Here is a 72,089-nt window from a genome sequence, read left to right as displayed (position 1 = left end):
AAGTATTTTGCCTTGTTCATTGATGACTGCACCAGGTTTTGTTGGGTAACCTTCTTGAAACAAAAGTCAGATGTCACTGACTTCTTTCGCAAGTTCAAGGCTTTGGCTGAAAACCAAGCCAACAGCAAACTCAAGAGCCTAAGGTCAGACAATGGAGCCGAGTATGTGTCTCAGAGGTTCCAGAAGATTTGTGATGATGCTGGCATCCTACACCAACTGACCACTGTCTACACACCACAGCAAAATGGTGTTTGTGAGAGGAAAAACAGGACTGTTCTTGATATGGCCAGATGCCTACTGTTTGAGGCCAAAATGCCAAACAACTTCTGGGCTGAGGCAGTAAACACATCTGTCTACTTACTAAATAGACTACCAACTAAAGCAGTCATAGGTAAAACACCCTTTGAGGCCTAGTTCGGGCAGAAACCAATCGTGTCACACTTGAAAGTGTTTGGGTGCTTATGCTATGCACTTGTGCCAGCAGAGAAGAGAACCAAGCTGGAAAGAAAGTCTGTGCCAGGGGTATTTGTAGGCTACAGCAGTGTGAAGAAGGGTTATAGGATCTTTGATCCATCAACAAAAAAGGTTATTGTAAGTAGAGATGTCAAGTTCAATGAAGGAAGCTGTTGGAAGTGGAATGGGACAGATGCAAGCTTAACTGAAGAAGACTTGCAGGACCTTGATCACCAACATGCTGAAGTTGAAAATGAAGCTATGGATGATTTTGATGATATGCTTGTTAGGGGCACCAGAACATTGGCAGACATCTATGAAAGATATGCTGTGACCATGGTTGAGCCATCCTCCTATGCTGAAGCCTCGAAAGAGAAATACTGGCAAGAGGCTATGGAAGCTGAACTAAGGATGATTCAAAAGAATGAAACCTGGGAGCTGGTTGATAGACCAGAAGATAGGAAGATCATTGGAGTTAAATGGGTGTTCAAGATCAAGAATAATGCAGATGGATCACTGAACAGACACAAAGCCAGATTAGTTGTGAAAGGGTATAGCCAACAGCAGGGAGTCGATTTCTTTGAAACATTTGCTCCTGTTGCAAGGCTGGACAGTATAAGAATGTTGTTTGCCTTAGCAGCCCAGAAACAGTGGCAGGTGCATCAACTGGATGTCAAATCAGCCTTTTTAAATGGATTTCTCATGGAGGAAATCTTCATAGATCAACCTGAAGGCTTTGAAGTTCAAGGAGAAGAAGAGAAGGTCTACAAGCTCAAAAAGGCCCTGTATGGTCTCAAGCAAGCTCCAAGGGCCTGGTACGATCGAATGGATACCTACCTGACAAGGCTCGGGTTCACAAAGAGCACCAGTGAGCCTACTCTGTATGTTAAGAAGGAAGGTAATAAAACTTTGCTAATTGTTTCATTGTATGTTGATGATTTACTAGTCACTGGCTGCAAAAGGGAGGAAATTGAAACCTTTAAGAAGTAAATGCAAACTGTGTTTGAGATGACTGACCTTGGATTAATGACGTACTTCCTTGGCATGGAAGTGAAACAAAATGAACAAGGTATTTTCATAGGCCAGAAGGCATTCGCATCGAAGGTTTTGAGCAGGTTTTGCATGACAAACTGCAAGCCTGCTAGCACTCCTGTGGCTTTAGGAGAAAAAGTCACCAGCCTAGGAGATGAAGATCGAGTGGATGAAAAGAATTACAGAAGCTTGATTGGCTGCCTGCTCTATTTGACTGCAACTAGACCAGACATCATGCATGCTGTTGGTCTTCTATCGAGATTCATGCATTGCTGCACAGTTGCACATTTTAAAGCAGCAAAAAGAGTCCTAAGGTATGTCAAAGGGACTCTGAGTTGTGGAGTGAAGTTTGAAAGGGCTGAGGAGCTGAGACTAGTGGGATATTCAGACAGTGATTGGGCTGGTTCTGTTGATGACATGAAGAGCACATCAGGCTACTTCTTCACCCTTGGCTCAAGTGTCTTCTGCTGGAGCTCGAAGAAGCAACAGACAGTGGCTCAATCCACTGCTGAGGCAGAATACATCGCAGCTGCTTCTGCTGTAAATCAAGCCATTTGGCTTAGGAAAATATTGTGTGATCTGAATGCTGATCCAAAGGAGGCCACTGTGATTAAGGTGGACAACCAATCGGCTGTAGCCATTGCCAAAAATCCGGTTTTTCATGGTAAGACCAAGCATTTTAAAATTAGATATCATTTTGTGAGAGAAGCTGAAATGTCCAAGGAGATAAGCTTAGTTCACTGCTGCTCAAAAGATCAACTTGCTGATCTATTAACCAAACCATTGGCTGCTTCAAGGTTTGAATATTTGAAGAAGAAAATCGGAGTTTGCTGCTTTGTAGCCAAGGAGGAGTGTTTAAAAGGTGGCAACGACAGCAGCAAGTTGAAGAATCCATGCAAACTTACGTTGCATGCATGAAACCAGAAACTCGGCTGAAGCATGTTGGAATCCGTTGTGCAATTCGACAAGCCTTGTTCTTCTAGTTGACTTTTGTTAGTCTATGGTGTAATCATTGTATGCTTTGATCAGCTAAGGTTAAAATGTGTGCTTAGCTGATTTAGTAGTCAAATTAGGTTGTCATTTTGTTGATGTAAACCTTTAGTTACTTGCACAAGCAAGCTGTGTTTTCTTTCTATGTAACTTTGTTCTATTTATGTTTGTAACCATGCACTTATTCGGGTAATGAGAAAAAACACTTTGCTCATTCATCTTTTGCTTGTTCTTGCTCCCGTTTAAGCTTTCAAACAACAAAAACATTCATCTAAGTTGTTTTCAAACTTTGTTTGCTAAGTTAGAATCCAACAATACCCACAAGCAGTCAGCTTCAGGGCTTCCATGAATCAAGTTATGCTGGTAACCATCTTTGTGGATCTCCATTAAAGGGCTGTAAAGGAAGTGGTAAAGAACCTGATGTCAGAAGCGAAGCTAAAGAAATCAGTAAGGACAAGAGATAAATTGGTTCTACATAAGCATGCCACTAGGATTTGTTACTGGTTTTTGGTGTGTATTGGGGCCATTGGTGATCAGCAAACGGTGGAGGATCTTGTACTTCCGATTTCTGGAAGCAATGTGGTGGAAAGTATGCGATTTTGCTGGTAAATTTGAGTTTTATATATTTATTTTTGTTTCATCAGAACTATAAATGTAATGTTCGCATTAGTATCACTCAAACTTACATGTAAGTTATGAGCAGTAATTCTAGATTAATCTATGAAACCATTATCTACAAGATTGCAAATCTCGTTTTCTATTGAAGATATGTGTAAATATATTCTTAATTAAAAGAAAACAGTTCTATTCAATTACTTTTTGACACATGTTTAGTCCTTGTTGGAACATTTGACTGTTTCATAGTTTGTTCGAACGAGTGTTAGAACGTGCAGATATTTCTCTATCATTTCATGAGTTGTTTAAACAGGCTTTAGAACGGGTTATGATTATTTTGGCCAAACCAGGAAAGTGTTGCGAGATGACCATTTATGCAACATGCACATTTGACAAATCCTCTAAGATTGGTAAACTCACAATAAGTGGCGAGCTACCTCAAATGAATAGTAAGTGGGGAACTCGTTACTTTGGCGAACTAGAATTAGAATGTGAACTGGGGTCACAGTAAAGATACAAGCAGTCTGAAGCATCAAGCTACAGAGCAACTGGATTTAAAAGAACTTGCATGGAAGTTATGTTTTCAGAATATGTTTTCCAGATTTTTTTTGAAGTTTTAGTATTTATTAGTATAATATATTTGATGTTTATTTGTATAAAATCTTTGTTATTTCTTTCCATAATTAATTAGGAGTTTTTCTTTTTATAAATACCTCTATTTTATTGTTCAATAATAAGAGTGCAATATATTAAACTTTAGCAGATAAATTTGTTGCTAAATTTCTCGTTTCTTTTCTGCAATTTTTAATTTCCTTCTTAACGTCAAAATTCTTACAATTGGTATCAAAGCTTCTGTTCTTAAGGGTCATTGTTGTTTCTTTCTTGATCAAACATGGCTTTTTCTCCATCTTCACCGTTCATTTTCAATGGTGAAAACTAGGTTGTTATGTAACACCCCTAACCCATATCCATCTCCAGAATAGGGTTATAGAGCATTACCGGAGTTTATAAATTAATTTACAGATATTTCATTTCATCAAGCATTCATATTTAAAATCAATCAAAATCAAAACATTAATGAGCTAACGTTGGCCAATTTAACTCATACATGTCAATATAACCAGAATCAAAACATCCAAAATTACTGATAGAATTAATGGATAGTGTGATAAACATTCATACATCCATTCAATGCATTATTCCCCTTTTTATCAAATATATCAATGTTTCATCAATTTTCATACAATGAACATTCAAATCAAATTCACATCAATAACATACATTTCAAGCATTTAAGAATAAAATTCAAATTACACGAACCTACCAGACTAAATTGCAGAAATACCAAAATTCAAGGATATTTTGGTAATTTTCTATTTTCCTCGAATTTCCACCCAATCTTGATCTAAATTAATATTTCATTCAATTTATTAATTTAAATAATAAAACAATTCATTTCATGCAATTTGGTCACTTTTTGACATTTTTACCAATTTACCCTTAAAATATTACTTTTATTCAATTTAGTCCTTGAACCTAAAACATGCAAATTGACCATTTTCAATGAAAACTCATGCTAGTTGAATAATCATTTATTTTCCTCCTCCTCCTCTCCATTCCACATCCTTAATGTATAATATACTTATATGTAACATTATCTATAATTCCACCATCTATTTATATATTAATTCAAAGTTGTCCACTTGAGTCATAGTCAATAAATTATTTATATCTTGAGCTACGGAACTCCAAATTAAGACCTGATAAATTCCTATGAAACTAGACTCACTATATTCTTACCATAAAATTTTTAGAATTTTTGGTTTAGCCAATAAGTACAGTTTATTCTTTAAAATTTCCCCTGTTTCACTATTTTACAGTTCCGACCCATCTTCACTAAAAATTAATTATCTCTTTGTAAAGAATTTGGATGATGTTTTTGTTTATTTCTATTGAAAATAGGCTCATTAAGGATTTTAAACATATAAATTTAAGCCTCTAATTATTTTTATTCAATTTTGTATGATTTTCCAAAGTCAGAACAGGGGAACCCAAATTCATTTTGACCTTTTCTCACAAAATTTATTACATCTCATGATTTACAATTCCATTACTTACACCGTTTCTTCTATGAGAAACTATACTTAATAAGATTTAATTCCAAAATTTTTTCATCCTCTAATTCAATTTCCACAATTTATGGTGATTTTTTAAAGTTAACCTACTGCCGCTGTCCAAAATTATTTTAGTGCAAGATGTTGATTACTAAGTTTATAACTCCCTTATTCCCTTTCTCTATAATATTTCCCATCATTTTCACTTATTTCCCTTCACTAATATATCAAAAACATAAGACTTTATTTAAAAAAACTCTACTATAACATCATTTCCATGCTTTTTCAACAATAACAAACTTAAAAATATATTGAAATCTTGATGTTCTTACCTTGTGATATTGATTTCAATCTTTAACTTGATTTTCTCTCTCCTGCAGCTTCTATTTCTTGAATCTAACTTGACATTCTAGCTCCCCATTATCTTCTTATTATTTTTCTCTCTTGGAAGCTATGAAAATTCTTTTGATTTCTAGGTGAAAATAGTGAATTTTTGGTGAAATGATCAAATTGTAAAGAAAGCAAAATTTTCTTTCTTCTCTTCTCTTCTAACGTTGGTTGCATGGACCTTTTATATTAATCATTTAATAATAAAATAATACTAAAAATCTTAATAAAATATTAATTAAATAATATTTATCTAATTAAATAATTAAAAATATCACAAACATCATCATTACCTTCTAGTATTCTCTCTCTCTATTTGACCATTTTGCTCTTTATAATCTTTTGAAATTCTATCCTTGAGTCATCACTTAATTTGGTAAAATTGCAATTTAGTCCCTCAAAAATCTTCACCTTTTCAATTTGGTCCTAATTCATCCATTTTTCTTAGTTTCTAGATTATTCCACCCTTAAAATATCTACACTATTGGTCCTTCAACTTTTTCATATTTACACTTTAACCCGTCAAATTTTGAGTATTTACTCTTGGGCAACAAAACTTTTCTCACTTTTACAATTTAATCCTTTCTTGAATTAATATGTCATAATATACTTCCCAATGTTGACATAAACTCAATATTACCCTTTTTATCACTTTATTTCCTTATTTTACTATATCAAGGATATTATCTTACTTTCTTACTATAGTAATTTTCGGGATATTACATGTTAAGATGAAAACCTATCTACAAGCTTATGACTTGTGGGAGGTTGTGAATACTAATATCAACTCGCGCCATTAAAGGACAATGCTACAGTCGCATAAATCAAGCACCATAGTGTCTTTTCATTTCCGCTTTAGTTTTCTCAGTTGGATTAGGGATTTTGTCACGTGTTTGTTTTCTAGGATTCTATTTATGCTTTTAGGATTTGTATTCGGCCCATTTACCTTCAAATAAAACCAAAACGGCCTGTTTCAAAAGAATATGCTAAAAATGCTTTAATTATTATTTGGAAAATTTTAATTATAATATGTGAATTGATAAGTTAATATATATTTAATTGTATTAATAATTCAAATAAAAAATATTAATTTACATTAATTAATGTATTTAAAAATAAAATATTTAAAAAATTAAATATAATATTTATAAAAACTAATTAAATATTAAACATGTAAAATCACATGCAACATATGTGTAACATTAGAAGCTTGTTTATTTAATTAGAACTTTTCTCCTTTTATATTCTATTTTAGTTATATTTATATTTGTTTTTAAGATATTGTATATTATTTTATTTAGGAATTTTTTGAAAGCTTTTATTTATTTAGGGATTTAGTCTTATAAATGGGGACTTTAAGACTTAGAGAGACAACAATTTTCATAATCTTACTTTTGTGTATTTCTTTGAATTAGTGTTCTTTTTTTGTTGGGTATGTACAAATCTTTTGTTTAAATTGTAAATATTTAAGTTTGTTGAATATAAATTTATATGGGATAGTTTAAAATATTTGCATTGTCAATTAAAATTATTAAAGTCATAATTGTTTGACCATTCTAATACTTACGATGATAGTATGGTTGAGTATATCAAAATATGCATTTTATTGTTATGTGGATATGTAATATGCTCTAAAAAAACTCAATTGTGTGGGTGTTTAAAGCAAACCGGCGTATTTATTGGTTAGAATTGGGTCTTTTTAGTTTTTCACACTATTAATAAATTAAATCCTAAGCGTTTCGTTATAGGGTTGTTGTCTTGATTATTGAAAAGGTAAGAAGAGATTAATTGTTAAGCGCGTCATCGATAACTATAACCAATTTATTAAAAAAATATTAAAGTTATCTTTACATTTATGCTTAAACCCATAAATCAAATATGAAAATTTGTCAACTATATTTTTATTATCTTTATTTTTCAAATTTTATTTTAATTTTTTAGTAAATTTAATTTTAGTTTTTAAAAAAATAATATTTTATTAGTCGTGTAGATACTAACCAATTTTAGTAAGACATATAGTTTTGTTAGTTTAACACCCTTCAATTAGGGATGACAATAGAGCGGGGTGAGAGCGAATATTTCAAAATCTGCCATTACTTCACAATTGGCATGCTTTGCTCCACCACTTACCTCGCTCTAGTATGAATGTATAATCTTGAAAACCATTACCACCTCCATGGATATATCCAACATGCATTCCCACCGAACTCTACTCTGCTTCAATTTAACTTTTACTACTTATTAATATATATTTTCATTTTTTTAAGTCAAATAAATGTTTAAACACGAGTCTTCAAAAAATATTTAAACAAAATATATAAATTTTTCTATATTACATTATTATACTTTTACCCTTTTAATACATTACATATACAAAAATAAAATAATAATTTCCTATAAAAAAAAGCCGCTCTATATATTATCTTCTGTCAAAAAATTACCAGTATTGAAGAAAAAAGGGTGAGAAAGGCATTAAAATTTTTTTTATTTTGAAATTACACGTATTTATGTTATTTTTTAGTTATTTAATTATATATTTGGAACGCAAGTATGTGAAAAAAAATAAAATTATATATTACGCACATAGATACTTTGTTGGAACTTTGGCAGCAAACAAAGACGAGGAAACAAAACAAAACAAGACAGAAGAACCAAAGCAAAAACAGAAAGGAACTTTGCAAGAATGATAACTGAAACATTCACCCTTAATTTTTATTCAAAATTTGAAAAATATACACTTAACTGCTCCCACTAATACATAACTAATATTAACTTGAATTACATCAACTCAAATTATGAACTAATCCTATTAACTTTGTGAACAAATTACAAGTAAACAAAATAAAGTTACATAGGAACAAAGTTCAGCTCCAATGCTGCACTTCAAGTCGAGTTGCTGCTGGTGTTGTGCTGAACTGCTGCTGGTCTCCTGTTGATTGCAGGCCAAAGATTTGAGAGACGCTTTTTTATCACCTAATTCCCCATATTACAATTATTTTATTGGGTAGTTGTGGAATTGAGCAGACTTTATAGACGTGATTCCGTTTTCCATTCGATTTCCGCATTTTATAATTCTTTATTTCGTCCCCGTGGAATTGAGTAGACTTTGTAACAGTTAATTAAAATGGACCACATTGTATCTATAAATAGAAGCCCATCCTTATTTTCCTATGCAATTCCTTTCTATACCAAGTTTTAAATAAACTATGGCTATCATCATCATTCTTCTTCTCATCCTTCTCGCAAAAGCTGACGTTAACCTCAGCAATGAAATGAGCTCTAACACTGCTTGTCCTGAAAATGAAAAACAAGCACTTCTGAACTTCAAAAAAGGCCTAATAGATGCTGCAAATCGACTTGCATCATGGGATCCTCATCATCAGCCAGATTGTTGCAGGTGGATTGGAGTTGTCTGTGACAAAAGGACTGCCCACGTCCTCTCTCTCAACCTTTCGGTTCCTACTTGGGATGGACATACTGACCTCGAATCTTATGGAATGTCAATGCTAATAGGTAAGATAAACCCTTGTTTGTCAAAATTGAAGCATTTAAGATACTTGGATTTAAGCAACAATGTATTTGAAGGCCTCTTGCCTTACCAACTTGGGAATCTCTCAAATCTTGAAACTCTCAAGCTTGGAGACAATAGGTTATTGTATGTTGAGAATCTCCAATGGTTGTCTGGTCTTTCCTTACTCAAACACCTTAATTTGAGTTGGGTGAACCTTAGCAGAGCTTCCAACTGGTTGCAACTGATAAACACAATACTCCCTTCTTTGGATGAATTGCATTTGTCAGCCTGTCAGCTTCTTCCTGGCCCTTCATTGCTAAATGTTAATTTGTCATCTCTTGCCGTCCTTGACCTTTCCCTTAACCATTTCACAAATCAAATGGATGTTGGGTGGGTGTCCAACCTTAAGTCCCTAGTTTTTCTCGATCTTGCAGGAAATTATTTTCTTGGACCCATCCCTGATTTCCTTCGGAACATGACTTCTCTTACACATCTCGATCTTTCATCCAGTTATTTAAATTCTTCAATACCAGATTGGCTGTACAGTTTCAGCTCTCTTCAGGTTCTCAGACTTCTTGGGAATCAACTGCATGGCGACATTTCTAGTGCCATTGGCAATCTGACTTCTCTTAATGAGCTTGACTTGTCAGTGAATCAACTCCAAGGAAAGCTTCCGAGAGCCATGGGAAAGCTTTGTAAGTTGAGGTCAATCTATCTGTCAGGTATGAGATTGAATCAAGACATATCTCGCATCTTAGAGATTTTATCGGGATGCTCTTCTCCTAGACTGGAATCTTTGGACTTGGCTAGTTGCCAACTTTCTGGTCAACTGTCCGATCAAGTTGGACATTTTAAAAATTTAACAATACTTAATCTGTCTAATAATTTAATCTCTGGTCCTATTCCAATCCCTTATTGGCAACTTAAAAATTTAAAAGAACTTTGTTTGCATGACAATTCAATCTCTGGTCCTATTTCCATTTCTTTGGGACAGCTTGCAAATTTGGAAAGGGTCTCTATTTTCAACAATTTGTTGGAGGGTGTTGTTTCCGATAAACATTTTGCTAATCATACCAAATTGAAGTATTTTTATGGATCGGGTAACTCATTGGTTTTAAGAGTCAATCCTAACTGGGTTCCCCCTTTCCAAATTCTTTATTTGGATTTAGGATCATGGCAAATAGGGCCATCTTTTCCCTTGTGGCTTCGTTCTCAAAAACATCTAGAATACCTAGACATCTCAAATTCAAGAATTTCAGACGTCATTCCTAGGTGGTTTTGGGGACTGTCAACCCAATTCAAACATGTAAATCTCTCTAGAAACCAAATTTCTGGCCAGATTCCGTATCTACCTGGTGGTCCTGATATTTTCCCTCTTGTCGACCTTAGTTTCAATAATTTTAGCGGTCCATTGCCTCAAATCCCAATGGGTCCCCATCAGTACATGATAGACCTTTCCAATAATTATTTCTCGGGATCTCTTTTCCATTTTCTGTGCCATCAGTGGAGTGGTACCTTCTCAACAGGTTTTCTTAGTATTGCTAACAATCTTTTATCTGGAGAGATACCCGATTGTTGGATCAAGTGGCAATCTTTGCAAGTCTTGCGGTTAGATGGCAACAGATTCACTGGTAAAATTCCAAGCTCCATGGGAACTTTGTCAGAACTTCAATCACTAAATCTTCACAACAACAATCTTCATGGAGAAATCCCTTTGTCACTAAAAAATTGCACAAATTTGCTTGCAATTAACCTTGGAAAGAATGAACTAGATGGCAACATTCCAAGATGGCTAGGCCAGGATCTTACGAGTCTAATAATTCTAATTCTTCGATCAAACAAATTTGGAGGTAACATACCGGACCATTTATGTGCTCTTAGTTCTCTCCAAATTTTGGACCTCGCTGAAAACAATCTCTTTGGGAGCATGCCAAGATGTATGAGCAACTTCAGTGCTATGGTTAGAGGGAATGGTTCTAGGGACAACATCATAGAATATATAGGCTACAACGGACCACCTACTTTGGAATCCGCATCAATTGTGACGAAAGACCAAGTACTTGTATTTGACAAAACTCTCAACTTGGTTAGACTTGTTGATTTCTCTTGTAACAATTTGTCAGGAGAGATCCCCAAAGAAGTGACGAGCCTCCAAGGTTTGCAAACACTGAACTTGTCTCGAAATCACTTAACTGGAAAGATCCCTGAAAGCATTGGCAGTATGAAATCATTAGAATCTCTTGATCTATCTCAAAATCAGCTCTCTAGTTCAATTCCTGAAAGCATGTCAAGTATGACGTTTTTGAGCCACTTGAACTTGTCCTTTAACAAATTGACTGGCATAATACCCACAAGCAGTCAGCTTCAGGGCTTCAATGAATCATGTTATGCTGGTAACCATCTTTGTGGATCTCCATTAAGGGGCTGTAGAGGAAGTGGTAAAGAACTTGATGTCAGAAACGAAGCTAAAGAAATCAGTAAGGGACAAGAGACAAATTGGTTCTACATAAGCATGCCACTAGGATTTGTTACTGGTTTTTGGTGTGTATTGGGGCCATTGGTGATCAGCAAACGATGGAGGATCTTGTACTTCCGATTTTTGGAAGCAATATGGTGGAAAGTATGCGATTTTGCTGGTAAATTTTAGTTTGATAAATTTATTTTTGTTTCATCAGAACTATAAATGTAATGTTCGCATTAGTATCACTCAAACTTACATGTAAGTTCTGAGCTGGTAATTCTAGATTAATCTATGAAACCATTATCTACAAGATTGCAAATCTCTTTCTCTATTGAAGATATATGTAAATATATTCTTAATTAAAAGAAAACAGTTCTATTCAATTACATTTTGACACATGTTTAGTCATTGTTGGAACATTTGACTGTTTCAAGTTTGTTCGAACAAGTGTTAGAACGTGCATATATTTCTGTGTCATTTCATGAGTTGTATAAACATAGAACGAGTTATGATTATTTTGGCCAAACCAGGAAAGTGTTGCGAGATGACCATTTATGCTACATGCAGATTTGACAAACTCTCTAAGATTGGCAAACTCACAGTAAGTGGCGAGCTACCGCAAATGAATAGTAAGTGGGGAACTCATTACTTTGGCGAACTAGAATTAGAATGCGAACTAGGGTCACGGTAAAGATACAAGCAGTCTGAAGCATGAAGTTGCAGAGCAATTGGATTTAGAAGAACTTGCATGCAAGTTATGTTTTCAGAATATGTTTTTCAGATTGTTTAGGAGATTGAGTATTTATTAGCGTAATATATTTGATGTTTATTAATATAAAATCTTTGTTATTTCTTTCCAAAATTAGGAGTTTCTCTTGTTATAAATACCTCTATTTTATTGTTTAATAATAAGAGTGCAGTTTATTAAACTTTAGTAGATAAATTTGTTGCTAAATTTCTCGTTTCTTTTCTGCAATTTTTTCCTTCTTAACATTGAAATTCTAACCTTTGGTATCAAAGCTTCTGTTCTTAAGGGTCGCTGTTGTTTCTTTCTCGATTAAACATGGCTTTTTCTCCACCTGCACCGTTCATTTTCAATGGTGAAAACTATCATATACAAGTTGTTAAGATGAAGACCTATTTGCAAGCTTATGACTTGTAGGAGGTTGTGAATATTGATATCAAGCTCGCACCATTAAGGGACAATGCTACAATCGCACAAATCAAGCATCATAGTGACGAGCAAGCTAAAAGATAGTAGACAATGTCCTGCATTCAAAATGATGTCTCGGATGTAATATTCACATGTATTCTGGCTTGTAAGACTCCAAAAAGAAGCTTGGAGTAAGCTAAGGGGGGAGTTTCAAGGTTCGGACAAGACGAAGCAACAACAACACATTAATCTTAGGAGAGATTTCAAGAATTTGTAAGATGAAGGTGGTTGAAATAGTGAAGCAATACGCAGATAGGATTATGGTTATAGTTAATAGCATCAGGTTACTTGGGGAAAAGTTCGCAGGTAGCAGGGTCATTAAGAAGGTCATACCAACATTTCTTAAGAGGTATGAATCTAAAATTTACTCACTTGAAGACTTAAGGGACCTATCAGACATCTCTCTTCTAGAGTTGATATATGCCCTGTATGCTTAAGAGCAAAGAAGTGCATCAAAGCGAGAGGAGCACGAAGAAGAAGCATTGCGAGCCCTAAGTATTGAAGGTGCGAACCCCTAGAAACATAAGGGTAGGGTAAGAAAGGTTAGAAAAAGAAGAAAGAAAAGTCGATGCAAGATGGTGGAAAGAAGAAATATTCACTATGCTTGCATCCGCCCCCTCAAAAATGCTAGAATCACTGTAAATATAACTCGGTAATCTACAACAAATGCTGGACTTCGGTGTATTCATTATAAAATAACAAATCAAGAATCATCATCTCATCATAATTCAATCTCACAGAACGTGTAAAATAACCTATTGGCATGCCAAGTGTATCCTATCCTATGTTCATTAGAGCTTGATACATATAATCGTATAATACTTTACAATTCAATCACTTTCTCACCTGGTACCAATTTGTGACAATTTAATTATATATATACATATTCAACGAACCACAGTTCACAAGGCAATATAGTATTACAAATTATACAAAAATAAACCTTATGAGTTTACTAGAGCTAAACAACACAGATTGAAATGTCAAGGATTAATCAATAATTTTCTTTTTTCCACGATTATCATTTGATTCTTGATCTATACAATAATTTTTATTTCAATTATCAGTCCCAAATACTTATAATAATCCATTTAATGCATATGAATTATTTATTGATATTTTTCACAATTACTCTAAAATTTTACATTTTATTCAATTTAGTCCCTAAAATCGAAACAAGCTTATTTTCACAATTAACCCTTAAATCTATATTGCTAAATTCTTAACCATCCCTATACAGACCTCTAATTATGAAATTTTACAAAATAACCAATCAAAATTTAATATTTAATCATTTTAGTCCTTAAACTCAAAACAACTCAAAATCACTTTACAAAATAATCCAAATTCATCATCAAGCTTCAAAATAAACCATTAACAACTAAAAAGCTTCAAAATATAAATGGAATGTTTTCAAATCTTTGACATTATTTCAAAATAGTCTCTAAGCTAGATGATTAAGCTATAACAATTTCAAAATATTAATTTTACGAGAAACGGGCTAGAAAATCATACCATGCATAAGAAATGAAGCTTGTCTGATTGTTCCAAAGTTTCAACCATGGAGTTTCAGTTCAGAGAACAGAAATGATGAAAGTGGCCTTTGTTTTCCTTTTTGTTTTATAATACTTTAACCTCACAAATATTAAATAATTAATATTTATGGACTCAAATGTCAGAATTATGGTCTTGAAACCACTATTTTCGACACCACTTGAAAATGAGATGTTACAGAACTCAGTAAAAAGAAAGCATATTTAAGACCCAATTCGATGACCCAAGTAGAGAAACAATTTTGTTATAACAAAATTTATCATGAGCAACTATAGTATTCCCAAAAACTATAACAAATTATATAAAGTATATGATGAATTGATACATGACACAAAAATAATATGAAAAATAATTAAAATATGATGACAAAAAAATAGAGTAAAATTATGTGTTAGAATTTTATATAAAACAAAATATCAATATCTAAAGTTTATATTAAATAGTACTTAAAGTTACATGTATACTAAAAAAATAATAAGAATAATGAAGATGGTGGAGGAGTAACGATCCTCTTTGTTGAGTTTTGTGTCCATCTACTAAATACGATGATGACAATTGAGTAAAGTGAGTTAGATTTTTACCCACATTAATTCTGATTCGAAGTTCTACCACCATGTTCAACTCCAACATAAATAAACTCACCTTGAATTGGACTCAATCCAACTCAACCTAAATTTTATTTTATTTTATTGCTTCATTAAGTTCTTTGATTCTAAAACTGGCATTTTGCTTGATATGCTGAATATTTTACCATCGTAATTTGATAACATATTTTAATTTACTTAATTGATAAATATATTATAATATATGTAAATTAGTTGCTCTACTTACTACTGGATCTGGTTCCCTAACTGCAGTATATTCGTTTGTAAATTTGTAATTTTTTCGAACAAATTGGTTAATAAAATTATTCATGAATTACATTAATATCCTTTGTATATTATCCTCAATGATTTTTGTTTTATATAAAAATAATAAGAAAAATAGAAGAAAATATTAGTTTACTGGTTGTCTAATGTTTAACTCATATTAGTAGGCGAACCTAAACATTTCCTTAATCTAATCTGAAACGAGAAATCTGATTGAAAGACTAATATATTGTTTATCAAGTCCAATTGGGGAGATGTTTTGTCTTAGGCATATGAGCAGATGACTCTCAGAAGATAAAGACATAGATGTGATTGGCTAGACTAACAATATATCGGACATGACCCAAGTAGAATAGATCTTGAATTTGTTTGATGATTTATTCACTTGTGATGTTCATAGTGTGACATAACTTAATCCCAAGCAGATGATGGAATATGTATACATGACTCATATACTTTGATATAAGTAAAAAGATTGAGCTAAAATAGATAAGGAACCGAAAGCCAGTGCATTGGGTATACGACTTTTGCAATATGTAGCATCATTCACAATAGTGGAATTCATGAGTAAATGATATCCTCTCATTAGTATTGCATGATAGATAAAAATAAACGTGGTCAGGGGTTGTTCGTCATTCTGATTAATGACTTAATTACTATTTGATACTAATATACTTTTCATGAAGGAATATGTAATGGTTACCATGAGATAAAATAGGATCGCATTGGGAGAACAGATTTATTCCAAAGAGATTAAGGATACCCTCTGAGGGTAACACACTCATGACAAGGTCATTGGACGAGCGCTAATTGAGTTGCTTTCGTAATGGTATGCCATTAGGGAAAGCTTAGTCACGATACTATAGTGGAATGACTTCATGACTAAATGAGTTTATAATTAATAGACAGAAAGTTGAAACTTAATTATAAATAATTTGAGTCTTAATTAACTATGTCCAATAAGTCCCTCCGCTAGCTTATTCAAACTATAAATAAATTACATGTTGAATCAAATGAACAAAAATGGATAAAAATGATGAAGTTGGAGAAACGAGTTACATTTAGAAATGAATTTGGTTTCCAACTTAGTGTGGAAATGACTTGAAATTAATTTAAGTTTTTCAAATTATTATTTAATTAATTAAAGTTTGAAAATTGAATTAAATTAATTGGTCATTATGAATCTATTGAAGATAGAAATTAAATATATTTTCTCATAGATTCTTTTACTATAAATTTGCCATGATTTTATCAGAATTAGAATTGGATTGAGAGAATTAATTAATGGAAAAAAATTAAATTATTTAAATTAATAAATAATGTCTATTTGAGAAATAAAAAAATATGTATTAAGTTGAATTAAATTGTAAAATGTTGGGTTAAAAATCTAGGAAGCACGTATAATTGAACCTAATACAGGAGAGGTTCAAAGCCTTTTATATTGAATACAAGGGGACGAAAAACCCTAGTATTTTAGCTAGGGTTGTCGCCGATCTCTCTCTTAGTTCAACTAAGGTATTGTTTTTCTATTAAATTCAACTAGAATTTGTAGAAACTCTAGTATTCCTAGAATGCATTCTACAAATTCAAATAGGATTTCACTTCCTCTCCCTATAAATAGATGATACTAGTAGGAATAAAAAACACAATAAGTTATATACAACTTTAATATATTTCTATTCTGCCAAAAAGTAGTAGAAATTTATTTTTTAGAATAATTTTTATTTTCTGAGAATAACAATTTGTTCGAGACTACACTCAAAGTAGTTCATGGTACAAAAATAGCAGAGAAGGTTGTTTTGTTGAAAGTCAGAAATGTGTAGGATCCGTCTTGTAACACCTCTAACCCGTCTCTGTCGCCAAATTAGGGTTACAGAGCAATACCGTACAATCAGAAATATTTAAACACCATGACATTCATTAATTTAAATTTATCATAAACCATTCAATCACATATATTTTGTCCCTAAATCGAGCCCTTGAGGCCCTGAAAATAGCTTTGAAGAAATTCGGGATTGGTTTGAAGCAAAACGAAAAGTTTAGGAAAAAGTTGCAAAAATTAAGAAACACGGGTCACAAGGCCGTGTGGAATCACCCCAAACCATGTAACTTTCTAACAAAGGACACACGACCGTGTCCCAGCCCATGTCCTCACCCATGTAATTCTCTGAGTTGCCTCACACGCCCATGTGCCAGGTTGTGTAACTCACTAACTTGAACCCTAAATGATTCTCAGATGACTCGCTAGGCCGTGTGTCTCACACGGTCATGTGACGGCCCGTGTCCCAGGCCGTGTGAACCCAAATTTTACCTAAAATCAAGCCATTTTAAAAATATTTCATGCATAACTATTTAAACCATTTATCCACTCATTCAAGGGGTTCAAACACCATTCAAACTTGCATAAGCATACCATTTCAAGCATCCTAATTTACCTAACCAATATGCCATTCAAAGGTGCCACAAATATGCCAAAACATAACATGCTAACATAAGTCAACATTACCTTATTACAAGCATTATAACTTAGATCAATTACTTACCAAAACATACCACAAATTGACCATTATCAAGCCATTGCAAACATACCAAAAGAACCTTATATACATGTACTTAAAAGTGACCAAAATGACATGGTTAGCTAATGAACTATAGTTCATCAAATCAAGCATAACTTTAAGACTTAAACTTACCAAAACTTACATTACCACATTTATTAAAAACCATTACAAAACAACCTATACATGTAATTATAAACCTTGGCCAAAATGCTCAAAAATTATCGAAAAGACTTCTGGATAGTGTGATAAATCTCCAACGAGCTTCTAAATTAATTGAGCTTCCGATAATCTATAAAAAAAAGGAAAGAAACTATGTAAGCAACAAGTGCTTAGTAAGCTCGTATAAACATAAAGATAAACATAACTTACCATTTCCATAATACAATATATAGATTAAACATAATTCAACAGCAATTCCATAAGCTTAGCAAAGCCTAATCAACATCACCAACTCACAAGTTAGTATGTCTATCCATAACATAAATGAAATCAACTATAAGATATATAAATTTCCATATGTACAACATCATTTAGTTTATCAATCCTTTCATTAAGTCATGATTCAATCCATTTGCATACTTACCACTTCATTCCCTTTTCTTTCCTATTGAATCATCTAGAATTACATTTAAAACACAAGAAAGCTCACACGAAGTGTGCCTGTACATATAACTGTAAAATTTCTTTTACTTCAATGTTCACACGAGCTGTGAAATGGGCCTGCTCACACGAGCTGTGGGTCGAAATGTAAGCTACACGGTGCTGTTCACACCAGTTGTGGAGAATCTATAAAAAATGCAGGACCCCAGCCATCGGTAGGACATTCAAGACCAGCACCCTAATGGCATGTCATTCATATTCTAAAAATTCTTAAGATTCAAATGGGACTCAATATCCGTCAATTAGTCATAGCATTTATACATTTATATATCGATCCATTTACATTAAAACTAATATAGGAACAATTAAAATTAAATAACATTAACACGATTACCGTTCCTACGAACTTACCTTGATTATTAGGGCCAAAAAGTTAGATCGAACTAATTCGAAGCTTTAGTTTTTCCTCGATCTAAGTTCGGACATGGTTTATCTTGATCTAACTAGATAATTCAATTAATTAAATACTTATAGTATTCAATTTAATCCATATTTCATATTTATGCAAAATTACCAATTTGCCCCTAATATTTTAACTTTTCATAATTTAGTCATTAAGCTTATAACTTAAAATCTAGCCATTTTAATCTAAGTCCATGTTAATCAAGGATGCAAGGGACTTTGAAACAACCCATATTTACCATCATTTCATAATAAAATCGTAGAATTTATACCTTTAACAAATTAATCCATATTTCCAAAATTCATCAAAAATCACTTAACAAAACTTGTTTATTTTTCAACAAAGATTTATAATTCATTAAATACAATCGAAACCTAACAAAAAAATTCATGGAAAGTCCCTCAACCTTTAACATTTTTGCAAATTAACCCTTGGACTTGCTAAATTAAGCTAAAATGGACTCAAAAACATAAAATTCATTAAAAACGAGACCAAAATCACATACCATGCAAGGTTGGAAGCTTGACCGAACCTTTCTCTTCTCCAATGGCTAGTTCTAGGGTTTCAAAATAACAAAAAGATGAAGATGACAACTTTGGTTCATCTTTTCTTACTTAATTTTCTTTTTAATTACTAAATTACTAAATTAACTTTTTGAAGTCATTAAAATTTTATTAAAATCTTGTCCATAAACATCCACTATCTCATTAATTGGTATAATTATCATTAAAGTCCTTTAGTTTAAGATTTTATAGTTATTAGACCCCTTTAGCAAATAGAACTCAACTTTTACACTTTTTATGATTTAGTCCTTTTCACTTAATTAACTAATTAAGCATCAAAATTTCTTAACAAAATTTTAATACGACCTTAATATTTTCCTGTAAACATTACATAAATAGTGAAATAATAATCTACTCATTTAAATTATGGTCCCGAAATCACTATTTTGACATCACTGGAAACGGGTTGTTACACGTCTAGTCCAAAACAAAAATACAATTTCGAGAAAAAATTTATTGTTATAAATATCATAAATTGACTTGACTTTAAAAATTGTGATTTATATCTAAAATTTAAAGTTATTCGTTGAGAAAGTAACTGTGGCGCCCCGAACCCAGCTAAGATAGACTGAACCAAATCTGGAACGCCACATTAGCCATTTGCGTGACCTCTTTATTAAACACCAATCACACCATAAAACCACCTTTCACACCTCACAATAATTCATTCATAACAACCAATTGACAATTAAAACAAACATATAAACCTTAAAATCATGCTTTTCTAGCAAAATCATCAAAATATCAAGTAGGGGTAAAATTACAATTTGACGTATATCATGTAAATCAATCGTAAAGCACCAAATTAAATATACATATAGTTTAACGCATCTTATTAAGGATAAAATTTGAAAGAAATAGTTAAAACTGATAAATAAAACTCAACTAATTTAAAACAAAGGTTTAAGGACAAATCTTAACTTAGACAAAATATACAAAAAATATTTTTACAAAATCAAAGTAGATTTATGAAATTAAGCGTATACAACTTAAGCATGCAAAATTTCAATGCATTCCATAGCATTTGAAGTATTCAATTACATAACATAAAAATGAAGACTTGATTACAAAGATAACAAAACATGTCATAAACACTCAGTCTGTCACATCACGCTCCACGTCGCAACATGCCCTGGACAATGCCCTTTGTCACGACAATGCAAAAAAAGGTGTCCCAATGTCGATCCCTCGTCGTGACGTCATACCAACATCGTCACGACATCACTTGCAATTTCTGCAAAAACAACCCAAAAACCTGCATATAACACTTTGGCACACAACTTAACATGCCTTCTCATGCATTTGAGCAACCCTCTCTAGTCTAACATATCATATAACATACATAGATGATTCAAAACATGCTCAATTACACTATAACATTCAAATACTAAATTTGACACCCTAAGTAACTAGCTATGTTAACATGCATTTCCAATTCCTCAATTCTAGTACTCAACATGCCAAATTTGTCTTTTATGCATTTCCAAGTGCAAAATAGGTTCATTCCATACCATTTGGTCATTTCAAACTTGTTTAAATATTCAGAGTATAATTCAAGCATGCTTAATCCCAATTTACCAAATTTTATGCAACCATTTCTCATAAAAAAAATCAACCAATGCCAAGCATATTCAAAACATCAATCCAAAGCAATCAAACCGTCACCCAACCAAATATAAAAGTGCTTAAACAATCCATAAAAGTCCATTTACAATAAAAAGAAATAATAAAGTCTAATCCCTCAAGAATAGTCCCACATTGCCAAAATTTTTTGTCACATCTCGAAAATTGGGTTAGCAGAATTGAGTTATTAAACCGAGGGTTTGAGTTAGATACCAGAAATTAGGGTTATAAATAAGTAATTAAAGTATTAAAGTAACATAATAAGGTTTTATTTTATTAACTAGGTTAAAATGAAATTTAATTTTAAGGTTTAATTTGAAAAAAAAATTAATTGAGTTAGGACCTAATTGAAAAAATAGGAGAAATTGGGAGTGGCCAAAAGGGCAAATTGCCCAATTTTGGGGAAATTGATCTTCTACTTGGAGTCATTCATGTCTTCTTCTCTCTTAAACTTAAACCCATTCAAATTTTTCCCAAAACCAAAATCAGAGAGTTCCTTCAAAATTGACGTGTCCTTTTAGATTTATTAACCTCCCAAACACCAAAATAACCCCCAATTTCAAAGGAAAATCACATTTTCTTCCCTAATTTCGTCATTATTCTTCTTGAGTTCAAATCTTGAATTAGATTTGTAGATCATCATTTTCAACGAATTAAGGTAATATTTTTAATTTCTAGGATTAATTAAAGAGTGTTGTTAATTCAAATTGAGTTTTAAATGATTGTATGATGATTTATTTAGATTTACTATTTTTAAAGCAAGCTTCGATTAAAAATGAAAAATCTCAAAATCTTGAGTAAAACCGTGTTTTCAAAGTGATTTTTGATTCATTATAACCTAATTAGAAGGTATTCCATCTCTATTTGATAGGTCGTTACCAAATTTTTAAGAATCAATCAATTTCCCTCTCTTACATGTTCTTGAAAGCTTGAATTTTTGAAAATTTTGGAACCATGGATTTAGGTAAAATTAATGTTTTAGATATGAAATTAAATGATATTTAGGATGTTTGAAATCAAAATATAGGATTAGAAACGTGGTTAGAATGTCGAAACTTTAATTTCGGCAAAATTAGCTAGTTTTTGGTAGTGAAAAATATGTTTGAATTGTATTTTCCTTATTGTGTGGTTGTGTTCAAGGCTATTTTTTATGAGTTTGGAATGTGTTTGTTGCATGTGCAAAGTGACAGATCAATGGGGAGCCACTACGAGCAAGTCTAAAGGTAAGGAAAAGCTTGTTTGAGCTTTCAACGAGTAAGCAGAAGCGTGATTGATGAGTGTCCGGAGTTGCTACTGGTATGCACAATTCATAGTGTTAATTAGAAGCTTAGGATTAGCCTAAACCCCTATACTAAGTTTCGAGAGTAAGTATTTTCTATACTTGCTACCTTGTTGTGAAATTATGTTTAAGTAAGATGAATTGTGATATGCGATGTTATTACAACAGGTAATATGTAAAAATACATTAATGTGATATGTGATATACTGATTTTAATGCACACGCATGAGTTCTAATATATGATAGCTCAATGAGCATTATTGTGGCACTTGAAGTGCAATTAAATGTGAATCTGATAAGCATGTGTCTTTTATGAGATTGTAATGAAAATTGATGAATATGAATAAAGGTTGTGTACATTAAAATAGTAATTAAATATGTATAATTGTGGATATTTTGGCCTTGTGATATCTTGAAACTGTTGGATGTAGTTGGCATGTCATAGGGTTGTAAGTAGTTACCTTTGTGTTTTGTGATTTGGGCATTGAGGCCCCGGGACAGGTTGGAGGGATAAGGGAATATCAAGCTAAGCTCCATTCATCGGGACATATTGGTGTGTTAGAGAGTGTTTAGCTTTGTGTTACACTTATGAGACATGTTAGACTGTTTGAGTCATTGGTGTGATGGAGATATGTTTATCCATTGTTTGGTGATATAGTCCACTTTTTACGTTTTATAATCTCAAGCTTCCAAATTATCATTATTTGAATTATATATGAGTTACGTTGTGTGTAAATGCATGTGAGAATATATGCTAGCCGTGTGAGAAAATGAAGCATGATTATTTTATTTTGCATTGATAAATATATAGTTGTAAAAGTGTCTTAGTATGCTCTTGCTTAACTTATGATGTTGTGTATGCTTTGTGGTAATTCTGAACATTCACTAAGCTTATTTAAGATCACACACTCTACATTAAAATCTTTCAAATAAGTAGCTCTTTTGGCGTGAGTAGAGCAATAAAGGAAGTGAGCTAAGCAATGTATAATTTTCGAGTAAGCGATTTTGCGATTCTTTTAAACATTCTAAATAAAGGCAATGTGGGTTATAGTTACTATTATTATTTTTATTATTATCATTATTTTAGGATTAGACTTATGGATTATTAATTTCGTATTTGGACTTAAGGTGTGGACAATTTTGATATTTGAGAATGATATTAGTAATGCATTCTATAGTTTGCTTGACGAATATGTGTTAATATGGTATGAAAAATGGTTAAAAGATGTTGGTAGGTTTGATTGAGTTAGTCATTCCTTGTATAATGAGCATGAATGTTATTTTGAGCATGTAGAATGTTTTAACTTGTGATTCTGGGTAAAAGTACCGATACTCAAGGCCAAAATATCGACACCATAAGAATAAAACATTTTCTAAAATTAACAGTAACCAAATTTTATATCGATAACCAATAACAAGTATCAATACATGTGATAAAAATACTGATACCACTACAAAGGTATTAATAAAATGGATTTAACCAAAAAATGGTAGAGAACTAAAATGGTATCGATTTTTACATTAATATCGATACCTAACACATAAAGATCGATATCTGCTTGTTTGGTATTGATACTCATGCTAGATTTCAAAAATTTTCAAAATGGTCATTATTTCTCGAATAATTCTATTTCTAATATTTATTTAAATGTTTAATTATTCATGATTTCATCTCTAAAGGTTGATAGTGGTGGTCATTGCTCTTATTTGAAATTGTGTATGCATGTGTATAAGTTCTGATAGTTGTTGTAGCATCCTATAACTTGGGTCTGGTGACCGAACTGGGTGAGGGGTGTTATATTTTCACAATTTGGATCACTTGACTTTCTCACTTCTCCTTGTATTCAACTATTTCTCTGCAAAAATATTCATAAAATAGTGTGAGATTAACTAAGCTCAGTGAATGTTCATGAAAGCCACAAATAAAGACATAATCCATGGTTAAAGAAAGCATACTATATCAATCATTCATGACATTACATTGAGCATATCTCATAGCATACATATTGATATATTGACATTTAGTGACTATAAAACATGTATTAAGCATAATGCATTGGATAAAAGGATCTCCAAACACAATATTGACTCAAAAAAGTTTAACATATCCCATGAAGTGTATTATATAGCTAACACTATCCACACACAACCACCATATCATGTTGAATGGAGCTAAGCTCAACATTCCCTTATCCAATGGTTCCCGTTGAATGGGGCCTCAACGCCTAAACATAAACATATATGTGAGTAATCGCAATCCTATGATATGACAATGATATCCAATGGTTCCAAAAGGTCACAACACCAACATATCCAGTTATAAACTCATATACTTACTATTGTATGCTCATATCCACTTATCATATAACACATATTCATAACATTTTCATATTCACTTATTATGGACTTTTCAAGTGCTCACATAATGCTCAAATATTCATATCATATAGATTTCATATGTGTGCATAAAACCAGCAAGCCTCATATCATATTCTGACATAATCTCATATCATATACAAAGATTCCACAACATATGTCATATATCATATCACATAGGCATTAGTTGTAAAATAATATTAGATCGAGTAAGAGAACTTATACACAGAACTTAGGATAGGTGTTTAGGCTAATATAAGCTCCCATTAACTCGACGAATTGTGCCTAAAAGCAACAATTCCAAATCACTCACCAGATCTTTTTCGTTCAATTGTCGAAGGCTAGATAAGCTTTTTCTTGCCTTTTGATTTGCTCGTAGAGGCTCTCATTGGGTCTGTCACTTTACATACATACTGAACACATTACTAACTCATCATTTAGAGCATTAATCACATTCAGACAATGACAAAACTGTAGATATAAGCTTCCCCTTCCTAATACTGAAATTTAACTAGTTTTACCGAAATAAGAGTTTTCCTTGCTCAATTTTTGTTTCCAATCCCTAAACATGTTTCTAAACATCCTAATTATCATATTACTACATATCTAAGCCAATAGTTTCATCTAATTTCTTAGATCTAACTTTTCTTGAAAATTGATCAAGCATGAACATTCGAAAAGGGAAAAATCTCAATTCTTTAAAATTATTTAACGATCTATTAAATTAAGTTAAAAAATATTCTAATTAGTTCAAAATAAGTTGAAAACTTAAAATAGCAAGTTAACTTAGTATTTCAAGTTTTAACATTTTTAAGCAAAACTTTGGTTTAAAAGATTTAGATCTAATGAAATCTCATAATAGTTTATCGAATCTCAAATTGTAAAAACAACAAGCTTAGATTTATCAATAAGAATCAAAATATTACCTTAATTTGAGAAGAACGATGAAGTGTAGATCTAATTTGGTAAAAAAATGTTTGAAGAACAATAAGAAATTGATGAAGAAAACAAAGATTTTCTTTTAAATTGGAAGATGATTTGGTGTTTGGAAAGTAGGAAAATCATATTTGTTTGATTAATTTGAGAGTAAAAGCTCTGATTTGTGTTTTAGGAAATTTTCAAATGGCAAATGTGAGGGAAGGAAGAGACCTAGGTGGTCTTAAATAAGTAACAAAGTTTTAAATTTTGGGTCATTGCCCTCTAGGCCACTTTTAGGTTTAACCTTTTTCAAACCAATCCTTTAATTCAAATTAGAACTCATTTCCTTAATTATTTTCAAATCCAATTTCATTTTTAAAATCTGTTTTAAAATAATTAATAACTAAACATTTAATCTTAATTTCCCAACGTAAAGTTTTAGACCCGATTATTTTTATAATATTTTATTTAATTATAAAATCACCTCTAACCTAATTTTAGTATCCTAATCAGATATCCGGTCCACTAACCTGATTCTACTAATTTGATTTTTGGAATGTGACAGTAAGAAGCAATAGCCCGTAGATAAGTGGGAGAAATTATGAGAAGATAGAGAGAGAAGGAAAGAAACTTACCACTACTACGGATGGGATTGTGGGAAAGGAAGAACGACTAACTTGTTCAAATCTTGGAATATTTTTAGTTTTGTTAATATTTTGGAACGAGTTTACCCTAAACTCAATCCAATGTGCCTAAAATTCAATTTATTCATATCCAACCGGATAGAATTAAAACCCATAGGATGTATTTTTCCTTAAAAATCAATAGTGGAAGTGCGATCACGTCCAAAGTGGCCATTGGAATTGTTTATTTGGTGTTTGTGGAAATAAATTATCTTTATAGACACCATTCTTGTTTTCACCTCATTCCACATTTTACAATTGTTTATTTCATCTTTGACTACACTTTTTACACATTATTCTTTATCTTTTTTTTCTCATTTCTTGTTTCACATTTTACAATTATTTGTGTCTGGTAAATTCGTCGAACATATAAATTTTACGTGAAAAAGCTCCTTAAATAGGATAAAATATCACAGGAAAAAGAGATTTCACTAATAAGAGAAAATTACAAGATGGAGAGTATAAAAAAAACCTTTCAAACTGAAACACAAATTCTCTCTTAACTACGTTATTTTTTTTATCTAAGTCTAATCCACACGCTAATCTTGGTAGTTCTAAAACACTTTAGATACTAGTTAATGCAATATACTCCTAAATGCTTAGAATCTAATTAGGAAATAATCCCAAAATTACCATCCAAAGAATTAGCTGCATATTTCCATTTCTCATCGCGTTGTTGGGACAAAAATTTTCTTCTCGTCGTGACGTCGACTGCTCATCACGATCACTCCCTATTTTGGTCTGAAATACGAGATATATTCGATAATTTATTTGATGTTTGTGGAATTCACTGGACTTTGTAGACATTATTGTTTTTCTTTTTCTCACTTGATGTTTCACATTTTACAATTGTTATTTCATGTTTGTGGAATACTTTATTACATTAATCAAAAAACTTAATCAACTAATAAATATTGCCTATGGGGATTAATGAGTAAATGGAAATTAATTAGACTCTTATGAATTATTATATGAATTGATTAAATTTAATTTTGTTGAGGGGAGGTTAAAGAAAAACAAATTGGAAAAGGTGAAAAGAATTTGAAATGCATAGAAATACATAGATATATTGTACTTTGTTAAAAAATCCAAAATCTATATAAATCTATAAATTAATTATTAATGGATTTATCAGGTAAATAGATTAACATTTTAATACCAGAACAAATTGCTTAAATTTTCTCTAATTAATATTTATTACAAAATATATAATTTAAGCAAAAGAAATTTTGAAGACGACATTGTGCCTATAAATACAAGTCTACCATTATTTTCATTTGCAAGTCTTTCGTTTTTAAGTTATAGGTTTATATTGTAAACTATGGCTATCATTATCATACTTCTCATCTTTCTCGCAAAGGTTGACGCTAACTTGAGCCATGGAACGAGCCTTAACTCCCATGCTGCTTGTCCTGAAAATGAAAAACAGGCACTTTTGAACTTTAAAAAGGCCTCATAGATGATGCAAATCGGCTTGCTTCATAGGATCCTCATCATCATCCAGATTGTGCAGGTGGTTTGGAGTAGTCTGTATGTGACAATATGACTGGCCACATCCTCTCTCTCAACCTCTCACTTCCTCCTTTGGATAAAGATAATTTGGTATCTCATCTGACGTCAAATCTCGAAGGTAAGATAGACCCTTGTTTGTCGAATTTGAAGCATTTAAGATTTTTGGATTTAAGCGGCAATAAATTCGATGGCCTCTTGCCTTACCAACTTGGGAATCTCTCAAATCTTCAATATCTCAATCTTGGAGATAATGGTTTATATGTTCAGAGTCTCCGATGGCTGTCTGGTCTTCTACTGAAACATCTTGATGTGAATTCAATGGATCTTAGCAGAGCTTCCAATTGGTTGCAACTGGTAAACACACTACTCCCTTCTCTAGAGGAATTGCATTTGTCAGCGTGTCAACTTGTACCAGGACTTCCAGTGCTAAATTTAAATTTGTCATCTCTTCCCATCCTTGACCTTTCCTACAACGATTTCTCAAATCAAATGGATCTTAGGTGGGAGTTTAAGCTTAACTCTCTAGTTCTTCTCAATCTTGAAGGAAATGGTCTTGATGGACCCATCTGTTAGTGTTTAAGGCAATAAGCAAACTCCTTTAGATTTGCTTGAACAGCAAGCCTCGTGGCTTGGAGAAGAAACAAGAGCAGAAGAACAAAATATGCAAGTGGGAAAAAACAGAATAGAATGAGAGAATTTGAATGAAAAACAAGCTGAAACTTTTCATTAACACACTGATAAGGCATTAAGCCATTACATACATCAGTCAACTTGAAGAGCAAACAAGTTATCACCTAATCAACTACCTAAAACCACTAATTTATATTGAAACTTACAAGATTAACTTGCACATGTTGCTTTACTGATTTTTCAGTTAATCAACATCAAAATTACATCAAAACATTTACCTACTAAGTTTAAAATGAACTAGATTACAAAAGGATTAAAAGCAACTAAATATAATAAATAAATCAGCAACTTTAAGCTTCAGTTGCTGCACAGCAAGGCTCGACTGCTTGCTGACCTTTCTCGTGCCTGGCCACCTTTGAAAATCAGCTTGTTGCATGGGAACTAATCTCAACACTCCTCATTAGTTTCCATGCTTGTAACACCTAGCTGCTCCCTTAATTTTACAAATCTTGACACATTAAGTGCCTTTGTAAAGATGTTTGCAATTTGCTCCAACGAATTGCAATGAACCAGCTTGATTTCATGAGCTTGTTCCATCTCCCTTATAACATGTAGCTTGATATTGAAATGTTTTGTTCTGCCATGAAAGATAGGATTCTTTGCAATTGCAACAGCAGATTTGTTGTCACAGTAAATCTCTATTGCCTCTTCTTGATTTTGGTTTCAGACAGCTAAAATTTTTCTAAGCCATATGGCTTGATTCACAACAGCTGCAGCAGCAACATATTCAGCTTCTACTATTAACTGTGCCACAAGATTTTACTTTCTAGAACTTCAGCAAAACATGCCCGAGCCAAGGCTAAATGCATATCCAGATGTGCTCCTCATATCATCACATGAACCAGCCTAGTCACCGTCTACATAGCCTATTAGCTTCATGCCTTTAGCTCTTTTGAACAACACACCATGACCAATGGTGCCTTAGATGTACCTTAGCACTCTTTTAGCTGCCTGAAAGTGCTGATCATTGTAGTTGTTCATGAATCTAGATAACACACTAACAACAAACATAATATCGGGCCTTGTTGCAGTCAAATACAGCAGGCTACCAATGAGACTCTTGTACATTGTCTCACAAACTGACTCACCACTTCCCTGTCTCGATAGCTTCATTCCAGCAGCCATTGGTGTGCTTGTTGGCTTACAGTTCTTCATGGAAAACTTGTCCAGAACCTTCATAGCAAAGGATCTCTGACTGAGAAAGATTCCTTTTTGAGTTTGCATCACCTCCACTCTAAGAAAATAATTCATATTTCCCAAATCTGACATTTCAAACACCTTCATCATTTTGTCTTTGAAGTCAAGCAACATATTTTTGTCTCCTCCTATCACCAAGAGATCATCAACATAAAGGGACAAGATGAGCTGTGTTTCATCTTGATTCTTCTTGACATACAGTGTTGGTTCTTGACATACAGTGTTGGTTCACTAGCATTTCTCTCGAATTCCAAACTGAGCAAGTAGGAGTCAATTCGAGCATTCCAGGCTCTAGGTGCTTGTTTCAGGCCATACAAAGCCTTTTTGAGTCTGTACACCAAGTGTTCCTTGCCAGATACAACAAATCCTTGAGGCTACTCGATGTAGATCTCTTCTTTCAAGAAGCCATTGAGAAATGCTGCCTTTACATCCAGCTGATGAATGGTCCACTGATTTTGAACAGCCAGAGCAACTATCATCCTGACTATGTCAAGCCTGGCTACTGGTGCAAAAGTCTCCAAGTAGTCTAGGCCATACCTCTGACTGAAACCTTTGACAACAAGCCTGGCTTTCAGCTTGTTCAGACTGCTATCAATATTTTGCTTTGCTCGATAAACCCATTTTACTCCAATGGTCTTCTTTCCAGCAGGCTTATCAACCAACTCCCATGTCTGATTCTTCTGAATCATGTTGATTTCATCAACCATAGCCTGCTTCCACCCTTCATCTGCCTCAACTTCTTCAAAACTGGTAGGTTTAGCTATAGCAACTTGTGCTCTCTCATAAATTTCATCCAAGAGCCTTGTGCCTCTCACAGGCATATCATCAATGTCCATTTCAAGACTAAGCTACTTGGGTTCAGTCTGATCAGGCATTAGATCTTCAGAAACAACTTCTGGCTCATTTTTCTCCCAATTCCAGCATGCCTTTTTATCAAAGATTACATCTCTGTTTACTTGAATTTTGTTTGTCAAGGGATCCAGGATCCTGTAACCTTTCTTGACTGAGCTATAGCCTACTAGGATGCCAGGCTGAGCTCTGTTTGAAAGCTTATCTCTCTTTACTGCTGGTATTTGTGCATAGCACAGACAACCAAAGACTTTCAAATGAGCCAATGATGGCTTGAATCCGAACCATGCTTCAAAAGGTGTTTTGTGAGCAAGAGCCTTAGTTAGGAGCCTATTCTGAAGGTAGACTGCAGTGTTTACTGCCTCAGCCCACATGGTTTTGGGCAGTTTCTTCTCAAACAGCAGACACCTGGCCATATCCATAACACTCCTGTTTTTTCTTTCACTGACCCCATTTTGCTGAGGTGTGTACACATTGGTTAGCTGGTGTTTGATGCCAGCATCGTTGCAAATGGCTTGAAACTGAGCTGAAGTGTACTCAGTCCCATTGTCTGATCTTATTGACTTCAACTTGCAACCTGTTTCTATTTCAACTGCAGCTTTGAACTTCATAAACACTTGAGCTACCTCAGACTTGTGTTTCATGAAGAAAATCCAGCAATATCTTGTAAAATCATCATTGAAAATGATGAAGTACCTATTTTTGTTGAGTGATTCAGTCCTCATCGGGCCACATACATCAGTGTGCACGAGCTGCAGCCTTTCTATGGCTCTCCATACTATGTTTGTAGGAAATGGCAGTCGTGCTTGTTTTCCTAGCTGGCATACTTCACAAACTTCATCATTCTCCACTGAGTTGGTGAAGTTTTCAGCCAAGCCTTCACTGACCATTTAAGCCATCGATTTGAAGTTGGCATGTCCAAGCCTTTGATGCCAAAGCTTGGAATCATTAGCAGATGCTGTGTAGGCTGACTTTGAGTCACTTGGCCAATGAACCTCAAAACATTTGTCAGTCATAGTGACTGTCATGAGGCTTGATCCACTTGGATCAGCAATTTGACACTGCTTGCCCTTGAACACAACTGAGTAGCCTCTCTCAAGCAGTTGAGCTATGCTGTGAAGGTTTCTGTCAATCTCAGGTACCAACAGCACATTCGAGATGACTTTGTTGCCTGTGAAAGTGCATATCAACACATCCCCCTTTCTTTCAGCCTTTATGAACTAACCATTTCCAACCTTGACTTTAGTTTTGTAGCTTCTATCAAGAGTTTTCAACAAGGATGCATCTGGTGACATGTAGTTTGTACGGAAACTGTCCAATAACCAACCTTTTGGACACTTCTTCTCAGCAGCTAAGCAAGACACAGCAAAGACATGTTCTTTATGCTCACTACTGTCTTCAGCCACTTGAACCTCTGTATTTTTCTGCTGAGAGTGTAGCTGTTTAGGTTTGCATTTGTTTTTGTAGACCTTTTCAACATGGCATTTCTTCTTGCAATGCTGACATTCAGCATCTGGTCTAAACCAGCATCTCTCCTCTGGATGATCAGGCCTCTTGCAATGCCTATAGGGTTGGTCACTGCTTCTTGCAGCATCAGGCTTAGGCCTGTTTTTCCATAACTTTTAGCCTTTATGAGCACCTTCCTGATGGTCTTCAGCCCTGCTAGCTCTTCTGGCTTATCTGGCTTATCTGGCTTTGGCTTGAAAAGCACCTTCCTGATGGTCTTCAGCCCTGCTAGCTCTTCTTTGTTCCTGAGCATAGAAGGTGTTAATCAGCTCAGTAAAAAAAATACTAGCAAGATCTCTTGAGTCCTCTAAGGAGGATATCTTTGCTTCATACCTCTCAGGCAAAGTACAGAGAACTTTCTCCACAATTCTTGCCTCATCAAAGTTCTCACCTAGGAGCCTAATACTGTTGACCACTGCCATGATTCTATCTGCATACTGCTTCACTGTTTCTTCTTCCCTCATCTTTAAGTTCTCGAAATCTCTTATTAAATTCAACAGCTGCCGTTGCCTTATCCTCTCTGTGCCTTGAAACTCCTCATTGAGCTTATCCCAAGCCTGTTTTGGAGTTATAATTCTAGTGAAGATGACATTTGACACACAGTTCTGAATACAGGACATGGCTTTGTGCCGCTTGGTCCTCTCATCAGCATGTTGTCTGATCTGAGCTACTGTGGGATTGGCCCTTAGTGGTGCTGGCTCAGCATCGGTGTTAACAACTTCCCACAGATCAAAGGCCTGCAGGTAAGTCTTCATCTTGACCAGCCATATGTGAAAACCTTCACCATTGAAAACTAGTGGTGCAGCTGGTGAAAAGCCTGATGAAGCCATGTTTTCTGATGTTGAACTATAATAGGTCCTCTAAGAATACGACTCTGATACCAATTGTTGGTGTTTAAGGCAATAAGCAAACTATTTTAGATTTGCTTGGACAGCAAGCCTCGTGGCTTGGAGAAGAAACAAGAGCAGAAGAACAAAACATGCAAGTGGAAAAAACAGAACAAAATGAGAGAATTTGAATGAAAAACAAGCTGAAACTTTTCATTAACACACTGATAAGGCATTAAGCCATTACATATATCAGTCAACTTGAAGAGCAAACAAGTTATCACCTAATCAACTACCTAACACCACTAATTTACATTGAAACTTACAAGATTAACTTGCACATGTTGCTTTGCTGATTTTTCAGTTAATCAACATCAAAATTACATCAAAACATTTACCTACTAAGTTCAAAATGAACTAGATTACAAAAGGATTAAAAGCAACTAAATGTAACAAACAAATCAGCAACTTTAAGCTTCAGCTGCTGCACAGCAAGGCTAGACTGCTTGCTGATCTTTCTCGTGCCTGGCCACCTTTGAATATCAGCTTGTTGCATGGGAACTAATCTCAACACCATCCCTGATTTTCTTCGGGACATGACTTCCCTTAGACATCTAGATCTTTCACATAACTATTTCAATTCTTCAATACATGAGTGGCTGTACAATTTTAGCACCCTCCAGGTTCTCAGACTTTATGGTAATGAATTGCAAGGTGACATTTCTAGTGGCATTTTCAACATTAGAACTCTCAGTGAACTTGACCTGTCATGGAATGATCTTGAAGAGAAGCTTCCAAAAGCCGCGGGAAAGCTTTGTAAGATGAGGTCAATCGATTTGTCAGGAATTAGATTGAATCAAGACATATCTCATAACTTTGAAATTTTGTCAGTCTGCTCTTCTCCTAGATTGGAGTCATCGGCCTTTTCAAGGTGTCAACTTTCTGGTCAACTGACTGATCAACTTGAGCATTTTAAAAATTTAAAACAACTTTATTAGGACAATAATTCAATCTCTGGTCCTATTCCAACTTCTTTGGGGCAATTTGCAAATTTGGAATGTAACGACCCAAAATCCGTGGGCACCGGAAAAGTATATTATCGGGCTTCCGTCTTAGTAAACTGAGTCATAAATAATTATTAGAAGTAATTATGAGTTTAGTTGAGTGCTTAATTAGGTGAATTTAGTCTAATTAAGAATGATTAGGAGAAAAGGATCAAATCGAATAAAGAGTGAAAGTCTAATTATAAATTAAAAGAAAGTAAAAAGGGCTAAAGTGGCAATTAAGCCACTTACATGGAAAGAGGCGGCATATATGCGTTAAATTCAAGACTTATTTAAGTTATATATAAATATTATATGTATATAATAATAATAATTATTATTATTTATTTAAATTGCAATTTATATTAATTGTATTATTTTATTATGGAATAAATTAAAATTAAGACAAATGTGTGGTGATAAGATGGTACAAGTGTAATAATGTATAAATATACACTTGTATTATAATTATTAATTACTTAAAATTTAAGTAAAAGATATTAATTAATTAATTTATTATATTATGAGATTTTTATTTGGTAAACAAATTAAATAGTGACAATTGTATGGTGTTGATGGTGTACAAATGTGAATATATGATTGAATATTTAATAGATATTTAGAATAAATATATTATTATAGTATAAAGTAAATAAAATAAAAGGAAATAAAAACAAAGCAAAAGAAAAGAAACAGAATAGAAAGAACAAAGAAATAGAGAAAGGGACGAAACAGAGGAGAAACAGGGGAGAAAGAAGAAAAAGAAAGAAAAAGGAAAAATAGGGTTTTTAAAGCTTGGAATTTAACTTGGTAAGTCAATCAAGTCCTTTTCTTTTAATTTAGATGTTTTAGAAGTTAGTTTTGTTGAAAATAAGTTGAGGTTTTGGAAGTTAATAGATTTTTTTTAGTAGGGTTTATGTTGAATAATGATGGAATTGAGGGTTTATTTGATAAAAATTTTGATTGGAATTGAATAAAGGATTGAATTGTAAACTAAACTATAAGTTTTAATTTTAGGGATTAAATTGAAATAAATTCGAAATTATGAAAATATGATAAAAATTAGATAGTTGCATATAAGTTTGACAAGAAATTGAGTAGCAAGAAGGTATGAATTGAGAAAGAAAAATATATAGATTTAGTTAGGATTAAATTGAAATTAAAGTAAAAGTTAGATAAAAATTTCAGCAAGTAAATTGTGTTGTGCTAATGATTATGAAAATTATCTTAATTTCTTTTCGTAGCTAATATCGCACCCGAGGCATCCACGAGGAAAGGAAAAGAAAAAGTGGACGAGGAATAGACACGGGAATTACGGTTTGTATCACTATAATTCAAACTTTATTATTATTAAGTGTTTAATTTGCTAATTATGTGTGGTAAGTATTTTAAGGTAAATGTTTAATAAATAATAAATTTATAATGTAGTAATGAAATTGAAATTGATACTGAACCGAATTATGGAATACTGGATATTGTTTTGATTACTGAGTGAATTGTGAAAATACTGAATATTGTTATGCATAATGCATTGAATTGTGAAATTACTGAAGTAAAGAATTACTATAATACTGTGAAACTGATTGAAATAAGGAATTATAATTGATACTGAATTGAGATGGAAATTTATACTGAAAAGTGAATTAAATACCCTATTAACTAGTCGGGCTAGTCGGATATAGTTGGCATGCCATAGGATATGGAAGTGTACGGAGTATTTGCCGGCTTACTGATCAGGCACCTATGTGCCGACTACTGTTACTGTTACTGATTCGGCACTTTGTGTGTCGAATACTGTTACTGTTACTGTTACTGTTACCGACTCGGCACTTTATGTGTCGAATACTGTTACTGTTACTGTTACAGGTTCAGCACTTTGTGTGTTGAATACTGTTACTGTTACTGATTACTGTATACTGGTGTGTTTGGTTGGAATCCGTGTATCCGCCGAGGCCGAGTCGAGTTAATAGGGGCAAATGAAATAAATTGACTGATAAAATTAAATTGAGTAACATAGTATATGTGAAGAGTGAAATTTGAAATAAAGAAATAAGAATGATAATTATATATTTAATTAATTGATAATATAAAAAGGTTGAATTGTTTATTAGTAGTGATAATTGAATAAAAAGTATGTATGTGATTTAATGTATTTAATTATAAATTGAATTATAGTGATACCACTGAGTATATGCATACTCAGCGTACGGTTGTTTCCGTGCGCAGGTTGTAGAAGTCAAGTACCGAACCAGCATCCAAAGCCAGACCCGACTTCAGCAAACTTTTGGTGATGTATAATTTTCCTTGGTAATGTGGCATGTACATAGGACATGTATAAAGGTTACTATGTTTTTAATATAAATGGTTGAAAATGTTAGTATTATAAGTTTATGAATTATAATGAAAGAAGTTTATCTATATTTATTTAATTTAGTATATTGTTAAATTTAAATTGATATTATGTTGATTAAGTTGATTAGAAAGTATTTGGAATAGAAATTGAGAATGTGAAATGAATTGGTTGAATTGGTTGAATTGGTTGTGATTTGAAAATGAAATGGTTTTAATTGCAGGGGTTTTATGTAAAAACAAGCGGAAATGCTGCCGAAATTTTTTTAAAAAAAAGAATGAAGTCAATTACTAAAATATTATATGATTTTATGATTTTATCTTAATGTGTTTAATATTTAATTAAGAATTATCGTAAATTACCTGATATGTCTGGTAATGCCTCGTAACTCTATTCCGGCGACGGTTTGGGGTTAGGGGGTGTTACATGGAATGGGTTGACATTAGCAATAATTTGCTAGAGGGTGTTGTTTCCGAAAAGCATTTTGCCAATCTTACTAAATTATGGGATTTTAGAGGGTCAAATGGTTTTAAGAGTCAATCCTAACTGGGTTCCTCCTTTTCAACTTCGTTTGTTACAATTAGGATCATGGCAAACAGGGCCATCTTTTCCCTTGTGGCTTTGTTCTCAAAAAGATCTAGAATATCTAAACATTTCAAATTCAAGAATTTCAGACGTCGTTCCTAGGTGGTTTTGGGGACTGTCAACCATTTAGTGTTGGAACATTTTCAAATATTTATAGTGTTTTAATAACTATAAATGAATGGATGTAATTAATCAAAAGATTATATTATTTGATTTTTTTAAAAAGAATTATAACTATTTAAATAATATTATTTGATTAATTACACCAATTCATTTATAGTTATTAAAAAATGTTCCAAGAGATGTAAACCTCTCTAGAAACCAAATTTCTGGCCAGATTCAGTATCTACCTCAGAGTCAAGTTTACTTCTTCGTCCACCTTAGCTTCAATAATTTTAGCGGTCCGTTACCCCGAATCTCTGTGGGTCCCAACATGGGTCCTTTTTTTGCAAGCTTTGTAAAGCTTTCCAATATATTTCTCGGGATCTCTTTTCCACTTTCAATGCTATCAGGGGAATGACACCTTGGCGATGGTGGTTCTTGATCTTGCTAACAATCTTTTTTCTGGGGAGATACCGTATTGTTGGATCAAGTGGCAATCTTTGCGAGTCTTACGATTAGATGGGAACAGAGTCAGTGGTAAAATTCCAATCTCTATGGGGACTTTGACAAAATTTCAGTCGCTACATCTTCACAACAACAGGCTTCATGGAGAAATCCCTTTGTCACTGAAAAGTTGCACAAATTTGGTTGCAATTAACTTTGGCGAAAATGAACTAAATGGACACATTCCAGGATGGATGGGCCATGGCCTTCCAAATCTAATAATATTGATTCTTCGGTCAAACAAGTTTGGAGGTAACATACCGGACCATTTATGTGCTCTTACTTCTCTCCAAATTTTGGACCTTTCTAATAACCACCTCTTTGGGAGCATACCAAGATGTATAAGCAACTTCGCTGCCATGGTCAGAAGGAATGCTTCTAGGGAAAGAGAGTATAATATATAATGCCAACATAAGAGATGTTTATGAATCTGCTTTCAGTTGTGATGAAAGGCCAATTTCTTGAATACGGCAACACTCTTAACTTGGTCAGACATGTAGATCTCTCTCGTAACAATTTGTCAGGAGAGATTCCCCAAGAAGTGGTAAACCTCCAAGCTTTGCAAACGCTGAATTTGTCCCAGAATCACTTAACAGGAAAGATCCCTAAACTCATTGGTGCTATGATATTAATAGAAACTCTGGATCTCTCTCAAAACCAGCTCACTGGTTCAATTCCTGAAAGCATATCAGGTATGACGTTTTTGAGCCACTTAAATTTGTCCTTTAACAATTTGACTGGCATCATACCCACAAGCACTCAGCTACAGAGCTTCAATGAATCATGTTATGCTGGTAACCATCTTTGTGGACCTCCATTAAAGGGATGTAGAGGAAGTGGAAAGGAAACTGATGTCAAAAACAGAGCTAAAGGAATCGGAAAAGGACGTGAAATCAATTGGTTCTACGTAAGCATGCCACTAGGATTTGTTACTGGTTTTTGGTGCGTATTGGGGCCATTGGTGTTTAACAGAAGGTGGAGGACAGAATTGTGGTGGAAAGTATACGATTTGGTGGGTAAATTTTAGTCTGGGTTAATACCTCTTTTACTCCTGTATTATAGTTAAATTATCATTTTGGTACTTGTATTACTTTTTTTTTTTCTCAGTTTGATTTTGCACTCTATTTTAGTTATCAGTTTAGCCACTATACTTCATTTTGTATACCGCGTGACCCATCTATATACTATCGGTATCCAAGGACACATTGTCACTAGTCAATATACGTAAATGTTGAAGGAAAATATGAAATCATTATCTATTTTAGACACAAGATACACATTTTCTCTAACTAAAACACTACACTTCTACTCTTTTACATACCACCTTTAACCGTCATTCACATATACCGAAGTCCAGCTCCACTTTTTACACTTTTTAATTGTATAAGTAAATATTCAATGCCAATGCCAATGCCATTTCCATTTCCTTTGAATTTGTCAATTCTTTTTCAAACTAGTCATTAATATTCGTATTTATTACACCGTTTGTCTTTTAACTATGGGGTAATGTGGCCAACCATGGGCGTGACACGTGGACAAATAGGGGAACTCACATGTTGTCCTATATATTTATTCTAAAAATTTCAAAAAAAAACCTTAAAAATTTAAAAAGATTATATAAATTAAAAAATTGAAAAAATTTTAAAAATTAAAAAAAACTTAGTTTAAATTTCAAAAAGTATAAAAATTGAAAAATATAGCCAATTCAAAAAAATATTTTAAAAACAAAAAAATATGTTAAAGAAATTTTGAAAAAATAGTTAAAATTTTAGAAAATTAAAAAGTGGAAAAAATATTAAAAAATTTAAGAAAATTTAAACAATAATTTAGTTTTCAAAAGAATTATAATAAATTGAAAACATCTAGAAAAAATTATAAAAAAATAATTATTGACATTGACTGGACAATAACGGCATTGTCAATTTTTGCTTTTTGAATTTTTATATTTTCAATTTTTTTTGTAATTTTCTAAAATTTAACTATATTTTTAAAGTTTTTCTAAATATTTTGTGAATTTTTATATTTTGTGAAATTTTTATTTTTATTTTTTTGAAATTTTAACCTTTTTTATAATACATATTTAATTTTCTGAATTTTATAATATATCTTTTTTTTAATGTTATAATTTTTTTTGAATTTTTTAAAACAATTAAAGATGAAGAAACGTGTTGGTCTTCTATTTGCATTGTCATGTACGTGTTTATGTCACGGGGCTAGACCTTTCGTCTTGCAAACCGTGCGGCCTTAGGCAATCCGTTTGCTCCAAACTCGCCTAAGTCAGCCTTTACGCCCAAAAGTGAGGATTCCTTAGAACTCCTCCAAGGCACCAATTTGTATAGAGAAAGCGCTTGTGCCAAAAGAAGCCACAAGAGAACAACAGGAAGCCAAAGAAAGAATGCACACAAAGTGTTTGAGTAAATGCTCAAGAATTCTATTACTCTTAAGAATTCAAGTTACAATGGATGAATACAAATGAGGGGGAGGCTCTCTATTTATAGTTGAGCTCCCCCAAAACCGACGGTCAAGATACAATTACATCGACAGATGAGATTAATCCATATCCCTTAATTTTAGGGATTTACAAGATATGCCTTATCAAATCTAATCTAATCTTTACAAGATATGATTCTCTCTATCTTCTAAGATTAGTTACCATATTAGCCTAAGTTGCCATCTCTTCACTATCGGGCCAACCAGGCTTTAATCTGACAGGCTTCTCCAATATCTCTTTGAATCGGGCCAGTTCTTGTGGGCCAAATGATCCCCATCCGAGCAATAGACCTCTATTGGATGCATTTGGTGCGATGGTCACGAGCTTTGAACTGCGGCCCGTGACATTCCCCACCCATTCTCGCAACGCCCTCGTTGCGACTTCTGAATGGCACTGACTTGATTCGCCTCGGTCTCGTCTCGACGCCTTAGCCTTTCCCTTTCTTCGGGATTTTTGCCTCGGCTTACGACGCTTCTTAACTCGAGCCGTCCTACTCGTCGCATTTACTCTGGTCAACTGTCCCACATGCATCACTTCCTTTCCCTCGAAGTCTGATGCACCACCCACCTCTCTCATAGGTGGAAGCCTTGTCGATGACTCGGCCAACTCCGACGCTTCACTCAGCTTGAGCCTCATTGGTCCCAGCTTCACTGTTTTCATCGTAACTTTTTCTTCCAAGTTTGATGACAAACTCACCTCTTCCTTTGGTGGAAGCCCCTCCGATGACTCAATAAGCTCAGACGTTGTCTTTCTTTTGACTCCGGCTTGCTTTGGACAGTTCCACAATTCATGCGGACCACGGCACAAGAAGCACTTTACTCGCTTCTTTTTACTCCTCTTTGCCCTCTTGGCTTCGGCTTTTTCCTTGCTCGAACCAAGCTTCTTGGGCTCATTGTCTGCTCCATCGTTCCCCTCGATAACAGACTTTCTCGGACATTTTCGCAACCTATGCGGACCTTGACACAAGAAGCACTCCACTGGCTTCTTCTCACTTTCGGCCTCCTTGGCTTCGACACCCCTTGCGCTCGAACCAAGTACCAAGACCTTACCTACCAGCTTCTCCTTAAGCGCGGATTTTCACGGATATTTCTTCAACATGTGTGGACCGTCGCAAAGAAAGCATTTTAGCTTGTCCCTTTTCCTCTTGGGTTTCTTCTTCCCAACTCGTGGTTTCCCATTACCACCATTGTCGCCATTGCCATTGCCATTAACTCTATCTTCCTTGTGATCCATTTCACATACGCCCCTTCCATCGGACTTGGAAGACCCAAGCTTATCTTTCCCTAGACCAAGCTTAATGACGGACTCAACTACCGTCATGGCTTCCGACAGCTTTTGGACACCTCTTTGTTCCACCTCCTGTCTGACCCATAGCTTCAATCCCTTTTGAAAAGCAAGCAATACTTCTTCATCGGTCACATTTGAAACTTGGAACATGAGTTCCTTGAACTCTCGAACATACTCCCCCACTGTGCCCCGTTGCATTATTCCTTACAACTTTGCCCGAGCTTCTTCCTCGGCAAACTCTAGGTAAAACTGTCCCTTCAATTCGCATTGGAACTCTTGCCATGTTCCAATCTCACATTGCCTTTTATCTGTGGTCCTGCCTCGCCACCATAAAAGCGCAATGTTAGTAAGAAACATTGAAGCAGTATTTACCTTAACTGCATCGTCCCTGATACCTTTGGCACGGAAGTAGTGTTCCATCCTCCACAAGAAATTGTCCACATCGCATGCAGACCTTGTCCCCACAAACTCTTTCGGCTTCGGGACATCCTCGTTATTGAGTGCTGCATTTGCCACTCCTTTCCCCACGGCTGCTAGACACAAGGCTAGCTCTCCCTCGAGCTCCTCTATTCTTGTGCTCAAAGCCCTTGTCGTGGCCAATGTTTCCTCCTTCAAAGCCATCATCATGGCCTCGAGAGCATCGTTCCTCTCCGTCAGCTTCTTCCTTTGGGAATCTAGCAACTCTCGCACGTTATCCCTTTGGGAAGTGAGACACTCGGTAACAAAGTCCCTAGACTGCTCCCTCAAGTCATCAATGCTTTCCCCAAGCGCATTGCCCGACTCTTTTGCATCCTCCATGGACTCTTCAAGTTTCCCCACGCGTTCCTCAACAGCCGACAACATCTCTCTCAAAGACTTCCTCCCCCACCTTTGTTCAAACTCTTCTCTTAACATCCCAAGGGTGCCTTTGAACCAACAACTCGAATATTACTTGGTTCAAACCTGGCTCTGATATCACTTGTCACGGAGCTAGACCTTTCGTCTCGTAAACCGTGCGGCCTTAGGCGATCCGTTTGCTTCAAACTCGCCTAAGTCAGCCTTTACGCCCAAAAGTGAGGATTCCTTAGAACTCCTCCAAGGCACCAATTTGTATAGCGGAAGCGATTGTGCCAAAAGAAGCCACAAGAGAACAACAGGAAGCCAAAGAAAGAATGCACACAAAGTGTTTGAGTAAATACTCAAGAATTCTATTACTCTTAAGAATTCAAGTTACAATGGATGAATACAAATGAGGGGGAGGCTCTCTATTTATAGTTGAGCTCCCCCAAAACCGACGGTCAAGATACAATTACATCGACGGACGAGATTAATCCATATCCCTTAATTTTAGGGATTTACAAGATATGCCTTATCAAATCTAATCTAATCTTTACAAGATATGATTCTCTCTATCTTCTAAGATTAGTTACCATATTAGCCTAAGTTGTCATCTCTTCACTATCGGGCCAACCAGGCTTTAATCTGACAGGCTTCTCCAATATCTCTTTGAATCGGGCCAGTTCTTGTGAGCCAAATGATCCCCATCTGAGCAATAGACCTCCATTGGATGCATTTGGTGCGATGGTCACGAGCTTTGAACTGCGGCCCGTGACATTTAGACACACCATCCCATTGATAAAATAAAATAAAATGTGTTAACAGCAGGGACTTATTTGTGTGATCAATTTTGGTCCAAAAATATATCTAATAGATAATATGGAGAAAATTGTCAAGTTCAGGGACTAAGCTTTTATCAAAAACTTGAAATTTTTTTTATACCATCTACAAGCAATTGAGTCAAGGAGTTTTAAGATTCAGAAACGACATAGGACTAAAATAATAAAGTTTGACACCTAAACTACTACAAAGCTAAACGCATTTCTTGATTCATCAATCATAATATTTTAAAACATACAGAACAAGGAGGATAAACCAAAAGTTACATTATCATGGAAATGTCATACAAAAGAATTATCTTTGCCCTACAATGCTCTCTTGTACAAGTTACTATAAAACAATATACAAAAAGGAAAAACAAAAACAAAAGAAAAGAAACATGTTCAAACTATACTCTAGTATATGACGCCCATCCTACCTCTGTTTTTGGTGCAATGGGGAGAATCGCATAGAATAAGCTTCCATGGATACACAAAAAATTGAAGGAATTGACAATTGTCTGGATTATTACATATAATATGAATATATGCATGTATGAAACGTCTCCAACCTCTAGCATCCGGCTGCTTTCAAGGAACTTATCATATGGGCTTGATGGTAGTATCCTGAAAAAATGTTGCTTACTAATTAACTTCAGATCTTCTGAAAACTCCACTTCCTGAAATAGAAAAAAATTATTTTACCAAAACTACTATTATTGGTTGCATAAATAATGCGCATCCATGGTAACAAAAATAAAAACAAAAAGAAAAGCATTAATAATTGTCCAGAAAAGAATACAGAAAGAAAAAGAAGAAAGTAAACTAAGTAAGATTGTTATATATATGTATGCATGTACGTGTGCATAAAAGATATCAAACCTTTTTAGCATCCAGCTGCTTTCAAGAACTTGTCATAGGGACTTGATGGCGGTAATTTGAATGAATGTTGTCCATACTCCAATGAACAGACAGCAAGTTGTCCCCTTGCATGAACTTGCTCGTTGCTAATCAACTTGAGATCTTCTGAAAACTCCACTTTCTGAAATAGAGAAAAGATTAATCCACAAAAGATACTATTATTGGTTGCATCAATACTATTTAATTCATTAAACTCATGTTATTGTACCATGCCAATTAGTACTATTAGCAATCATCGATAATACTACTATTTACATGTAAAATTATCCACAGTACTGAAAGGCAATGGTACAAATTACACTTTTACTTAGGGAAGAAAGTGGAAAGGATAATCAGACACTCCACACAAGAAATTAAGACATTAATACAAATGCTTTTCATGTGTTCATAAACCAACTCACCACATTCGGTAAACAGAGGACCTCCTTTCCATTTTCCTCAAAGGTTGCCTTGGCTTCCTGTTGATGCTTGAAGCTATGAATCACCGACATCTTCTGCTGTTTACCTATTATAAGAGCTTCACACTGACTCCTCATTTGTTCATAAGGAATGGGTGTAGGCGAAACTGAAAAGCTTGCTACTTGTCGCGCTGTTTCCAGAACCTATGGCAAACAAATAAATATAATTCATGAGAAAATGAATGAAAGCTAGATAGATCTCTTGAGACAATGTTATGAAGATTGTTTAGATTAGCTCTCTGGACCCAAAAGCCAAGAATCAATTTAAATAGCATAAAACCGATTAAATAGTTTCTCTCCTCTAACTTCCAAGTTTTTTAGTTTTGAGTAGCTCAATACATGCATTGATGAGTTTATATGTAGTTCAATTCTGAAAGGAAAAAAACCCCTCAAATTCCCAACTAAGCTGAACTAGGGAGGCTGGTTACAGTTAGAGAATAAAACATATTGCATGACTAAAGGTAAGGTACAAAGATGCATAATTTTAATGTTGAAGAATTAAACGTGTTTGATCTAGGTCAAATTCATTGATCAGTTTATAGATATATGCATTAAAGTTTATATGCTATATTATCTTGTCTAGCATGCAATACAATACATGATGTATGTAACATGTATGGTCTGACACAACTCGCAAGTAAAAGCAAATGTTTGAAACATTTACAACAAAACAAAGGCACTGAAACTGCAGTGTTATGTAGCGAAACTTATTACTCACCCAAAGAAGCAACTTTTAATTCCACCCACAATCCAACAAACACAAAGCAGTCTCTACCTGTTTTAAGATTTTATAAATTCTAAGAACCTTAGATGAAGAAAGGCAGACTTCTCCGTACACCACCTTTCTTCACCAGAGGAGTTGAATAAAGACATATCATCCTTTTGTAGATTTTATTGTTTCCAAATTCATTGAGAAATTGCAATATATATATATATATAAATATATATTAACTGCTCATCTTACCGAATCCAAAAGTTCATTGACACTTAGCACATCTAGTGTACTGAGAGATAGTGATGCTTTGCGACCTGATTGACTTCCATTGCCTTCAGGAAAGGCTTCATCATCAGTTATTGCAGCAAGTGGCATAATCTGAAAGAAAACCATCAAGTCAACCAAACAATATCATAGTATTTTAGGAAAGGATGTAATCCAAACAAGATATACCTCTTCAAATGCCAGAAACTCCATCTGCGCAAGTGGGGAACATGGTCTTGGGGTCTCCATAAACAATGGAGCACCAAATGGGTATGCATCATCTGGTGAAAAGCCCTCAAGAATTTGTTTCTTAATACTTGATAATTCATCCTGTAAGAAGCAAACAGAGGTGGTTACGAATCTTATTTGCAACCAAGTTCTGATAAGTTCTATCAATTCCTTTGACATGAAATTTGGAATAACTTGATAAGATGCGACACCATTGTCTCAATACCTTTCCAAGAGCATTGATAATAAATGTAACTATAACCCTTTAAAAGCCACAAACATGAACAAGGGAGAGAGGGCAACAATTCACTGATAATAAATGATTCTCTCATTTTATCCTGCTATTTTCTTGCCATGAGAACCTTTCTTCTTATATTTCATCTAATGCAGTAGCTCCCACCATTCAAAGCATCAATACTCCTAATTACATTCTGCTTTATGATGATTCTTTTCATTAGTTAACAAATAGCTGCTCACAGCCAAAATCTTTCATATAAAAGGTTTATTAATTGAAGGAACCTTAAATATCTAGTCCAAAGCACCTTTGTTCCACACTATCATCACTTTAAGAAAAATAATTTACATCAGTGTAAATGACAATGTACTACCGAAAGACCCATCACACAACCTCTGATGATGCAACTGCTTGTCATCTTCAATGGTAAATAGTTATCACTGTCAACAGAGCTAGGGGTGATGGCAGAGAATAAACCTTAAAACAAAAGACTAAAAATAAGAAACTGATGCATTACCTCCGACAATTTGTCAAACTTAATCATGAAATGGGAAATGACAGTCTCCTTCAAATGAAGATCATCTAGCTCTATTGCCAAGAGAGCTTTTGATGCAGCAGCATCATCTTCCTTTGATCCATATGCTACACTGTCCACATCAGATTTCACACGCACAGCCTGGAGTCTCACATCCTCAACTAATTTGAGGTAAGGATCAACCTGTGTGAAGGATGATAGACTCAAGTATTAGCCTGTTGGCACATATAAAAAAAGAACTGTGGTATCAATATAAATGATCTAATATAGTTGAAGGATAAGAAACTGACTATTTTATCTGTCAGAGATGCTTTAACAATAGGAATTAACTCTGGAAGATCGCCTGCCCTGGCTGAGAAAATAAGCATGTAGGATGCCAAGGTAAAGAGAGACCTTCTGCGAGACGGTTGCAAACCTCCTTCAACATGCATGCAAGACACAGATGTTAGAATTTTTAACCAATTTGAACAAGCACCCAACCTAAAACCAGTTGGTGAAATGGGAAGAGGCCAAGTTTAATATAAGACTAAATGCAATATATGATTTAACCGTGACAAGATAACACACTTCAATAGGCCCTCCATAATGTATACATGGAGACAAAGAACCCTACCACGTCACAAACTTGGACAGGTAACATGCATCAACTACTAGCAAGCTAAAACAGAGAGACAATTGGATCTGAATGTTTCAAACTTGCATTGCCTGCATAAAAGTCTATTACATATATCCTATTCATAGGCAATACAAAAAATAAGGAAAAGAAATCTACATTTGTTAATCTCTATTTAAAGCAATTACACCAATATTCACAACTAGGAAATCTTCAACAAATTCACCTATAATTCAGCCAACATTATTTAGCTAGAATCTGGTCAACTCTTCGACACAATTGGAATAAATCACATCTTGAAAACTGTTCATTTTCCCTCACCAGAGACAAGAAAAAATAAAAGGCTATTCAATGCAAAGCAATTTTTGATGCTATCCTGTTTATTATTATGTGCATGATCTTACATAAACAATCAATTACCTTTTATGCACCCACTAAGCATGTGCTAAAAGGTATCGTATTGACAGGAAAACTGGACGGGCATAGAACCACACATCAATTATATATTTTTACTTGGTAAATATCTAGACAATAATTAAAATAAAGCTTTTGAGCCAAAGTTTTCCTTGTGATGATTTTTTAGATAGATGGGAGAAAAATTAATATAGCATCACAATAAACACCAACGAACATAAACACAGTCATGGAAGTGTATGGAATGATCCAATTTGTGAGGCTTCCACTTGACAAAATGGACAGAAAGCATAATCCTACAGCATGTGTACATATAGCACTGAGTTCTTTCACTCTATAAAAAACATAACACCAATAATGTAACATACCTTCTTGATCCAGAGAGATGCTCCTCAAGGAGAATGCCAACTGAAAACTCCGAACTAGGGCCATGTGACTGGAGGTCTATCATCAGCAAGTTAATCAATAGACCAGTTCAGAAATAGCTACCAAAATGCAAAGAAAGCTGCTAATAGCATAAAAAATTAGATGTAACAGATTTCCATAGACAAAACGCATAGGAATCTTCCTAGCAGAAGATCTGGACCATTCCTCTTAGAAACTCAAAATCATATCCAAATTCTATCACAACCCAATTATTGGTCCATGACACACCTCACAGCAGAAACAAGAAAAATAAAGGATAAACCTAACTTAGGTTCGTTCAACAGCAAGGTTGACATTGTTACTCCACTTTGAGTTTTTTGGGTGATGGTAGATTGTACCGACAACTAGAAAGAGACAAGACACTAAAGAGGGAGTTGACATTATTATTTTTGTTTTACATCCACGGAAAAACATCCATGGTGAGAACTAGAACTTCTATAATATTTGAAAAGGACATTTCTAATATCAAATTAAGCACAATCAGCAGTAGCAACAAATAAATAAGTTGTCCATTCATCTATTTTGGGTTCTTCCAAAATATTTCCATTACCAAAAGTAACATATTTTCCAATTTCACTATTCTACCTCTTTTTTTGTATCATACTTCATCTTAAAAAAAAATTCCATAGGTGAAGTGGTAGGCCAAAGATCCCCAGCCAGGTAGCTCTATTCCTCAAGAAAGTTATCCTATCCCAATACTATATTTTGATAAACCATGTTTTGAGTCAAGACCATCCAAGTGCAGGAGAATAACATTTTGGAACAAAGGCAGCATAAAAGTACCAGTTACCTTGGATCGGGTAAACAATACTGCAAGATAAAATGAATGGGCCATAGCCTCAAAATTTGCAGGGGTATTATCGGTGGAATTCGCCTGGACCCATATCGATGAAAGAAGAAGACTCACTTGATGGCTGCTTAATCGAAGGGAAGTAAGCTGCTAAAACAATTCAGATACATAAGAAAACTAAGTAGTGTCTAATTGATAATAACACCAAAAAAAAAAAATGACAACAGTTTCACACCATTTTTCTATCACCCAGAGCATGCTTGAAACTAAATGAATTCCCATGGAACTGATAGATTATTGATCCTTCATTTCCATTTTCTTTTAGTCTTTCTGTTTGTTCTTTACCTTCATCCTGAAAGGCAAAGCTGTGACTTCTTACCTTCACAGGTGCACCAACTGATAAGTCAGAAGAAACAGTTTCAGCAATTTTTTTATTTTGTTCTGATGAAGGCGAAAGCAAGGATGGCATAAGCACAATGGAGAAAATGCTGTGTGCCCCAACTCGAGTTTCATGGTCTGGATGGGACATTGCAAGGAGCAACTGGTGAAATAGAGCATCAGGGAAGGTCTGTGACAGATTATAATGTCAGAACTTAGAACTTACATGCATGTACAAGATAAGAACAAATATGACAGTATATTACCCAAGAATACTTGCCTTTTTATGATATGATATGTTTGGGATGGAAGAAATGATATTTGCGGTTCGATGAACAGAAGAGATAGTTGATCTTGCAACAATATTGTTGGTCGAAATATTCTCTAGTACCACAGCCATCATATCAAGAATTGGTCCCACATCCCCAACCTGTTAAATACATATAAAAAAAGAGTTTCAACTAAATTGGGGTTGGGGGGGGGGGAGGTCAACTAGAAGTTGGATGTGCACAAGAACACTTTCCCAACCTTATTTGAGAGCTGTGAGATACACTTTTCTAAGGCCAACAGAAGATCAGTGTTATATTTATCAATATCACCCCCAGAACTTGATAGTTCAGCTGAATTTTGAAGGCACTTTCGTAAATGCTTCATCAAGTCAGCTATTGTACCAATGATTGCCATTGAGGGCTGAAGCTTTGCATTTTGTGCAAGCTGAGTTATGACATTGACAATGTTAACTTGTATATGAGGTTGCTTGGCTACATTCTTATGCTCCATGTGCTTCACCAAGATAGCCAATAGTTGATCAGATTTTTCTCCTGATATCAAAATACAAATATCATTATATCTACAAAAAAATTTATTAAAAAAGGTATATAGTAAGAAGGATTAATGCTAAAAATTTCACAGCAACCTGTTTCTTCAATTAGCAACTGCAAGTATATTAAAAGAGAAAAAGCAACTCCTTTCTCTTTGGACCAGTGATTTTCAGCATCAAAATTATGAAAAAGAGGTTCAAGAACTCGCCGGATAGTTGTTGCTTCTTTTGCCAATCTGGCTATATTACTCAATATAACCCTTGCCCAATAAGATGGACTTTTGGAAGTATCCCTGTTAAAGAGCCAAATGAAGCAGATTATATTTGGACATATCATAAAATATATCCTAATGAACAGAATGCAACGAGTTATAATGAAATAATGCCGTACATGGTTGGATCAAAGTCTGGGTTAATTACAAGGTTTGGTACAGACAATGACTTCTCATCGATATCTAGGATGGATGAACCATTTTCACCCACTTTACTTCCATTGACAGGGGACATTTGGATATCCATGTAGTTCTCCAAGGTCACTGATATGATCTACACAAGATAAAAAATTCATGATGAACAAAAAGGCTAATACCTACTGCTCATCTGTTTGTCTACTGTGCGCTTTACAATATTTAGGAGATTCAAGAGGCAAAAGGCTGAAACTCCAAAATAGAACTGAGAGAAGCTGAACTGAGAAACAGATAAAGAGATTAATCCAAAATTTTGAGTGGACAAAAATATAGTTCTCTTTACGTTTCAGGTCCATTTCAATCTTTCTAATGAAGCTCCAGTTGGGTGAAAGAGACTTAATTATTTCAAGATTTTTCAGTGAAGCTGCAGCTAGGACTAAAATATACTTAGTTACATTTGCATAATTAAATTGTATCAGATCAGAGAAGCATCAAGATTTGAATACAAAAGTGAATTGGTAGGAAAGCCACCACTGGAAAAGATAACTTACACTATCGAAGTCCATTGATATATGAGAGTGTTCACCCATGAAGCAGACCTAGGCAGAAGTAATGAGAAAAAGAGAAAGTGGTAAGTGACCAGAATTGGAAGTCAAAGCAAACAAATATGAGTAGAAAATACTAAATGAGAAAAGAAGTACCGAAAATGAAACATTATTAATGAATACAATATCTGAATAAAATTATTTAAAAAGAGAAACTCCATGAAAAAAAGCAGGAATTAATCTGACTTGTAAAGAACTGGATGCTAACTCATTTTTTTTACAACATAAGGTTATTTACCGGTGGATTAAAGTTGTAAGTTCAACAAAAGCACACTTGATAACCCCTTATTCCCTTACAGTCCTTACAGAATTAACTTCTTTCATATCTAAAAAAAAATCAATCTAAACAATTGTTTGAACTGTTAACTAGTCTAGGCTCAACCTTATCCTACATTAAGAAACACAAAGCAGCGAAAACCAAGCCTCTTTCCATTGAAAAATATTGCAATAAGTCAGCCACTTAGTTTAAAGGATGTCTTCTAACTGAGGATTCGGACTGTTGCATAAAGGTAGAAAAGAAGAAGCTACTTGAAAATATTTAAATAAGCTGTACGATAATCTTGCCGAGCCTATCCTTAAAACTGGTAGACAGTAGTCATTTCCGGTAATCAAACCAGAAAATTCACTGGAAACAAGTCTAAATCAGCAGAATAGGAAAATTGTGAAGAAAAGAATGACCAGAAAGACATGCATGCACGCAACTACAACAAGTGTTAGATACAAGAAATAATAGATAAAAGAGAACACAATGACGGTTTGAACATATGCATGCATGTGTAATAAGGAGGAAAAGTTATGGCTACTTAAAAATGTTAGCTCAGCTAATGTAAGTGCATTTATTATTTGGGAAAGAAGAGTTACTTTTGTGAAATATTCAAAATCAAAGAGAAAACTCTACCATGGAAGCCAGAACTTGCAATCCTGATGAACGTAAATGCAAAGCTCTGTCATCATCTCCATATTCTTGAGCCAGTTGACAAAGTTTAGGAATAAGGCCCTCTAATTGGAACATATGTGTGCCATCCATCTAGTTTCAAATCCCATAGAATTAGAAAAAATAAAAAATAAAAAAAATATGCCAGTTACAGCTAATATGTAAATCATTCTGTCTCTATTCTGTTTGCGATCTAAAACCAAAAAGTGAATTGCTAATCTGCTATATTATCATTCTGCAGGTCTCAGTCCAGTAAGTTGTCTACATTCAAAACTTAAAAGGCAGTGATAGAAACATCAAGTTCGAAGGCTACTTGGCAACTGCTATCAGTGCCACACCTGTATGTACCACTGGCATTTCAGTACTACACGCACCTGACTATTTATGAAATCTACAAGAGCATTGCAACCCAAAATTCGCATTTCATCCTGTCGGTTTTGTTCCAAAAGAGCCCGAATGATCCCTAATAAACTACTAGCAAAAAGTGGCCTGCAAGAATAAAGTGCTCCCGTGAATGATACAAATAAAATAAAAGCTACCTCATAAACTAAGGTAAATATAAACAATGAAGACAATCATAAACACCTGATTAGTTCCCGAAATACAAAAAAAGAAAACTGAATCCGTGAAGGTAGATAAAATTACTAGAATAATTTTCTAAATAATTTAATCCTTCACCAAGCATGATCTTGAACTACATCATAAACCCATTTTATTTTTTTATGCAAAAATATGGTTAAGTTTTTAGAATCACAAAATACTCAAAAGTTTAGTTGACATGTCAAAGTTCTAAGGAAGCATCTGCACCTTAGTAATATAATCTCTCAAAACATAAAAAGCATAAATTATTATTTATTGAACATATGTACCTATTTAATTGATAAAACCAAAATGTTAATCTTTATATTACCAGTATTCTTGACATGCAACCAAAGACAAGGTGAAACTTCAGATAATAACAAAGAAGGTTAGTAATTAGATTATAAATTAATAAGTAGTTATCTTCCAACGTTTAATCCCTGCTAGAATATGGTCCCCCAACCCTTAAACAATAAGTCACAATAACAAGCCAAATATTATGCTCTACCTAACATATAGTTATTAAAGTTCAGTGGTTCTTTCTTTGAAACTCCCCTGTTCCAAACTGCACACCCCAAAATGAAATGTGGCTGAAAAATTGATGCCAAAAGATTTTTATATCATTAAATGTTAAACTTTCAACACATCAAACTTACATCTGCTCCTTGCATGACGATAGCAGTTTTCTATAAATGCACAATACGGCTTTCACACATCCAAAGTTCTCATTCCGTAAATCCTTGAAACATCTTTGCTCTAGGTTACTTGTAATCTGTGCAGACAAATTGTTTAAAGATGTGAAAACAAATCAGCAAGCAATTCAGTAAAGTTATATGCATTTTAAGGATTTAGTAAATTTCAAACTAATTTTGAACATCTCAAGGATACTTGCATTAATTTGAACTTTCCGAAGATTAATACCAATTAAAACCTTTCAATCAGTTTTGCACATTTCTTGACAAAATTTACCAACATTTCAGAAAATATTTGCAAACCATCTCAAATTTAACTAATATAAAATAACCATCTTAAAAGCAAGATTGGATCCTAAACAACTAGAAGATATAAAACATCACCAAACTTATTATTAGAGAAGCCAATAGAATAGAAAAATTATTGTCACTTACAAGTTTCGTATTTTCATTTAGACTAGCAGAGATAAAGATAAGCACTTGTCAAAAAAAAAAAAAACAAAATTGTGGAAACCAACATTGTAAAAAATTTTGAAAATGGGGATAAGAACTCGCCAACAAAATAGTGGAAAACAGAATATTAACATTTAAGAATTCCATATTAGAATCAAACTCCTCCAGGATAAATGAACTAAAGAAAACCCACAATACCTTTGGTATTCTTAATGGGTTCCTCGAAGCATATTCACAGAGCTTCCCAATTTTCCTATCGTTTGGTTCTGCATCCTGTCAAATCAAATGTAATTGGAAAATTGGTAAGCATACAAATACCCGTTTTTCTTCCTTTTTATAATGTTTTCTGCCCACAATCTGGGATGAAGAGGTATGTTACCATTCAAAGGGCCTAAGGACCATTTCCAGAAGCATATAAATGTGATCACAAATATAAGAACAAACTAATAGAAATAGGTTCACTTCTTCGTCAATGTTGATATTGTTCAACAATATCAAATACCACAGACAGTAGAAACTTTAACTTACGCAGCTAAAACAAAAATAGCAGCGGCAGCAGTTGTTGTGGTAGATCTTACAGGCAATCTATACTTCTATAAACTTCAAAATCTATATCTATTACAAGTCTTAAAGCCATCACTCAATACAAATAGACAATATAAGAACCATACTACACGCTTAGCGGAATTTAATATTGAACGTCAATCGTTCAGTATAAACTACAAAACAATAAACAAGCTGGACTAGTATCCAAAGGCAATTTTCACTAGAAGAACCAAACATTAAAGAAATAACTAGTAAAAAATTCCCAAATTCAAGTACAAATAGACAGAAGATGAGCTGAAAATTACCTGATTTCGGGGGAAAATTTCAGCTAGCAACTTCTTGTATCTTTTAACAGGTTGTCTTGACCTTGCACGCATCGAAGGGCAGAAGAAACAGAGGTTACCGCAAGCGGGCACAACCCGTCTTGACATTACCCCCATTTTTCTTCAATGAAAATCCAAGCACACACTTATCTGAAAATCCAAATTAACACCAAAAACAAAAATCAACTAAAATACTACACAGCAATCCGAAGAAAATGAACAAAACATGCCAATTTACTCATTGATCATAACGGTCAAACTTGGAACAACACTAGAAACAAAAAGCACTAACTAAATTTCTATCATATGCCAAGGAAGAATCAGCAAAATTCAAGGTCATCAAACTTCTTATTTCAGAAAAAAAAAAAGAGCTAAAGATTAAAAACTAGAATGAAAGCAAACTTATTGAGAATTAAGAAAAAAAAACCCACCAATTCAAATACTGAAACTCTTAATCTACTAAAAGAAAATTAGCTCAACAGATCGCCGATCTGGCTTATCCCTGAGAGCTGTAAAAGAAAAAAAGAGAAATGGTTCAACGAAAATAGTTCCAGAAAAAAATATATTTTCGAAGAAAGTCCAACTCATGCATCATTCTATTACTTTTATATAATAATATAAGTAATTATATAATTTATCGTCAAATTAAATCGTAATTAATTGTTTTTACTTCAGTAAACTGCCAATTGGAAGAAAAGATAATGGCTTCTCAGGTCCCCTGGAACAGTGTTTTTCTTTTTATTAATTTTTAATAATTGCAAGCTAAAATTCTGCTTTGCTTTTTAATTACTGTGTAAAATCAAATACAAAGAAAATTAGGGAGATAAAGTCACGGAGCGTTTAGATTTTTGCAAGGGAAAGATGGCCCACGTGTAGTTGTCTTCTTTATATATTTTCTGGTCGGGGTAGTGCTCTTATTTATTTAGTACCGTGTTTCACAGGACATTGATTGTAACTCTAGCGTCTCTTTTTGAACACGATTATTGAAAATGGATGGCTGCTCCCAGCCGCATGATGACAAAACCTCCAAACGGTTCCGAAAATTAAGGGATGTTAATTGAGTTTTTTATTCGAATATATTTAATTAGGGGAGGAGAATGAGATGATTTGGATCGAATTTAAATTTTCCTATCTACGACAAATTATTTTATGGATTATTTTCGTCACATTATTCATAATTTTGTCCAATTAAAAGAAAAAAAATTTTATTTGAAAATTCAATCTAATGTACGTATAATGTGGTGGAAAAAATTCATAAAATAATTTCTCTTATAATATAATGATCTTCTCATTGAGTCAAGAGTTGTTGGCCGAATATTGTTTTTTTAATACTTCTAAAAAATAAGTTAATTTTGAGATTATGTCTCAAAAAGCGACACTTCTTCCATGAGCTTTAGAAGTCTTAGAAATATTGATAAATATTTATATATATTGATAAATCTTTAAATATTTTTGTAAATGATTAATTTTGATAAAAGCTTAGAAATACTGATAAATCTTTAAAATATTAGTAAATTTTAGATATATTGATAAATCATTAAAAACATTAGTAAATTCTTAAAAATTTATATATATATATATTTTACGATGGCATCTGATGATCATTCATTTGAATTTGGTGTTTTTAATCTTTGAAACACTAAAAAAGGTACCATAAAGTATATTGGCTACACTTCAACAACCATGAGTATTATAATAAAAAAAACCATGGGTATTAAGGTTAGGACTCGCTATAATTTTTCACTCCTTTTTCTTTTTTAGATAAATAGTTGGCTTCCATTAACAAAGAGGGAGAAAACAAGATATACCAAACGTTGCCCCAACAAACAAATATCTGAAAAAACAACAAAAAATCACTCCCACAATAAATCAAAACCATGTTTCCATTATAAACAAATTTTGGGGATGAACTTGTCTCAGTTTATTCCCGAGATGATGAATTGCCCGTGGCTTCCCCAATCCACAGATGTTCCAGATTTTCATTGTGTTCAGTTACCCTGCCTAGCAGAGTTAGCGGATATATCTTTATTGCATTGTAGTACACCGATACCTTCTTAAATCAAAATAATAAATTTGCTACTCAAATTTCTTTGTCTTTTTCCCCCTCATCCATCTAGATTGGACTATCCTTATCGTCCGAACCTAATTCCATAAACCCAGCCACATTGGACTCAACACCTCTACGCCCAACTCCAATCTAAGTATTTCCATGAGTTCCCGAGAGTATCCCCCATCAGTGACACTGATTTTGAAATTGGGAATAGGATCAAAATTTCTTGGTATATCCACATGATTACGCCATGAAGATTCCCTTTCCTTATACATGGTTTGACCTCTCGTTCCATCTGGTTCTCACAACCAACGACTAACTCCCACTGGATCTCGCCTTGTCGGATCTCTCAATGTAATATCTTAACCAAAAATAATCTGGGATGGATCCACCCTCACCCTCACCCTCACCAGACAAAAACTTTCCACGTGTCCAAGTTTGCCACAGATAAAATAGAATAGACTAAGCTTTTCATATTGAAACCAAGCATAATACAATCTATCACCTAATAGGACCTTCTTTTTCCTTTTAAGTGCCAAACATATATCTAGACAAACATTTATCCTCATAAACTGCTACAACCCCAATAAAGGAAAATCGGTATCGTACTCCATAAATTCTCCCAAAAAAAGACCCAAACCTTCGTGCCATTGTTTCCAACATAAGCACCGGTGGAAAATCATGTATTTGAATCCAAAATATAGCATTATTAAGAGGCAACTGAACTAGATCTTCTCCACTTTGTAAATTATGCGGCAATAGTAAATGGTTATTGAAAAACCACGGCATTCCCTCAATCACCCTGTTCAAATCAACAACATCTGCCATAGTGTTTCACAGGGATGAAAAATTGACAACATCTCACCCAAATTAGAAATGGCGATGCCCCCAATTGGGTGCCATAAATCTGCCATAGTGTTTCACAGGGATGAAAAATTTACCACACTATCTGTCAAAAAGGTTCTGACCAAAAAAAATAAAAATCATCATCAGACACTTTCGAATCCTCATGAAAAGCCTCATCATCCTTGTTGGCAAGATGCATATTTGTCAACTCATCCTCCATTGAAGCACTACCTCAGATAGGAAGGCCAGTAAAACCACCAGAAAACTGACTCTAAACATGTCAACAAGGACAGACGAAAAACATGCTAGAGAAATGACAGATGAAAAACATGGATTATTCACTCCCCTTTTTTTATTTCACATAAAATTTGAAACCTTTTTTTATTAAATGCTAAAATTTCTACTTTATCATTCTTTTTTTAACTTATTTCTCTGTAACCAATTGTTTAAAATTATTGCATTAAAATTTCAACATGAACACATAACTCTTTAGACATGAACATAATAAAATTACTCAATTCTATTATTTAATTTCGATATTATTAGATTTAACTACAATCAAATTTTATTAGTATTGGAACTTTTAGTAAATTAAATATTATTTTTTGTGCAATTTTTTAACAGGATGAAAATCAAATTGTTTGCCCGACATAATCTTCATTTTGGTGAGTCAGATCTACATATCGAAGATCACCTGCGAAGGTTTGGTTTATTCGTAGTAGTTAAAATGCAAATGGTGTCGCAGTTGCTTGTCATTTTACTTTAAAAATGGAGGACGAAAATGCATACTTTTCATTTTTTTATGGAAAGAAGTTACTATAAAATTTAAATTGTAGCTAAAATAATGAGTCTTTCAATTGACAAGCAACTAATAATCAATGATAGTGCAATTGACCTATACTCTACCAATCGTTGGATTCTATTCTGAAGTAGAAGTTTGATTTGAAAAGGAATGGGGTGAAATGCACATGATTGATAAAAAAAAATCAAATATGTCCCCCAATGTTAACGCAACTGCTGAAAAAATTGATCGATATGCCATAACTTTGATGTTACTCGTGTTCGAAGGAATGCTGTTGTAACAATCCAAATTTTAGTGGTGTCGAAAAATACGATTTCAGAATTCCAATTTCATAAATCGATTCTATAAATATAAAATAGGAATATTTAAAAAGTTAATATAAAAATATATTAAAGTTCGATTATGTGATTTAGCCGAAAAAATAGTTAAGTAAAACTCGGGGACTAAATTGTAAAAGTTCAATTGCTAATGAGTTTTAATTAATAAAATGCTTGAGAATTTAGAAAGTAATTATTCCAAGGGCTAAAAATGTTATTTAACAATTATTAAACTTGAGATAGTGGATGATGATGGTTATTATCATTAAGATTAACTAATAGTAATTAAAGTAAATTAAACTATGATTAAACTAATGAATTAAGATTAATTAACTAAGGTATAAATAGTTTGATAGTAGAAAGAAAGATGATTTTTATCATCTTCTACCGTTCGTCCAAAAAGAAAATCGAACTCCATTTTCTTTGAAGCTTAACTTTCGACCATACAAAATAATACGGTAATCAAGATAGTTTTCATGTAAATTTTATAGATTTATAATCATGGGAGCTTGATTTAGCTAGCTCATGTATCAACTTTTTCAATTGTTGAAATTTTAGTAAGTTGCCATAGTTGAGAAATTGATGAATTAGGCTCGAAATTGATGAAAATTAAGCTTAGATCATGATAATGACTAAATTGTAAAGCTTAATAAGCTTGATAGTTAACTTTGTAGCTTTGGAGACCAAAAAGAATAAATTGAAAAGATGTCATGAAACTATGCTAGAATAGAAAGTATAGGGTCTCTAATGAAATAATGTGAAATCAAATTTTGATTCGAAGCTAAATATCGAAAGATATGCACATCTCGAGTTTAGGGACTAAATTGAATAAAATAAAAAATATGTTTGGCTTTGTATTTAAATGTGAATTGGATGAAAATTGATATTTTTATTTTTCGTATTATCTTACCTAGCTAAAGACAACATCGGGTCATGGAAAGAAAGGAAATGCAAGAGTTGTCAACAAGTAATGCAACAATTTTGTTTGTACTTTTATGAGTCGAGATCAATCTATTTATTTTCATATTCATGTTAAATTGCAAGATTGAGTGTAGAGGTGAGTTAATAATGGTCGTATGAATTGATTTGTTATGATTATTGTTGACACCATTTTTTGGATGAAAAACGGGGTCGACTTGGGTTTTGAAAATGAAAACGAAAACGGGAGTCGCCACCAATCCTTTTTGATGAGGTGTGATTGGGTCACCTTGAAAAGATGGTTGTTTTTAATAAACAATTTAATTTTATTAAAACAACAAGTTTGGTCCATGAAATTCAGAAAAACGGGTTCGGGAGTCGGTTACGCACGAGGAAGGATTAGCACCCTCGATACGCCCAAAATTGGTACCTAGTTGATTACTTAATGTCTTAGTGTCGAAAAACTGAAAACTTTAAAGAAATTTAAAATACGATCCGAAAAAAAAAGAAAAAAAAACTCGAATGGCATGGATTAAAATTCAAGAGGATATTTGGCTATTCGGTCAATCGGGAAATCGAAACCCAGCACATTAGGGCACGTTCCTTGAATTTTCGAATGCAAAATATTGCCTTATTTTGAAATTTTTGGAAGGATATTTAGCTATTTGGTTGAACGAGAAAAATCGACACCCAGCACCTTAGGGCATGTTTTCTCGAATTTCCAAACGCAAAATATTGCCTTTATTTAAAAAAATCCTCATCTCGAGAAAACGACATGTCATATCCAATGCATTAGGACACAACGTATCAAATTCCCGATACGAGAGTACATGCCGAAAATTTATTTATTTAAAAAGACTTTTAATTATCTTGGGTTTAGAAAAGGGATCATGCCCAGTAAGTTAGGACACGATCTTTTCTTAATTCCCGAGATCGTTTGAAAACTCGAGTTTGAAAATATTCACGTGTTTAGATTTATTGTGAAAATCGAAACCCAGTAAGTTAGGGCACAACTTTTCAAATATCTAAACACGAGATTTAATTTATTTGAAATGGATTTTGATATATTGGGCAAAATGAAACACGATGCTAATATGTATTGCGATATATATATAAAAAACATATGTATGTGAATTATAAAATATAGAAAATATGTAAGAAAAATATAGATTTTAAAATATAAATAATATGTATAAGTATGTGTATATATATATAAAAACACGTACATATGTATATATATTATAAAAGTATAAATATGTACATGTATAAATAAAAAAATGGGTATGTGCATACATATATATTACATAAAATAAATGATATAAGTATGTCTATTGTAAAATAAAACAGTGTAAGTATGTACATATATATGTAAAAAAAAGACGTATATACATATATTTTATAAAAATGAATGATGGATATAGACGTATATGTATGTATGTATAACAAAACATATGTATGTATATAAGCTAAAAAAACGTGTCTATAAAGAGATATATAGATATATATAATAAGATATAAATATATAATAAGATGATATATATAAATAGTTATAATAATAATAATAATAGGACAAATATATTCAAAATTTAAATAAGTAAATATAAATAAATATAACAATAACAATGTAAAACTAAATGGTATAATAATGGTGACGTAAATATACATATATATAATGGCAAAATATAATAATAATAGCTAGATTAGTTAATAAAACAACAAAAATAACAAAATGGGTCAATTTGTGATAAAAATAAAATTTAAAGGTTAAGACTATAATAAAATGCACAAAGGAGGACCAAAATAGAAGGGCGCGAAAGGAAGAAGGACCAAATGGGTAATAAACCCGATTTTCAGGCCACGCGTCCCTTCCTTAGGGGCCCAACTAATTGAGGATCAAATTAAAAAAGGGAACAAATCCGTGGTCCAAATTAAAATAGGAGAAAAAAGACAAATGGTCCAAATTGAAACAGACTGAAAATGCGGAAGGGCCTGAACCGCAAATAACCCTTGATAGAAAACACGCGGATCCTTGGCAGGCGGGTCGGGTGGATCGGGTCTAAAGACTAAACGACGTCGTTTAGGGCTATGATGCCAAGCCCTAAACGACGCCGTTTAAAAGGGGTATAAAATTCCAATTTTTTAGCAAAAATTCATTCTCTTCCACTCTTCAAAAAAAACACAAAATACTCTTTTAACTCTCCCTCTTCTCAGTCCCTCCTCCGGCTAGGGTCCGGCCGCCTCCGGTCATGGGGCCGTCGCGCCGGCCACCGTACACGGTGTCCGGAAAATTCAAAAGGTATGTTTTTTTTTTTGCCTTTTTTTATATGTTATATATATAGTTTTAAAAAAATAAAAGAAACAAAATCGAACACAAATAATTCGAAAGGAAAAAAAATAAAGAGAAAAAAAAAACTAGAAAAAGAAAATAAATATACCGAAAATGGGGTTGTTGAATTTGTTTTTTTATTTCTTATTTCTTGAATGTTTTTTTGCAAAAGGGGGGGCTTGTTACAGAGATGATACTTGGCTTTATAGCCAATTTTACATGCTATTTTAGTCTTCTTTTTTCTTTTTCTCTGTTTGCCACTGTACTTTGCGTGATTTTCTTCTTTGCAGGCAAGTGGGGTGATGGGCGAGCGGCGCGAGTCAGAGGGCAGGTGGTTGAGATGATTGACGGCGGCGGCAGATGCAGAAGTCCCTAGGTGCGGCGCACCTAGGGTTAGGGTTTCTTTTTTTTGATTTGTGTTTTGGGTAATGGGTTTTGTAATTGGGCTTGGGTAGGTTTTAAATTTTTAGGCCTGTTATTTGGTGAGGCCCGGGTAAATTTGGGCTGTACAGCTGCCCCTCTTTGCTCGTTGTCGTGTAATGAGAACAGAGCAAAGACTAAAAAAGACCAAATTTGCCCGGTCTCGCCGAGTCTTGACCTCTTGGTGCCTTTCTTCTTCAGATAGCCTTTTCGCAATCCACTGTGCCTTGTTGTTTCGATCCACTCTACTGCCCTTCAGAGAGATCGGACTTGTAGCTTCAATCTTCTTCGTACCAACTTCAGGGGGATGAGATTCGTTGTTTTAATCTGCTCCGCTGCAACTTCAGGGAGATTGGATCTGTGGTTCTAATCCGCTCCACTGCAACTTAGGGGAGATAGGCATTGGCGCTCCGGCCCACTCCGCAATGTCTGGGAGATAGAATTACTGGCTTCTATGTACTCCACTGTAACCACAGGGAGGTAAAACCTGATGCGATCTACTCTACTGTAACTTCAGAGAGATAAGATCCTTTATTTTAATCCGCTCCACTGTAATCTCAGGGAGATAGGATTACTAGCTTCAATCTGCTCCGCTGTAATCTCAGGGAGATAAGATCTGACACGATCTACTCTACTGTAACTTCAGAGAGATAAGATCCTTTATTTTAATCCGCTCCACTATAATCTCAGGGAGATAGGATTACTAGCTTCAATCTGCTCCGCTGTAACCTCAGGGAGATAAGATCTAAAATTCTTCAGTCTGTTCCACTGTAATCTCAGGGAAATAAGACCTGGTGCGATCTGCTCTACTGTAACTTCAGAGAGATAAGATCCTTGGTTTTAATCTGATGCGATCTACTCTGCTGTAACTTCAGAGAGATAAGATCTTTTATTTCAATCCGTTCCACTGTAACTTCAGGGAGATAGGATAGTGTCTTTGATCTGCTCCGCTGTAATCTCAGGGAGATAAGATCTCTGGCTTCAATCTGCTCCACTGTAACCTCAGGGAGATAAGATCTGAAATTCTTTGGTCTACTCCACTGTAACCTCAAGGAGATAAGACCTGATACGATCTACTCTACTGTAACTTCAGAGAGATAAGATCCTTTATTTTAATCCACTCCACTGTAACTTTAGGGAGATAGGATAGTGTCTTTAATCTGCTCCGCTGTAATCTCAAGGAGATAAGATCTCTGGCTTCAATCTACTCCACTGCAACCGATGGAGGCAAGGCTTTGTTTTCGATCTGCTTCGTTGTTAACGCAGGAAGGCAATATCTGCTATCTTCAACTAGCTCCATTGCAACCAATGAAGGCAAGGCTTTGTTTTCGATCTGCTTCGTTGTTAATGCAGGAAGGCAAGATATGCTATCTTTGACCAGCTCCACTGCAACCAATGAAGGCAAGGCTTTGTTTTCGATCTGCTTCGTTGTTAATGCAGGAAGGCAAGATCTGCTTCTTTAACCAGTTCCACTGCAACCAATGAAGGCAAGGCTTTGTTTTCGATCTGCTTCGCTGTTAATGCAGTAATGCAAGATCTGATTCTTTAACCAGCTCCACTGCAACCAATGAAGGCAAGGCTTTGTTTTCGATCTGCTTCGCTGTTAACGCAGGAAGGCCAGATATGCTATCTTTGACCAGCTCCACTGCAACCAATGAAGGCAAGGCTTTGTTTTCAATCTACTTCGTTGTTAATGCAGGAAGGCAAGATCTGATTCTTTAACCAGCTCCACTGTAACCAATGAAGGCAAGGCTTTTTCGATCTGCTTCGCTGTTAACGCAGGAAGGCAAGATCTGCTTCTTTAACCAGCTCCACTGTAACCAATGAAGGCAAGGCTTTGTTTTCGATCTGCTTCGCTGTTAACGCAGGAAGGCAAGATCTGCTTCTTTAACTAGCTCCACTGCAACCAATGAAGGCATGGCTTTGTTTTTTATCTGCTTCGCTGTTAACGCAGGAAGGCAAGATCTGCTTCTTTAACCAGCTCCACTGCAACCAATGAAGGCAAGGCTTTGTTTTCGATCTGCTTCGCTGTTAATGCAGGAAGGCAAGATCTTTCTTTAACCAGCTCCATCATAACCGAGAGAGGCAAGGTTTGTGTCTTCGACCTGCTTCGCTGTCAATGCAGGAAGGCAAGATCTTTTGTCTTCAACCAGCTCCATCACAACCGAGAGAGGCAAGGTTTGTGTCTTCGATCAGCTTCGCTGTCAATACAGGAAGGCAAGATCTTTTGTTTTCAACCAGCTCCATCACAACCGAGAGAGGCAAGGTTTGTGTCTTCAACCTGCTTCGCTGTCAATGCAGGAAGGCAAGATCTTTTGTCTTCAACCAGCTCCATCACAACCGAGAGAGGCAAGGTTTGTGCTTCGACCTGCTTCGTTGTCAATGCAGGAAGGCAAGATCTTTTGTCTTCAACCAGCTCCATCACAACCGAGAGAGGCAAGGTTTGTGTCTTCGACCTGCTTCGCTGTCAATGCAGGAAGGCAAAATCTTTTGTCTTCATCCAGCTCCATCACAACCGAGAGAGGCAAGGTTTGTGTCTTCGACCTGCTTCGCTGTCAATGCAGGAAGGCAAGATCTTTTGTCTTCAACCAGCTCCATCACAACCGAGAGAGGTAAGGTTTGTGTCTTCGACCTGCTTCGCTGTCAATGCAGGAAGGCAAGATCTTTTGTCTTCAACCAGCTCCATCACAATCGAGAGAGGCAAGGTTTGTGTCTTCGACCTGCTTCGCTGTCAATACAGGAAGGCAAGATATTTTGTCTTCAACCAGCTCCATCACAATCGAGAGAGGCAAGGTTTGTGTCTTCAACCTGCTTCGCTGTCAATGCAGGAAGGGAAGATCTTTTATCTTCAACCAGCTCCATCACAACCGAGAGAGGCAAGGTTTGTGTCTTCGACCTACTTCGCTGTCAATGTAGGAAGGCAAGATCTTTTGTCTTCAACCAGCTCCATCACAACCGAGAGAGGCAAGGTTTGTGTCTTCGATCTACTTCGCTGTCAATGAAGGAATGCAAGATCTGTTGTCTTCACTGATCTGTTCTCTAGGGAACATGACCTGTATGTTCTATTTTATGAACTTATTTATGCCTAGTGATTAGGATGACATGATCAGGATGAATCAAATGCTCCTAACTAGATGTGTATGAATGCAAAATGTCATTAAAATGATTCATTAATGCTTAGGTTATCATCATGCAAAAGCATATTAAGGCTTTATCACTGACGTGCTACAACGCCTTCTTGCTCGGCAGGCGTATCCAAAGAAACACTTAATCTGATTGCCCCCTATTGTGAACGTCAAAGTTCAATCCACTGGATGCAAAATTTGAACCATCTTTCTCCCTCTATAACCCAAGGATAGAAAGATATGACTTTTCTCAATCTTCTCCTATCGTAATTCAAGGATACAAAATGTGAAGCTCTTTGGTCCTTTACCCTATTCCCAAGGTGTCATACCAAATGCTCATGCACAATTGCAAAATTTTATTCTCCAAGAAAACCTTTACTTATCACTCGGTGATCATTACTTGTTTGTTCATTGAAGCTTTGTCACCAACACGGTATCTTGTCATTTTGCTTAATCAATGTTTGGACAACAAAATCTGAAAGGGTAGTCTTTAACTTAGACCCTTCCTTCTTAGATATTTCGCCCTTTAAACTTGGTGTTTTCTAAACAATAGTCCTGTTTCAGGTTCCTATATTATTTAGAAACTTCTAGAGTAATATGCAAAACTTCCATTGTGAAAGTGTTATTAGTCCATTAATCATTATTCTAATGCAACATGCTTGCAAAGAGAACATAACGATAGATAAAATAGAATTGATTGAGAGCATAGCTCGAAATGAATGAATTATCAAGGGTAGCAAGAATAAAAGAGGAATTGATTGGAACATGTATCTTGAAAAAGAATGAAGTATTCCCAGAACAACAACAAATTCAATATATAAATAGTATGAAGGTTAGGTGCCCTAGATATCGCAGCTTGAACTTCTCTGTACAAACTTTCTGAAGACTTTCCTGAGTTTGACATGTGTTTAGGAGATCTACATGACTCTGTCGATGCCCCAAGACGTTGCCTTACCCTTTCAGGTATAGCAAGATCACCACATGCCCCGATCTGATCACTTCATGCCCCATTCTGATCAATATTTGAGCCGCCCTTCGGGTTTTCAACTCAAATCCCCTTTGGCCTAAGGTGCCCTTTGCGGGTTTTCCCTTTAGCCTCTCCATTTTTACTTTTTCATTTTTTTCATTTTTCATTTTTTTCATCATTTTTTTTGTTTGACTCAAAGTACCCTTTGCAGGTTCTCACCTTGGTCCTTCCTTCTTCTTTAAACGAAATGTTTCTCAATTGGATCCGAGTTTATAGGATTGGCAATCTCACTCAGGATCAGTGCTCCTCTGAAAATGGTCTTCTTTACACTATAGAGACATTCCTGGTTTGACATTCATTTCCCTTTAGAATCCTTTCATTAAGGAAGAATCTTTTTCAACATCCAGCCCTCTCGTGGAATTCTCTGAGACGAGCCTGTTTATTATGGGCTTATATTATTTATTTATGGTACATCCGACCCTGATGAATAGCTTCTAACCCTTTTCCTAGGGTCAACTGATCACATCGCGATAGGATCCCTCCAACAAGCAATGAGGGGATTTTAATAGGTAAAACTACCTCAATCCTGTAAACCAAAAAGAAAGGTGTTGCCCCAGTACAGATGTTTGATAAACAATGAGGACAAATGGTAATTTCTCATGCCAGTCCTTGTTCACCTCTAGGTAATTCGGTGACAAAACGTGGTGTCTGCTTCTGAATTGATTTCAGACATCAGTTATCGTGCTATCATTTAAGTTCAATACATTTTCCAATACCATCCTATCTGAAATTCTGTATCAGTATAGGATGACCTTGATCCATGAAGTAGCCTCTCAAAAAATGAAGCAATGCCCATTAGAAGTCTTCGATAATGGTGATGTCCATGCCCCTTTTTACTCAAAATTTGAGTCGCCCTTTTTCGGGTTTTCGACTCAGATCCACCTTTGGTCAAAGCGCCCTTTGCGGGTTTTCGCCTTGACCTCTCCTTTTTCTTTTCTTTTTCTTCTTTTTTCTTTTTCTTTTTTCCTATTTTGACTTTGATTTTTTTTATTTTTGATTTTTTGATTTTTTTGATTTTTTTGATTTTTTGATTTTTTGATTTTTTTGATTTTTTTTTTATTTTTTTGATTTTTTTGATTTTTTTTATTTTTGAGTCTGAACTCATGAGATTAGGCAAGTCCTGGTCATGCTTTTCGACCAGAATCAATGTTATTCTAAAGTCTTCCACATAAGATCTTCCACTTTCATCTTGTATGTGAGAAACCTTCTTTGGTACCAGATTTCTTTCATAGAGCCCTTTTGGGACGAAACTACGACAGAAAAATTTAGATCTTCCTCTTTAATCAGGATAAAATCCAACAACATCTTGAAGGGATGGAGACTCGACTTCAAATGGGCAAAGCTATACAGACTAAACGAGAGAGACATTGCCCCGGCAAAGAATTACATCGTTCGCACTGTAAATTTTTGATATCGTGCTATTATACAGGTTTTATTATAAGAATCGAGGCATACCCTGGTATGATCATACAAAGACATCTTTGAACTCTAGAGGTAACTCAACAAGGTCTTGCTTCGTCTCTATGGTCAGGTCAATTCTAGTCTTCACCAAGCTCACAATTTCTAATGATTCCTTGAGAGGTAGGATCTATTTATCCTCTTGTTTTCACATCCTCAACAAGTCCGGAGATAGGCTACAATCTGTGTCATCTTCAAAGTCGTGAGATCCCTCTAAACACATGTCTCGCTCAAAAGGAGATTTTAAGTCTGTAGCAGTGTCATTCATGTCGTTGATATTCAGGGACCTATTGTAGGTACAAGAGAATATACAAAGAATGTATGAATTTAAGAATAATTATCTGCACAGTATGATTATGAATGAAAGAATGATTTGGATGAAAGAATGAAAGAATAATCATTCAAGAAATAAAAGAATATTGGTTCAAAAGATCGCAAAGATGCATTCTATTGAAATAATGACGTTCAGACATGAGCCTATTTCACAAAAGACTTCTTGTTGCCTTTAGGCTAAAAGCAACAAGTGTGTTCTGAATATTACTCTAGGTAGGCTACAAAGATTTCTTCTACAGTCTGATTATTTAGAACACTCCCAAGTTTATAAGGGCGAATATCTAATGAGGTCCTTTTTCAGTTGTCTTCATGTATGACATTGATATGAACATTTTTTGACCCCTTCACAGAACTCTATCTTGCTGGACCTTAGCTTACCGCTATTGTATTTGCAGTTGTAGTTGGTATTGCCTCCCCTTTTGGAATCTTTCAAGTTTTTTTAATCTTTGGTCCATGTTTTTCTTCGGGTACCACAAGAATGTTGATTTTCCATATTAGCTGAAGTAATTTTACTCAATTAGGGTCTTTTAATGGTTGTTAATACATATGATATCATGTAATACAAATGCATGAATGCAAAAAGAGACGTCGATTCTTGGTTCAATTCTTATTAGAACAACTTTACTAGAAAACAAATCTCTTTACATAAAGTGGATATATATATACGGCCTTGCCCTTATATTCCAAGACAACGATCTTTTTCTTCATTCGTGCGTTAAGATGAATTTCACGAACTCTTCAAATGTGATGTCTCTTTTATCTCCTTTTTGCTTGATCCGGACCTCAGCTTATTGCTCGCTCATCCTCGTGATGCTCGTTGGCTCCTCTTTAGGAAAGTTCAGCGGTTCTTGAATAATCTTCGTCATCTTGAATCCTCGGGCATCAGAGCAATAGTTGTGTTGTCCTCTATCATCTTTCTCTTGTTGTGTTTTCTCAGAACATATTCGAGCAACCGTATTATTTTCCAATTTATCAAAAGACCCATTTCCTTATGACAAGCTCTCTATTTAACAACCGAACATTAATCAACACCTCTTTTAATGATGAAAGTGCAATGCAATCAAAACAGAAAAGAAAACAGGTTACTACAAAGAAAAAGCAAGCAAGAATAATTAGAACACCTATTCGGGTGAATACTAAGGGTTCGAAGTGGTTCTACCTAGGGTGGGCTCCTAAGGTTTGCTACATGAGGTTTGGCTCCAAAGTAAGGGTACCCGAACCAGCAGATTCCTCGATCCTCACCCATTATAGGCTCATATAGACCGAGTTCGGTTCAGGGGAATACATTTCCCTATGGCTGCACGGAGATGAAAATCTCACGAAGACATAGGTACAGATGTATCCCGAAAGTGATCCGCTATCCTGCACGGAGGTGAAAACCTCACGAAGGACTAGCTTCTCATTCCCACTTAAAAAGGTGTGACCAACGGTTATGCAATGCAATGTGCAGAGATATAAAAATTTAAAATACAAAATATGAGAAAAACTATAACTCAAAACAAATGAAATGCAATGAGAGGATCGTATATTTAAATCAAGTTTTCAAATTTCAACAAAAAGACAAAAAGTAATCAACTCGTGGCTTAACTCTCTTATTTAAAATCCCCAGTGGAGTCGCCAAGCTGTTGACACCATTTTTTGGATGAAAAACGGGGTCGACTTGGGTTTTGAAAATGAAAACGAAAACGGGAGTCGCCACCAATCCTTTTTGATGAGGTGTGATTGGGTCACCTTGAAAAGATGGTTGTTTTTAATAAACAATTTAATTTTATTAAAACAACAAGTTTGGTCCATGAAATTCAGAAAAACGGGTTCGGGAGTCAGTTACGCACGAGGAAGGATTAGCACCCTCGATACGCCCAAAATTGGTACCTAGTTGATTACTTAATGTCTTAGTGTCGAAAAACTGAAAACTTTAAAGAAATTTAAAATACGATCCGAAAAAAAGGAAAAAAAAACTCGAATGGCATGGATTAAAATTCAAGAGGATATTTGGCTATTCGGTCAATCGGGAAATCGAAACCCAGCACATTAGGGCACGTTCCTTGAATTTTCGAATGCAAAATATTACCTTATTTTGAAATTTTTGGAAGGATATTTAGCTATTTGGTTGAACGAGAAAAATCGACACTCAGCACCTTAGGGCATGTTTTCTCGAATTTCCAAATGCAAAATATTGCCTTTATTTAAAAAAATCCTCATCTCGAGAAAACGACATGTCATATCCAATGCATTAGGACACAACGTATCAAATTCACGATACGAGAGTACATGCCGAAAAATTTATTTATTTAAAAAGACTTTTAATTATCTCGGGTTTAGAAAAGGGATCATGCCCAGTAAGTTAGGACACGATCTTTTCTTAATTCCCGAGATCGTTTGAAAACTCGAGTTTGAAAATATTCACGTGTTTAGATTTATTGTGAAAATCGAAACCCAGTAAGTTAGGGCACAACTTTTCAAATATCTAAACACGAGATTTAATTTATTTGAAATGGATTTTGATATATTGGGCAAAATGAAACACGATGCTAATATGTATTGCGATATATATATAAAAAACATATGTATGTGAATTATAAAATATAGAAAATATGTAAGAAAAATATAGATTTTAAAATTAAATAATATGTATAAGTATGTGTATATATATATAAAAACACGTACATACACATGTATATATATTATAAAAGTATAAATATGTACATGTATATATAAAAAAATGGGTATGTGCATACATATATATTACATAAGATAAATGATATAAGTATGTATATTGTAAAATAAAACAGTGTAAGTATGTACATATATATGTAAAAAAAAGACGTATATACATATATTTTATAAAAATGAATGATGGATATAGACGTATATGTATGTATGTATAACAAAACATATGTATGTATATAAGCTAAAAAAACGTGTCTATAAAGAGATATATAGATATATATAATAAGATATAAATATATAATAAGATGATATATATAAATAGTTATAATAATAATAATAATAGGACAAATATATTCAAAATTTAAATAAGTAAATATAAATAAAATATAACAATAACAATGTAAAACTAAATGGTATAATAATGGTGACGTAAATATACATATATATAATGGCAAAATATAATAATAATAGCTAGATTAGTTAATAAAACAACAAAAATAACAAAATGGGTCAATTTGTGATAAAAATAAAATTTAAAGGTTAAGACTATAATAAAATGCACAAAGGAGGACCAAAATAGAAGGGCGCGAAAGGAAGAAGGACCAAATGGGTAATAAACCCGATTTTCAGGCCACGCGTCCCTTCCTTAGGGGCCCAACTAATTGAGGATCAAATTAAAAAAGGGAACAAATCCGTGGTCCAAATTAAAATAGGAGAAAAAAGACAAATGGTCCAAATTGAAACAGACTGAAAATGCGGAAGGGCCTGAACCGCAAATAACCATAGAAAACACGCGGATCCTTGGCAGGCGGGTCGGGTGGATCGGGTCTAAAGACTAAACGACGTCGTTTTAGGGCTATGATGCCAAGCCCTAAACGACGCCGTTTAAGAGGGGTATAAAATTCCAATTTTTTAGCAAAAATTCATTCTCTTCCACTCTTCAAAAAAAACACAAAATACTCTCTCAACTCTCCCTCTTCTCAGTCCCTCCTCCGACTAGGGTCCGGCCGCCTCCGGTCATGGGGCCGTCGCGCCGGCCACCGTACACGATGTCCGGAAAATTCAAAAGGTATGTTTTTTTTTGCCTTTTTTTTATATGTTATATATATAGTTTTAAAAAAATAAAAGAAACAAAATCGAACACAAATAATTCGAAAGGAAAAAAAAAATAAAGAGAAAAAAAAACTAGAAAAAGAAAATAAAATACCGAAAATGGGGTTGTTGAATTTGTTTTTTTATTTCTTATTTCTTGAATGTTTTTTTGCAAAAAGGGGGGGCTTGTTACAGAGATGATACTTGGCTTTATAGCCAATTTTACTTGCTATTTTAGTCTTCTTTTTTCTTTTTCTCTGTTTGCCACTGTGCTTTGCGTGATTTTCTTCTTTGCAGGCAAGTGGGGTGATGGGCGAGCGGCGCGAGTCAGAGGGCAGGTGGCTGAGATGATTGACGGCGGCGGCAGATGCAGAAGGCCCTAAGTGCGGCGCACCTAGGGTTAGGGTTTCTTTTTTTTGATTTGTGTTTTGGGTAATGGGTTTTGTAATTGGGCTTGGGTAGGTTTTAAATTTTTGGACCTGTTATTTGGTGAGGCCCGGGTAAATTTGGGCTGTACAATTATTATT

At 34.3% G+C, this 72,089-nt stretch overlaps 5 protein-coding genes across 10 annotated transcripts; 3 read left to right on the top strand and 2 right to left on the bottom strand.

Moving 5' to 3' along the window:
• The first annotated feature begins 8,774 nt into the window (after positions 1–8,774).
• LOC107914676 (receptor-like protein EIX2) lies at positions 8,775–12,492 on the top strand. 2 transcript variants are annotated; one of them, XM_041102234.1, is made up of 3 exons: positions 8,775–9,104; positions 9,537–11,738; positions 12,131–12,492. In XM_041102234.1, exons 1-3 carry the CDS (start codon positions 8,798–8,800, stop codon positions 12,166–12,168), a joined length of 2,547 nt encoding a protein of 848 aa, XP_040958168.1. In that variant the 5' UTR covers positions 8,775–8,797; the 3' UTR covers positions 12,169–12,492. The 2 variants fall into 2 exon arrangements, with proteins under 2 accessions (XP_040958168.1, XP_016699160.1); XM_016843671.2 differs by having other exon boundaries at positions 8,775–11,738.
• A 15,315-nt stretch (positions 12,493–27,807) lies between these two features.
• On the top strand, positions 27,808–28,350 carry LOC107915407 (receptor-like protein EIX1). Its single transcript, XM_016844570.1, has one exon. The coding sequence runs from the start codon at positions 27,808–27,810 to the stop codon at positions 28,348–28,350; it is 543 nt and encodes a 180-aa protein (XP_016700059.1).
• A 3,053-nt stretch (positions 28,351–31,403) lies between these two features.
• Positions 31,404–33,423, bottom strand: LOC107915405 (uncharacterized). Its single transcript, XM_041101943.1, has 5 exons — positions 33,305–33,423; positions 32,353–32,595; positions 32,018–32,264; positions 31,739–31,952; positions 31,404–31,684 (listed from the first exon to the last, which is right to left on the bottom strand). The coding sequence occupies exons 1-5, from the start codon at positions 33,421–33,423 to the stop codon at positions 31,404–31,406; spliced, it is 1,104 nt and encodes a 367-aa protein (XP_040957877.1).
• A 3,931-nt stretch (positions 33,424–37,354) lies between these two features.
• LOC107915404 (receptor-like protein EIX2) lies at positions 37,355–38,457 on the top strand. The gene is made up of 2 exons (XM_016844568.1): positions 37,355–37,769; positions 37,871–38,457. The coding sequence occupies exons 1-2, from the start codon at positions 37,355–37,357 to the stop codon at positions 38,455–38,457; spliced, it is 1,002 nt and encodes a 333-aa protein (XP_016700057.1).
• A 4,658-nt stretch (positions 38,458–43,115) lies between these two features.
• LOC107914660 (protein SEMI-ROLLED LEAF 2) lies at positions 43,116–54,952 on the bottom strand. Of its 5 annotated transcripts, none has more exons than XM_016843638.2 (22): positions 54,849–54,952; positions 54,610–54,687; positions 54,161–54,328; positions 53,508–53,582; positions 52,821–52,936; positions 51,960–52,074; positions 51,550–51,678; positions 50,598–50,645; positions 50,031–50,185; positions 49,736–49,932; positions 49,348–49,640; positions 49,100–49,249; positions 48,677–49,009; positions 48,442–48,591; positions 47,594–47,669; positions 46,489–46,616; positions 46,181–46,381; positions 45,390–45,530; positions 45,186–45,314; positions 44,165–44,365; positions 43,725–43,884; positions 43,116–43,522 (listed from the first exon to the last, which is right to left on the bottom strand). In XM_016843638.2, exons 3-21 carry the CDS (start codon positions 54,293–54,295, stop codon positions 43,729–43,731), a joined length of 2,928 nt encoding a protein of 975 aa, XP_016699127.1. In that variant the 5' UTR covers positions 54,296–54,328; positions 54,610–54,687; positions 54,849–54,952; the 3' UTR covers positions 43,116–43,522; positions 43,725–43,728. The 5 variants fall into 5 exon arrangements, with proteins under 5 accessions (XP_016699127.1, XP_016699128.1, XP_016699126.1 ...); XM_016843639.2 differs by having other exon boundaries at positions 48,442–48,588; XM_016843637.2 differs by having other exon boundaries at positions 54,610–54,884.
• Between the last annotated feature and the right edge of the window lie 17,137 nt (positions 54,953–72,089).

Source organism: Gossypium hirsutum, chromosome D10 (genome assembly GCF_007990345.1).
Source record: "Gossypium hirsutum isolate 1008001.06 chromosome D10, Gossypium_hirsutum_v2.1, whole genome shotgun sequence".
Taxonomy (NCBI): domain Eukaryota; kingdom Viridiplantae; phylum Streptophyta; class Magnoliopsida; order Malvales; family Malvaceae; genus Gossypium; species Gossypium hirsutum.
The sequence above is the reverse complement of the archived record's forward strand: the minus strand, read 5'-3'. Positions and strand labels throughout refer to the sequence as shown.

What these genes read in the sequence shown, in the direction of transcription:
- LOC107914660 (XM_016843638.2), bottom strand. Translation starts at nt 54,295, where the DNA reads ATGGGGGTAATGTCAAGACGGGTTGTGCCCGCTTGCGGTAACCTCTGT. An exon ending in CCAGACTTTGATCCAACCAT is followed by an intron (nt 49,933 to 50,030) that starts GTACGGCATTAT and finishes GCTCTTTAACAG; the next exon opens with GGATACTTCCAAAAGTCCAT. An exon ending in TCCTCTGTTTACCGAATGTG is followed by an intron (nt 43,885 to 44,164) that starts GTGAGTTGGTTT and finishes TCTCTATTTCAG; the next exon opens with AAAGTGGAGTTTTCAGAAGA.
- LOC107915404 (XM_016844568.1), top strand. Translation starts at nt 37,355, where the DNA reads ATGGTGGTTCTTGATCTTGCTAACAATCTTTTTTCTGGGGAGATACCG. An exon ending in CTTTGGGAGCATACCAAGAT is followed by an intron (nt 37,770 to 37,870) that starts GTATAAGCAACT and finishes ATCTGCTTTCAG; the next exon opens with TTGTGATGAAAGGCCAATTT.
- LOC107914676 (XM_016843671.2), top strand. Translation starts at nt 8,798, where the DNA reads ATGGCTATCATCATCATTCTTCTTCTCATCCTTCTCGCAAAAGCTGAC. An exon ending in GAAAGTATGCGATTTTGCTG is followed by an intron (nt 11,739 to 12,130) that starts GTAAATTTTAGT and finishes TGCTACATGCAG; the next exon opens with ATTTGACAAACTCTCTAAGA.
- LOC107915405 (XM_041101943.1), bottom strand. Translation starts at nt 33,423, where the DNA reads ATGGTGTTGAGATTAGTTCCCATGCAACAAGCTGATATTCAAAGGTGG. An exon ending in AAGCTTAAAGTTGCTGATTT is followed by an intron (nt 32,596 to 33,304) that starts GTTTGTTACATT and finishes CATCTTCACTAG; the next exon opens with AATTATAACTCCAAAACAGG. An exon ending in GTTTAGACCAGATGCTGAAT is followed by an intron (nt 31,953 to 32,017) that starts GTCAGCATTGCA and finishes AAACCTAAACAG; the next exon opens with CTACACTCTCAGCAGAAAAA.
- LOC107915407 (XM_016844570.1), top strand. Translation starts at nt 27,808, where the DNA reads ATGACTGGCCACATCCTCTCTCTCAACCTCTCACTTCCTCCTTTGGAT.